Genomic DNA, 53675 nt, shown 5'->3' with positions numbered 1-53675 from the left:
AACTCGCTGCCTTGGGGTCGTGTACCAGTTAGCTTGATTTTCCTTACAGCAGCATTGACAGGATCTGTCATCATCTTGCTTGGTAAGATGGAAATTTGTTATGTGATTTTCCTCTCTGAGATCAGATCCAGCTTGTGTCTGACACTGCTGTGTCCTCAATGAGAAGGGAAGGTGCCTGGAACCCAGTAGGAATATGGTGCAAGGAATCCGTCACTGTTGCCTGGATTATTCATGGTTATGATGAAGCTGATTATTTGGTAACATCCGAACTTCGGATTCTAGTTCTAGCCTGCATTTGGTAGGTGATTTGCTCAGCCTACTTAAGCGTTCTCAGTAAAATCAGAACAACAGCCCTTCCTTTGGGTGTCAAAGATCATTGGAGTTGAAAGGCCAACTGTGTTGAACACTGTGGATCTTCACATTTAATCTTGCCAACAGCTTCTGTGAAATGAATGGTTTTGGCCTTTTCGACACATGAGAACATTGCACCTCAGAGCAGTTGACTGGCACCGAGAAAATCACAAATAACTGATGGTTTTCGGAGCAGGATGGGATCCCATGTCTGTCTGATACTCATTAATAATACTCCTCAGGCCTCCCCCATTCTCTTGCCTTCCGTTCCCATCTGGCTGTGAAAGGGAGCTTGGAATCCAACTTCCTCATTAATTTGGCTCAATCCCCTCTTAGCCTCCGGCTCTTATCTATGAGATGGATGAGTGGTCTAGACAGTACCATCGGAGTCTGGCTTCCACCTCCGGGGCACGTGTATGAACAAGGCTGACACTGCTTTACACCACATTCCTGGAATGTCTCTTCATCCCTCACAGCAAGAAAAGAAAGCCACCAGGAACAGAACGTGAGGCTAGAGGGATGGAAGCCTGGGGTCCACTGTGGGCTCCGGGAGTCTCTAGCTAGCCACAGATTTGTCCCCACAGGCAGGCGTGGATTGTCCATTATCTCTGAAATCATACATGGCTTATGAGTGAGCTCATGGTGGTGAGCCATGGGAAGGGCACAAGATCAGCTCGGGTTCCTCAGCACGTTGAGTAGCCACAGGAGAGGGCTGCCTCAGGCGTGTTAGGGGAATGCAAAGGCTGGAAAGAGGGGTGTCTGCAGAGTCAGGCAGACCCCAGTCATGACCCTGGGTGAGCTGCAGATGATAGCAGCAGAGGAGGAGGGCAGGATTCTCACCAGGGGTATGGGCAGTGCAGGCAGGCTAGTGGTGCCAGGCAGGGACACGGCCTGCCAAAGCCACCCAAGCTCCTCATCCAGGACCCATCTTGTTGATCTGACATAGCTTCCAAACTCAGGTATGGGCCCTCAGTCTCTACTAAAAGTTAGGGCCCTGATCATCTTATTCAATCAAGGAATCTGTTAATTTCTAGTTGGCACCAGAACTCTCATTCATTCATTCATTCATTCATCCATTCATTCACTCATTTCCTCATTCCAGTATCAAATCTCCACCTAGTTCCTGTAATGTGCTTTGCTCTGAGACATCATATTTTTTTTTTGTTTGTTTGTTTGTTTCTTCGAGACAGGGTTTCTCTGTGTAGCTTTGGCGCCTTTTCTGGAACTCACTCTGTAGCCCACTCTGGCCTCGAACTCACAGAGATCTGCTTCCCTCTGCCTCCCAAGTGCTGGGATTAAAGGCATGCACCACCACGGCCTGGCTGACATCATATTCTTAATAGTGGAGACTATGAAGTGTACTTCCTTCCTGAAATACACACTAGAACAGGAAAAAGGGCAATTATAACATAAAGTGTGCCATCGTGGGTAAGCTTACGGATGAAGAGGTAGTTGCTCTTGCTACCACAGTCTGAGCCCATCTGCGTGGCTGGCATCTTAACAAAGCTGGGTAGGAAATGGCTTGGATAGCCACTTGAGGGTGATGTTGGAATCTTGAGCAACAATGAGAATTTAGATCAGGAGCTTCTAGAAAGAAAGATGGACTTATGGTAGAGATGGGGAGAAAGTAGAAGAGAGAGACTCTAAATGTGATATAAGGACTGAGAGACTAGGGAGGGTAGAGATGGCTATAGTGGTATTTTGTTTGTGCCTGTGACAAAAGATCCTACTGTGTTCTTAAAGCTTTAGGGCAAATTAAGCTACATAGCTTGTTCTCTCTCTCTCTCTCTCTCTCTCTCTCTCTCTCTCTCTCTCTCTCCCTCCCTCCTTCCCTCCCTCCCTCTCTCTCTCTGTCTCTCTCTCTGTCTCTCTCTGTCTCTGTCTCTGTCTCTGTCTCTCTCTCTCTCTCTCTCTCTCTCTCACACACACACACACACACACACACACACACACACACACACACACACACACATACACACACACACCACAGAGACAGATCCACACACAGAGAGGGAGAAATTTGGAGATCACATCTAGGCAACATGGGGAACCCAGAGTAAAACCGCAGTGGTCTTAGGGCAAGATGACTTCTCTGGGCAATATCTGTAGCTGAGCAAGAGTCTTTTAGAATGGATGTGTTTTCCTAGTTGGGGCTCAGTGTCTGACCACTCCCAGGCTCTCTGCACCTCACCATTTCATCATGTCACAATAACCAGGCATGCTCCCCGAGAGTTCCCGCTGTCAGGGCTGGTTCCTTAGCAGTCTCTGGGGGGAAATGTGTCTGATTCTTTCTCTGGCATCTGTAGATGCCACCTTTGACATCTCTGGGCTCCCAGCTGTCGTTTCGTTTGTATCTCCATCTTCACAGAACTTCCTCTCTGTGTGACATCTCATGCCTTCAGCTCTTCTAAGGACAACAATGCAGGATTTAGGGCCCGACTTCAACCCAAGATGATTTTTTAAATACTGAACAAATAACATCTACAAAAACCCATTTCCAAGGTGAGATTCTACCCGAGGTTCCTTCCATGTGAGCATAAATCTGGGGACACACAATGCACCCGGTACAGAAGATAAGCTCAGGGACAAATTTTTCAGGCTTGGGGTGGGGGATTTGCTACCCCGAGTCTGGCCTGGTGAGCCAATAAATTGATTGAGGTTACTTACAGAAGCATGGGGGACTCAAAAGCAGCTGCATCAACAAAAAGTCCAGCTTTGCATGGGTGATGACTCATGAAAGCTACAGTCCTGGAACTCCCAGCATGGCTAGCAGGTGGCCTCTGCTGGCCTGAGAGTCTCCCCTCCTCAGCAGTTACCACCGCTTACATAGCCTTGGGGAGAGGCCTGGTGACTTTCTGGGCTTCCTGGGCTTTGTAAGTCACTTACACAGGCTGCTGCTCCTTCCTGTAGGAGAGAGTATTTCAAATAAAAAAAAAAAATGGCTACCCAACGAAAGGACCAGAGGCTCCCAGGAGTATAGGTGGGGCACCGGGGTAGAAAGGATGAGAGCAGAGTGGTCAGCAGAGGACACGTGCCTGTGGGCTTTCAGAAGGAACATGAGAGATTCTTACCTAGACCTGTTGCTCCGGCAGCCAGAGAGAATTTGAGAAGGGAGGAGTTACATTGAGGGCAGAGGGAATTGTTGGATGTTTTGATCCACATAGGTCACTTTCTAGGCCCTCCAGGTATCACCGAAGTACCACACCCACACAGAGCCAGCAAAGGGTCTTACCCAGCACCCAGTATGGTGCAGAGCCAATGACTTCCCAGTTCCCACTAGTGTTTCCTTATGTGGTGTAAACAGAAGCAGAAACACATGGTTCTGGCTTCTCCCACACAAACAGCAGCAGCCTGGAGGCCCTTGCAGGGGCAGCTTCTAAGTCCTGCTTTGAAGCTCTGGGCCAAGCCCAAAGGAAAAAAAGATTTGTCTCAAGGAGCAGTCTTCTCAGCCTCCTTGGAGTGGTGTCTCCCTATGTCCCAGCCTCCCTGAGTCCCCCTTCCCCTCTCCCCTGCACTCCTGGCAGGGTACATGCAGAGAGAATGATGTGGGTTCTAAAAGGACACATCTGAAACTCTTTAATGAGCTGTGTGTGGTGCCTGGCTACTGGGCTTCTAGAGAGAGAAGCTGGAGGGAGTGAAGGGGGCCTAAAGATGGAATCCAAAAACCTTGGGAGAAATCGGAGGGGCACCGAGGCCTTACCCCACAGGAATGCATTGCAAGTGATAAAAATGCTACAGGCTTGGGGCTCTAATATAACTGGTTCCAGATCCTAAGCCTGCTGCAAAACTTGAAAGCTGGAAGCAAGCTGTGTCCAATGGGAGGGCCTGGCTCACCGTACACAGGACAACACACAGCCATTTCAAAGCAGGCCCCCAGAGAAGGCACCAAAATATATAGGTCATAATGACACATTAAATAAGTGAATCATAAGAAAGTTCTCAAAAAAAAACCTCACAATTTTTGTATCATTCTTGGTTGCCCGGGAGGATTATCTATTACAGTATCCATTAAGTATAATAAAGAATTAAATTACATATGCTCAACTATGTCCCTTCCAGTTTGCAAAAACATGTGAGAACAGAAAGTATGGTTGCATGCCTTTCTATAGGTCAATAAAGTTTTGCTTAAATTGGGTTACTGAATTTTTTATTTAGTGTATCAATTAATCTTCTAAGAAAAAGGCAACAGATAAAGTATTTCCTTTAGCTGGTAAATTATATACTCTTTCATATGACAGAATGAATTTTTTTCTGTGTCTTTTGAGTTGCATATAGAATGGCTGACATCTAGTCAATGTACTATTAAATTTAATAAGGGTGTATTATTGAATAAGGCAATGCCTGTTGTGGGGAAGTAAATCAACAAAAGCTTTTAAATAATTATATACTATATACATATGTAGAAAAGTTGTTTAAAATGTCTCAAACTATACCAGCATTTGTCCTTGAGAATTAAGTCTCTGTGTATGTTTTGATTTCTTTTTTTTAAAAAAATGTAAGGAGTGGGGGTGTGGCTCAGTGGTAGAGCATTTGTCTGCTTTGTATAAGGCCCTGGTTTTGATCAACATAGCTGTAAAAAATAAAACTGACAAACAGGAGCTTGAGAGATGGCTCAGTGGATAAGGATACTTCTTACTCTTCCAGAGGACCAGAGTTGGGCTCCCAGCACCCACGTTGGGCAGCTTACAACCATGTGTGGCTCCAGCTCTATGGGATCCAACACCCTTTTCTGCTCACCACACCCAGGGCACTCATATAAACACAGGACAAACAAAAATACATAGGCCTGTAGACGTAAACACACGTAAGTTGGAATTAAAAGTAGCTGCTGTCTCCATGCGCCAATCTGTGGCCAGACTTTCTAAACGTTTTAGTGTGCTTTTCATAAAAGCTTGTGGTGTCCAATTTTTGTAATTTTCATTACAGATGGGAAACTGGTGAAACTCAGAGATGAGGAGAACAGCAAAAATGTAGAAAGCTTATCTAACCCAGATCTGGAGGGGAGAAGACAGGCAGTATTGTAACCCAGGGTAAGAACAGGCTGGGGACAGCGTGGGATGGCTGCCCACACAGAGCCAGAGCTGCCAGAGAGTCTGCAGAAGCGAGGGGATCAGATGCCTCCCCAGCCAGCCAAACCAGAAGCTGTCCCCAAGTGCCCTCAACTAAGGAAGGGGCTGGAGGCCAAGGTGGCAGGAAGCTTAAGAAGCAGACTGTCCCTCAGAGTGAATCCAACTCTTCATTTTACAGAACAGGTAACCGAGGCCTGGAGAAGGAAAAGATACACACACACAAGGACACATAGTAAAGGAGTGTGAGAGTGAGCGAGAACTCAGATCCTTTGAGGGGCACACTAGCTCTCACCAGGTAATGAGCCTGGCAGCAAGGATGCACAGGTGCACAATGGGCAAGGTCATTGTTCACCATCAAACCATTATTTCCCACATATCACTGCTTACAGGTAAACCAAGACTGTGATCTCCAGAGTTTCAGGCCCAGTTCTGATCATATTCTCTGAGTACTCTGAGGCCACTGAGGCACAGATTTCTGGCTTGCCCTACCATGCTGATGGCTCACAAACTCACAAACTCAGTCATCCCAAACCCCTGCCTCTATATTCCGTTCCTCATCCACTTAATCCACATCAGTCCATCCTTCTATCTATTCATCCAAACACCCATCCATCCTCATATCTATCCATCCATCCATCCATCCACCCATCTGTCCCACATCCAACCAGCCAGCCAGCGAGGCATTAACTTGATCAGTTCATTCATCTTATTTTCTTGTTCCTTTTCCTCTCTGAAAATGTTTATTACATTTATGCACTTGTTTTTGGAGTGAGTCATATGCACTGTGGTGTTCATGTAGAGATCAGAAGATGACTTGTGGGAGTCATCTCTCTCTCTTTCTACCATGTGGGTCTTGGGAACTCTGGTCTTAAACTCTGGTCTTCAGGCTTGGCAGCAGGCTCCCTTACATATTGAACTATCTCACTAATGCTTCTTTTCTCTTTGCTTCCTCTTTTCTCCTTCCCAGTTCCTCCTGACGTTTTATTCAATACATAATCAGATGCGGGCCAGACACTTAACTCAAATGACCTAAAGAAGGAAGTCCCCAGATGGCATGCAATCTTTGGGGAGAACTGATCGTGTGTGCAGACTATTTCAGTCCACAGAGGACATGTGTGCTTCATGTACAACAGCTGTACTGCTCTTTACATTCTAGTGGGAAGAGCCAAAGGACCCATGGTGGGGAAGGTGAGCGCTCTGGGGCTGCAGGAGGTGTCCACGCTGAGGAAATCCTGGATGTGGAAGGCCCAAGCACTTAGAAGATGGCATTATGGTGTGTGGAGACAGTCCCTGGCTGCATCTCTGCCTTGAATACTGATGCCGAATCTGTGACTCCTCCATCTTGCACCCTGTGAGGACATACAACCCTGCTGCCACCCCAAGGAGCACACTGCTTGGCAGTTGGAGCGATCCTCTTGACTTTTACCATCACTCACCACTTTGCCCACAGATACTGAACCCTGATTCATCAGCAACCCTCCAAATGGCTCCCACCTCCCACGGAATTCATGAGTCCATCACCCAAGAATCAAAGATATGGCAAAACCCTTTCCCCTCCTTCTGTCCATTCTCCCCAGCCCAGCCATCCCTCCCCCACCCTGCCCATTGGCCTCCATCTTTTTCACTATGGTCAGCTCAAAACTCCTCAGCATCCCTGTTACCTGGAGAACGGACCGGCTTACATCCTGACGCCTTCTCCTTCTGCATCAGGCCTCCTCTTCACTGCTCCTCACACGTTTCTGAGCCCCAGCCTCTTGTCATACCCAGCCTCTTCACCAACTGGACTCCCTGTTGCCAATGCTCTCCCCACCCCACCCCCAACCCCACCCCTGCCATGCTCCTTCCCCACAGCCTCTATTTAGAGCATTCTAGAAGGTCTGACCATGTACTTTTCCTGTTGAGCCCTTTTAAGTGTCCCCTCAGAAGGACAGCGCAGGCCTTCACAGGGTGACAAGTGTTTAGAAAAACCTGGCACCTCAGAGTGCCCTGTCAGGCTGAAGTCTTTAAAATCCCACAAACATACAGAGCTCGGTCTGCCTGAGCCGTTAATTTTTCCCTCCGCATAGAAAGCCATGCTGTCTCCTTCTACCTAAGTAATGCTACCATAAGCTCCCATCCATCTCTGACACCACCCTACTCCACTCAGAGAGTAAAAAGCCCCCTGGTATGCCCATAATTCTTTGGGCTTGTCTCAACTACAACCATAGTGGACATTGACTTTTTGCCCATATGTTAATTTCTTTAGAGGTCAGGACTATGGCGATTGGGCCCCAAAGATCCAAACTCCTTCTTGTGTCTGGCATACAATAGGTGCTTAATGAGCAAGGATAGAATCTCTCTCTACAGCAATCAGAGAGCTAGAGGGTAGATAAGGAGCAGGTTCTGGAATGTTCTCTGCCACTGGCTAGCAGAGCTAGGAAATCTGGGGTTCATGGCTTAATTTCTCTGCATCTCACTTACCTCATATGTAAAATGGAGCTCGTGTGAGGAAACTATTCTGTTCTGTCATGAAGATTAATAAATTAACATGTGCAAGGTGCCTTAAATAGCACCTAGTGTATACAACATGATTGGTAAATATTGAGTTCTATTACAACAGGGCAATTTATGATCCTCCTCTTCCTCTTCTTTCTCCTCCTCATCTTCCTCCTCCTCCTTCAAAAGTTAGAATCCTCTCATATCCCTTTATCCAGAGACAAAACTCCTGTTCATCCTGCATGACCTATCTAGTGTTTTTCCTCTTTGACACAGAGAATCTCTTGACCTGCCCTAATTCTGTGGTGGCTTGTCTTGTTTCTAGAGCCCTTCTGTGTCCACTCAGGCCTGGTACTAGGGTGAGCCCACAGGCACCCATGGAACAAAAATGACCCATTTTACCCACACTCTAGTAAGAGGCAGGTAGGGGTGAAGATCTGGGTCACTGAGTAAAGAGAGAGGGATAGGAAATGGTCACATTGCTTCAGCGTGGTGATATTCTTGTCTCTCTCCCTGTTGCCTGGAATCTGGACGTAAGGCTGAGAACACTCTCAGATGATGTAGCACCCACAGACTCAACTCTAGAGAGCATCACACTCCGCAGAGGCATGAGAAGGAATCCCGTCCTGTTCTTGTCCAAGATTCCCAGACAGTCTTGACAGGAAGACTGTACTGGGGGAGGCCTGTCTGGCTCTCACAGCCTCCAGAGTGTGTGAAACACAGCGCTCCCTCCCGCCAGATAAAAAAATTCATATCTGCATCCAGCTGGCCGCACTGGTGCCAGGGGGAAGTGTCACTTATCACAGACCTGCTCTTTGTCCATGCCACATGCTCCTTGTGTTCTGGGAGAGACCCAGTAGCCCAGCTCGCCACATGCTCCTTGTGTTCTGGGAGAGACCCAGTAGCCCAGCTCACCTCCCCCAATGACGGGGCGCACTCTTCTAGACTGTCAAGCCGTATCTGGCTCTGCCTATGCCTCAGCACATCTACTTCCTGTCCTTGGGAAAGCTGATGATAGATTTAAGGAAATCTGGCCAGGGTACACTCAGGAACAGTGCCCAGCTGCTCAGACACCCTTGAGTCACCCTGGTTTTGAAGGGTATGTGGGTAAGAATGTGCTACAGCTGGGTGTGCGGTCCTGAGGATGAGGTGTGAGGCTTTCCTGATGGGATCGGGCAACTGCAGGGCCTGAGCGAGTGCCCCACCAACACACCAACAGTGTGTCTAGAAAAGAGTCTTGGCAATGCCAGTGAGCATTTTGGGGTAACTAAAGGAATAGATGAGCTAAAAGTTGTGGGTCTCAGCTCCACCTCTGTGGGTAACCAGCTGTCTGACAAGGGCTGAACAGTGTTCTCCATAAGACAGATGTCGAAGTCCCACCCACATGACTTAGGTCTATCTGCCATAAAACACCATGGTCATAAACCATGTGGAGAGAAAAGTGTTTATTTCACTTTATAGTGTACAATCCTTCCTCAGAGGGAAGGAGGGTCAGAATTTAAGCAGAACCTGTGGAGGAATGCTGCTTACTGGCTTGCTCTTTGTGAATGGCTCAGCTTGCTTTCTTATACAACCCAGGACCATTTGTCAAGGAATGGCACTGCCCACAATGAGCTGGGTGCTTCCACATCCATCATTAACCAAGAAAATGTCCGATAGACTTGCCTATAGGCCAATGTGATATAGACATTTTCTCAACTGAGGTCCCTACTTTCCAGGCAACCCTAGCTCTTGTTAACTTGAGAGAGAGAGAAAGAGAGAGAGAGAGAGAAAGAGAGAGAGAGAGAGAGAGAGAGAGAGAGAGAGAGAGAGAGAGAGAGAGAGAGAGGGGTACTTTTTTTTGTTTTGTTTTGGTTTTGTTTGTTTTTTTGTTTTTTCGAGACAGGGTTTCTCTATGTAGTTTTTGAGCCTTTCCTGGCTCTAGTTCTGTAGACCAGGCTGGCCTGGAACTTACAGAGAGATCTGCCTGGCTCTGCCTTCCGAGTGCTGGGATTAAAGGCGTGCGCCACCACTGCCCAGCTGGAGACAGGTACTTAAGGCATAGTTTCAGTAAAATGACATCATAGGGACTGTCCCTAACTTCAATGTGACTCTTAAGACCAGGACACAGAGGAAAGATCTAAGAAGACACAGAAAGAAAATGATTATCTTCAAGGCAAGGAGAGAGACAGGCCCTGCTGATACCTGGATCATGGACTCAAAGACATTTCTGTCATTTGGGCTGATAAAATCCACAGTATTTTCCACAGATGCCTAAAGAAGCCAATACTCTCTCTGACCCCCCCACTTCCTCCATGCCTGCAACATGGCAGCCACTCTCCCAAGTTTAGCTGCTCCCTCTACGTTTTGTGGTCAATCCCTGATTTATTCTTTTTCTTTCCCTGTCACAGGTGACTTCAGCGCTCACCTGCGGAAGGGCATTTTCTTGTGTTCAGGGTGGGTATTAGAACTTATGTTGCTGGGGAGAGCCCTGAACTTGATTTGGCACAAATGTGACTTTCCTTTCTCCCGTCCTGCCTCTTCCTCTTCCCCCTCCCTGCTCCTCTCAGCCTTCCTCTTTTTTGTTTAATTAACATTTTTTTCATTTATTTTCGATCCCAACCACAATTTCCCCTCCCTCCTCTCTTCCCATCCCCTCCCCCAGACTCCCATCTACCCCCCCTCTCCACCCACTCCTCCTCCATCTCCATTCAGAAAGGGGTGTCAGCCCACTACTTTATTCCCCACTTTCCTTTCCCATTTCTCTTTCTCCTCTTTAAAATCCTCCTTCTTCTAATTTTCCCATTCCTCTGAGGTAGATGGTATTTCCCTGGGGAGCAGAGGACTAAAGACACCTGAATTTTCCCATCATCCATAGCTCAGTGATCACCAATGCCAAGTTCCTCTCTGGGTCCATTTTGCTGTCCATCTCCCTTGTTCACAGCTGTAAGCAGCATCTCTAATGTATGGCCTACAACATGTACCTACCTTGTGAAATGTGTGCCTCTGACTCCCATGCACAAGGTGGTGGTTGCTGGGGCCGTGTTCCCAATGCTCTTCCTTCAGTCACTTCTGGGTTAAGCTTTTGCCCAGTGTCCACTGTTCCTACTGGGATTCTCGTACCACCCAAGGCTTACTCTCCCCTTCCTTAGGCTGCTTCAGGTCCCATTAGCATAAGCAATACCGCATGAGTTTCTTCCCACTTGATGAATATAGAGTGTGTGCATTTTCTGAGGTTCAGTGGATCTCATTGGCTGAGGAAACAAATGAGTTATCTTCTTGCCTCACACAGGCGACACTTGAGGCCTTTAACAAAGCCCTGACCTCCCGAGGCTGACTCAACCTCCATATGCTTTTCTGCTTGGATCTCCTGTGGGCTCAGTGGGGATGGGTGGCTGCTTGGAGACGTGCTGACTCAGGAGCTCAGTGTGCAGACCCAGGGCTCTGTTTGCCTTATGAGCTTCCAGTGAACCTCATGACCAGGTCCTTAGGGATGCCTCCTTTTAGCCATGCACTGCCTCTGAGGCAGTCAGTGCCTGGCCTAAGCCTCCAGCCTGAAGCTAAATGTCTCAATGAGGGCTCAGCCCACCATCAGACATCTCAGTGAGGGCCTGTAGAACCATGGAGTATCATTGGCATGGCTCAGGTGTTAGGCTTCTCCTATCACAAGCTGGGTTTGGTCTACATCGCTATCCCTCCTTCCACTGTTCCCTGGAACCCCCAGCTCCTAGGATGAAGGCAGCATGTCATCCTTTGTCGCGGCTGTACAGCAGCTGCTCACTGTTCCCCAGCCTGGAATGCCCGCTTTGCTAGCGGCTGCCAACCCAAACCAGCCAGGAGCCAAGATGCAGCATGTGCCCAGCTCTTTCAGCAAGTCTGCAGGACCTCTGAGCCACAAGTGCTTCCTCCTGTGAGTAATCCAGAGGCCAGAAACTCAGGAGACTGTTGCTCAGAGGCTCCACAATCCTCGGAGTTCCAGACTCCAGAGCCTGCCTGAGCCTTGGGCAATGTATTAGTTACTTTTCGCTTGCTGTGATAAAACACCACAGCCAAGGCAAGTTATAGGAGTTTATTTGGGCTTTCAGTTCCAGAGAAAAGAGTCGGTTGTGGCGGGGGAAGCGTGATGGCAGGCATGGAGGCTGGAGTAGGAGGCTGAGGGCTCACATCTTGAACCACAAACACGAAGCAGAGAGAGCAAACTCAAAATGGCATGAGTCTTTAAAGTCTCAAAGTCCTCAAATGCCTGAGACCATGGGCTGCATTTCTTTCTGGTACTTGCCTCTGTGAGAGACAGAGGAAACTGACGCCTGCCTGGCCGTGAGGAGGGCATGCCCAGGAAGTAGCAACAGCCTGTGTTGCTTCTTGTCACACAGAACTGAGACACAGAAAGATGCGTTCTCCTTTCATTTTAATATCCCTGAAAGATGAGAAAGACAGGATGCATGGCCTTTTTCTTCTACCAGAAAAGGTGAAATAATTTTGTTTGGTGTGTGTGTGGGTGTGTATATTCCTGAATATGCATTTGCATGTGCATGCGTGCATGCATGTGTGTGTGTGTGTGTGTGTGTGTGTGTGTGTGTGTGTGTGTATGTGTGTCCCCAGTGGCTAACAGCAGCCATCTTGCACCCAGCCTAGATCATTATGGCTGGAACCCAGACCCCAAGGCACAGAATGAAATACTGGACAAAGACACAGATGGATCCCAAAGCAGATAGATGCTCCATAAAACCCAACCCCAGCATCCCTGGCTGCAATCACTGAAAGGATTAGGTGGGCCTCCAGACAAGAAAGTCAAATGTAAAAGTTTATGGGTTCTGTGCATCCCCCACAGAGGCACCGTGGGTACAGGAGGTAGGGGTGTGGGCTCCAGAGTCAGAGGCACTGAGATCAGAGGACACGAGGCAGGCAAGCTTCCATCTTGATCTAGCAGAGCGGTCACAGAATGCTGTCAGACATCTTCAGAGACTCCAAGTGCTTGGAAGCAGGGGCCCAAGACCCTTCACAAGCCTGGAAAGGAGTTTCTCCTGGAGTTCGGACCCCTTTGCATTTGGTTTTTGAAGTGTAGACAGGCTGCATCTGCTGGCCACGTGGGAGCAAAGCTGACTAGGGTGGCGTTTCTGTCATCCCATTTCAGTGTCTCCTCCTTGACATTGTCCTTACCAGAGCAAACTAGCAGAACTGTAGACTTCACCTGGTGACCAGTGATGAGAGAAACTGGAGACCCCTCCTCACACCACAGCCAACCTCATGGAAGGGCCCTGAGAGTGAGAGGGGGCTGACCCCAGGTGCCCCAGGCTGGCCACACAAGCTGAGCCTCTGTGATAAGAACACAGAAGACAAATAACAACCAACAACCATTTGCTCAGCCTCTCCCAGGTGCTGAGGACCAACTGTGTGTCAGGACCCTGGAGGCACACGTTATCCTTTGTATGGTTAAGTCACCTAGGCTACTGTACCAAGGCCCTTGCTTTTCTCTGTTTCTTCCACTCTTGTGCGTAGTGGAGAGTCCTAGGGTCCCCTATCTGTGGCTGGACTCCAGCAAGTCAACCTCAGCAAAATGACCCAGTAGCAGAGAGGGGAAATGAGAAAGACCATGGTGGAGGCAGGAGGTTAGGCATGGTAGAAGAACAGTTACCTTGCTCCTGTTAGCATCTACTTAAACCTGAAGCCCAGAGCTCCCTCCCATTGTTCCTTGGGTCCCAGGGAAGGACGGGGTGCCTGAGCCCAACATAGCTCAACCCACCCACTGCCTTTCAAGGCAGCTACCCAGATCAGCAGGCCACCAATGTGTATGCTAAACAGCCAGCCCGGGCCTGCATAGACCTGGCCCTCCGCCACTTAACTTGCAAGCAGTGCGGGTTCCCAACATGTTCAGGGGATGAATACATGACAAACAAACAGGCTGTGAGCAGATCTGATACAGATGTCAGCCTCGGGGCCTCTGGGTACCTGGTCCCGAGACTGGGTCTGGAATCTTCCATGCATCTGGCTCTGGTCAGGCCAGCCTCACTGATTGGTGGAGGAAGGCTGTTCTCTGACCCGCCTCTGGAAGCCCTTCCCCCATCCATTCTTTGGAATTTATTTATTATTTACAGCTGCTCCGGGAGAGCTGCCAGGACGCCTCCTGCCTGATTACAGCTTCCTGCTGGTGCAGGGAGCCCGCCTGAGATAAAGTAGAAGGCCGAGCTTTGGAAGGAACAAGGGGACAGCCAAAAGCAGTCCTTCTGTGACCTGCACATGTATGGCAGGCTGGGGTGCAGGACACAGGAATGCCCTAGCCCAGACTCCCACCCTGGGAGTGTTACCAGGACAGGGGACAAGAAGATGGAGAACATTCTGTAGACAGGGTTGGAGGAGGGGGCTACTGGGTACTTGCTCTGTGTTAAGCTTGCCTGCAATCCCCTACATGCACACACTCACACACATCATCATCATCATCATCATCATCATCATCATCACCATCATCACCACTTTCTCAGTGCCAGGAGCCACAGGAAGGAACCAAGAGCACAGAGAACTCATGTGAGTTCTCCAAGGCCACACAGCTAAAAGTGCCAGGGGGCAGGAATTCAACCCAATTCTCTTCGGGTAGTACTGGATCATCCATCAATCACATGGGAATGGCAACAGCTGTGATGATAGCCAGAGAATGAGTCCTGAGTCCCAAGTCCTGAGAAACTCCTAAAAGGCGAGAGGCTCTCTGGGTCTGCCTTGGGGAACTGAAGATATGACAAGGCTGTTCACTAGAGAACAAGATGGGATAAAACCTGAAAGTCAAACATGGTGGACACTGGGGCAGCCTCATATACTAGGAAGAGGCTGTTGGAGAATGCAAAGGAAGCAGAGATTGAAAGAGGTTATGACACTTTCCAATGGCTTGAATCAAAACCCCACTTATGTCCAGAACTTGGTACCAGAATTTATACTGGTACCTCAGGTAACTGCTCTCTGCTGTTCACACTAAAATGAATCTGTTCTCTGGGCCTCGATTTCCCCAAAGACAGAATGTTTCAGTGAGCATTTTTAAAGAAATGGCTGCTGGGAAGTTGATGGAGACATGGGACAGCCAGTCACCCCAGGTGGAGGGCACCCCAGGTGGAGGGCACAGAACGGGCTGTCCCTAGGGATGAGAAGAGGCAGGGCTCATGAGGCACAGGGAGGGAGAAAGTGCCACAGCGTTGTGTTCTGTGAGTTCAGCTTGGCGGGCTAGAGATGTGGAATTCTCAGGAGCTGAGGCTGGTCCACACAGCCTGGGAAATCTCTTTCCGACTCTGCGCATTTCAGCAATATGTGAGGGCACCCTGATATGTGAGCCTTCAAGTTGCCCAGCACTTCTGAGTTTGCTCTGCCTGGCCACACAACACAGAGGGAGTTGTAAGATGGTCCATGGCATGGGACATGTCAATGCCTGTTGTCTGTCAAATGGCCATAAATGATTCACTGGTCCCCAGTACTTAGGGAGAGTCCTTTAATATCACCTGCCAGCATGCTGGCCTTGAGGAGTTCCAGCTACAGAAGTAACTGAATGAGTTAATGAGAAGAAAATCATAAGCTATCCAGGTGATTGACCTCATGGCTCCACACTCCTGCCCTGCTTTGCTTACGTATACAATTTTCTTCAATTCTCAAATATCAGTTCATGTGGATTGACTCCAAAGAACAAAACACCTGAATACCAGTGACTAAGGCCATGGGTTGCTGATTCACATCATGTTTGGTTCAATAAGATCATAAACTCCCAGGAACCCAGACTTTTTCATCAGTCCCAGCCTTGCTCTTAGTACCAAAATGGCTGCTCCAGCTCCAGCCATCACATTTACACACCAGAAAGAAGATGAATAGAGAACTCTCCTTTCTTAAGAAATGAGGTCCCCTTTCGACTTCCTTTTATGTCTCACTGGCTAGAACTGGATCAGAGGCCCAATCTGAGTGAATGACTAAATAAATCATCAGAGTTACCTTTGGGGAGCCATGTCTGTGGCGATCACAAATGACTTCTGTGGGTACAGCCACTGCTGCTCCAAACAGACAGCATCCCCTGCTAATGAGCTTCCAGGAGAGGGAAGGGAGGTGAATGCTTTGTGCACAGAATGGAGTCTTCCCACTAAGCAGGACTCGGGCAGGCAGCAGAGGGAAGGTGTCATGGGGACAGGACTGAGGAATGGTACTCAAGAGCGAAAGAGGAGCCCCTGGCAGACATTGGCTGACAACACCCAGGAGATGACCCACGCTGGCCATAATGCCTGTCTGCTCTGGTCTCTCCAGGATGCAGGAACAGGAGAATGCAGAGGGGAAGCTGAGGCGGGAGGCTAAACGGTTCCCCTTGGGGAGCTTCTGGGACTTCATGATGTGGATCTGGATCCTCAGAAGATTCTCTGCTCCCTTCTCTTTGTCATGCAAACATGAGATTTCTTTGACTAGGTCTAGAAAGGACCAAGGCCAGGAGCCCCATCCCACCAAGAATAAGAAATATCCAAAGACACAGAAGGCAGGCTAATGGACTGAGGATCCTGGCTGAAGAACCAGCTGAGAGAGGAACTGCCACCAGCGTCCATGGCCTTGAGGAGCAGTGCAGACCCTGCTGATAGCTGGCACCTTCAGGCATGTCAGTGGTAAATTCTTGTCATTTCTGGGTGGAGTAAGAGCCTTGCTTGCAGCTGAGTCAGAGGTGCGAGAGACAGTGAAGAAAGGCTAGCCCCTGGGAAGAGAGCAGTGAGACAGAAGGGGAGCTCCCCCGCACCCCTACAGCCCTTGCAAAGCCCCCACACTGTCTCCATCATCCCCCACCTCCAGCCTGCATCCTCTGGCTTCCTCCCTCCTGCCCCGAGAACCTGATCCTTCCAGGAACAAGGAGGACAACGCTGAGTGAGAATTCACTCCCCATGTGGAGTCAGTCCTGGGACTTTCCCTTTAAGAGCTGTCAGAGGAGGGAGGCTGGCCAAGCTGGGCTGGAGGTGGGGACAGAGGGAAGAAAAAGACAGAGGGAGAGAAGCAGGAAAAGTTTTTTTAGAGGAAAATGCAGGGCTCTAGTCTGTTGGCCTGACGTCAGATGTCGCTTTCATAAACCCCCCCGGGGGCTGAGGAAGGCTCTCCGCTGCTCTGATGGGCCAGCCCAGTCCTGGCCCAGCTCCCTGGAGAGGCATCTGCATCTTCTGGGCTGAAAGGTAGCTCCTGTGCCGCTGACTTCCAGGCATGAGGTGGCTCCTGCCCTGGACGCTGGCAGCTGTGGCAGCCCTGGTGGCGGGCAACGTCCTGGCCACGGTGAGTCCTGCCTGGAAAGGATCAGTGAGGGGGACCTGATCCCTTCCCGCCTAGTGCTGAGGCCAAGGGACTGGGGGTCAAGACAAGACGGGCTGGAATGGTGGACAGATAGGGAGAGGGCTGCTGGTATCAGAAGAAGCTGGTGGGGTGGGAGCAGAAAGAGCACCCTTCAAGAGATCCAGCCTGCTTTCCTCTCTTTTCATACAAGAACACTCAACAAAACAGGGGTTTGGGGATCAGCACCCCGGACTGGCTGTGTGATCTGGGGTGGATCACTCACCCATTCAGAGCAGCATAAAAAGAGGGGGTTCTTGGGGACATCCAGAGCCTGTGAGTTTGAAAATCCCAGGACTCTGAGCATCAGCGCTCCCAAGAGGAGAGGTGCAGGGAAAGCGAGTTAGGAAGGAGCATGCCTGCTTTTAGCAAATTCCCTCTGAGCAAGCCGCATTTGGGTGTTTTTGAGCTGCAACGGTTGACACCTTGAGTTCCTGCGGCCCTCCATGGTTTGTCCAGTGAGTATGTTCCTGTCCTGCCATTCCCAGAAGGCATCTGGAAGCTTCTCTCCCACCTGGGTCCAGAGGGAGGGACAGCAGTTTGCACCCTCAAGAGCCAAGGGAAGGAGACACGTGGCAAAGTAGGGAAGCCTGCTGGAGCAGAGTAGAGGCGGGAGAGGGGAGTGGTGGACAAGAGGGCAAGCTGGTGGGGCAGTGAGGTGGGTGGCTGGGCAGAGGGGAGGCAGCCTGGGGCAGCAGGGTGAGCCTCAGCCCCACTGAGTCTGAGTCCCACATGAGGGCCAAAACCGTGGGAGTCGCAGGGCTATTGTTATGGAATTATGCCAAGGATTTCTTGGGGGGGGGGCTAACACGCCTATTCATGATTGAGGAGACTTGGAGTTAGGGTTCAGCTACCTTCCTGTGGGCACACAGGCTCAGTCCGCTTCCAGCGAAGCTCAGAACTAGACCTGGCTGGGACTGGGTAAAAGGCACCTTGAGGTGTTGCATGCAGAGAATGAACCTGTCCAGTGAGTTTGCACCCAAGTCCTCTAGCCCTGGCATGGTGCTTGTTGGTGCCAGCACTTAACCCTACAAAAACAAACAAACAAACAAACAAACAGCTCTATTCACAAAGGACAGCCAGAAAGAAGCAGGGGTTTGGAGTGACTTGGGACTTACCTGCGGTCAGGATGAGTAAATGGCCAAGGTCACAGTCAGACACTGGGACACATCCTCACCTCTCAGTCCTCCCAGCATTTCCTACCTCTGGAGCCCAGGAAGGAAGGAACTAGGCCTGCCTCTGCCTCAGGACTGGATGTGACCGGGTACAAGCCTGCAGGTGGCGGAGCCTGGGAGGGCCGGGTGTGGATGGAGAATTGGTAAGAGGACAGTCAGAATCAGGATGAGGGGATGAGAGGAGAGGCTCATTCATGGTCAGGCCTGCACTGGAGCCTGCTCACTCGCCACTAAAGCTGCCGTGGCCGGGGGACAGTGGGGGACAGAATCGGGGCTTTTCAGGAAATCTCAGCAGAGAGATCCAGAGTCCGGAGGAGGTGCTTTCAGCAAAAGCTCCCAGGCTACCCACCCCATCCTCTTAGTGGACCTGAGGCTTTTTAGTACAAAGGTCTGGGTTCCCAGGATGCCCTCAAAACCCCTATCCACTGACACAGTACCCTTGACGGTAAAAAGCTGGGCTCTGCCCAGAAGCCAGTGCCTGGCTTCGTGACCAAATTCCACACATGGCATCCTCCAGAACTAATACAGAAAGGGAGTTCAAGTCCAGCAAGGGGCCTGTGGGCCCCATGGAAAGAATGACTCGCATTGGCCGTATGGAAGGGAAAAGTATGTGGGAAATGAGAATTGCCAAGGAGACTTTGAGCAAGTGGGCCGGGAGGGAGAGGTTGTCTGATGTGCACGTAGCTCAATGGACTGTTGGCAGGAGGGGGAGGCCAGCTGGGGAGGGGGCCATCCAAAGTGAGGGAGGCAGATCCTGAGCTCAGACGCCAAGCCTGGTGCGTATGGCAGTGTTGTGGTTGACACTCGGTGTGAGGAACAGTTTATTTTTATCTCGTTTCTTTTTCTTGGACAAGTGTCGAGTGCCCAATCTGCTAAGAGGTAGGGGATAGGGTATGTGAGTCTTCCCTGTGGGAGCCCATTCTCGGGTTCCTTGTGGCTTTACCCAGCAGGTCCTCATAGAGGATGATTAGGACCACGGGCCTGAGTGCAGGTGTCTGAGATGGTCTGCATTTGACTGTGCTGGGGGAGGAGGTCTTTTGCTCCACCCCTTGGCGTCTCTATAAAAACCCTGGGGCAGAGACTGTCGGGGCCCGTTGGAATAGGTTCCAGGCCCTCTCGAGGCTATCCTTTATTTTCTATCTGTTTATCTCCGCAAGATTCTCTGCAATAAATCCTTCTATCTAATATTTCCTGCTGCTCACACTCAAGAAAACTCTGGGGAACTGTGGGGGTGGTTGGGTAAACGCCCCACACTTCCCAAAGGCTGTGTCCCCGTTAATACCCACCCATGTGCCATGCCTGTACAGAGAGAGAAGTACTAACCCAACATCTACTGATTCTCAGCATCTCTGAAATTCCCGTCATAATAATAAGAAAATGCAACCAACCTCCTTTGTAGACTCAAAAGCTGAAGCTCAGAGAGGGCAGATAAATTGCCCAAGGCCACACAGCTAACAGTCTGTGGATATGACATTTGAATATAGGAGCAGCCTTCTTCAATGAAGTCTTACACTGTTCTGAGTCCTTGCCCAGAAATGGGATACACGTGGGCTAGACCCCAATGGAGCTGGAGGTTGGTGAGGCTGGAGGTTGGAGACATCCACACATGTGTTGGAATGAGAGATGAGAGAGGACAAGGCAAGGTCTTCCAGGATAAACAGGTTGGGACGCAGTTCTGCAATTGGCTGAATCTTCTCTCCCTGTTCATGTGTGCTGGTTGTTCACACAATTGTGTATGAGTGTGTGTGTGTGAGGGAAAGATGTGGGGAAGGAGGGAGGGGGAAGAATTCATTGTTTAGATAGGGAATACAAACTCATTCTCTATTCCCAGAACCTATGACAGAATCCCAGAGACCTGGGTGTGTGATGAAATCTGCCCTCTAAATGAGAAATCAAGTGGGACCCACAGTCTGTGAGTCAGCAGCCCCGCCCACTCCCACCCCCAGATTGGAGTCCTGCAGTGTCTTTAAGTCCCTGCCTAGCTCAGTCCTACCACAGGGCTTGTCATGGAGCTGCAGAAAAACTGCTGACAGTCACTTTGCCCCCCTGGGTATGGCATTTGTCCAGGGATGGATCTTAGGAGGGCTACCCCATACCAATCTTGACAGACATGTGCCCCACCTGTGGGTTGGGCAGACCTCTGGTCCTTTGACAAACCCCCACACCACACAACACAGGGTTTAGTGACAGCTCTGTCTACAACTGAACAGGGCCCTTCCAAGACTGCTTGGGACCTGGTGCAGACACCAACTCTAAAACCTGCTGTGATGCCTCACTATCTCCCAGAGACCACAAGACCCTCCCCCAAATGATTCCACCGAGAGCAGGGAAGGAGCCACACCACGGCTAGACTGCCACAGATATAGAAGCCACTCGGGGTTGGGAGGGTGTCTGTAAGGCCTCAGAGTTACGCTCTGGCATGTGAGCTCTTAGGGGCAGCTTACTACAGATGCCCCACTTGCCAGCCACAGGAGGATAAGAGGCCCACCCACTGAGTTCTGGCACACAGCTTCAGCCTCCCTGTATACCAACACATTGGAGCATTGCCCACTGAGAAGGCAGTGTGTGCTGGGGTCCAGGGCCTCACTGCCCTTTGCAGCCCCTGTCCCAGCCACTGGGTCCCTGAAACCCTGGTGAGTGGTTCATTGGATTGCAGACCTCAGTGGAAATAATTCACGGTAGCAGACTCTCTAATTCCTACCCTGACTCCTGTTGGTAGGATATGTTTAGGCTGTGTTTTGGGTTCAACAAAACATACAATTGAAGTCAATTTCACCTGCTTCTGGTTCCTTATGATATAGCTACTAGAAAATTCTGTCTGTGGCTGACAAATGGACACAAAGGTGCAATGTTTGGTGAGGAGGGGTCATTTGGGGGAGGATTCTGAGCCAGGCTTGCAAGTTGAATCTCTTGGGGGAAGGTGTCCCTGATGCAGAACTGTCCCTTTAAAGGGGAAAATGTCCCTTTAAACGTTCACACTAGATTCCAGGGAGGGTGTGAGGGTGGAGAAGATGGAGGGAAGGCGTAGAGAGCAAACACATGAGGCCTGCAGACTCAGCAAACAGTCCCACTGTCCCAGCAGCTGTGCTGGAGCCCAAGCTAGTGGAGGCCCAGGTTTCAGGCAGGCCTCCAGTCCAGGAGTACAGACACTAGGGGAGACTAGGCTCACTACCGTACCACGCATGCGCAGAGCAGGACAGTGTCTGCTCTCCAGGACTCAGTGCAGGGAATCTTCTAACACTTAGCCAGGTCCCCAGCCCTGAGAGCGAAGTCAGTGAGCACTCCAGGGGACTGTGCAACAGAGGAAATCGGGTGGCATGCTGCTGTTGGTGATGATAGTGATCATGAAGGTAATGGTGAGGACAGAGACGGTGGTGACAATGGTGTTGTGATGGTGGTGAGGGAGTGATGATCCAGATGGCGGTGACAACAGAAATCGCAGTGATGATGATGACGATGATGACGGGGATTACGGTGTTGATAGTAGTTATGGTGATGGTAGTGATGACAGAGATGGTGGTGATAATGGTGACAGTGATACTGAGGATGCTTGTAGGGATGTGTGTATCTCAAAAAAACTGAGTCAGGGGCAATAGCCCCTCCATTTTGACTGACGGGCTCACAGCCCATCTACTTGCTTGTTCTGTTGGGAAGCAGGGACATCTGCATGGGGTCTGCCTTAGACTGGTTGAGAAAACAAGACACCTGCCTGGGCAATGGTTTCCTGATAGCTCAAGCTTGCTTTTGGACTTTAAAACAATGAATGAGATAAACTATTCTCTGCTCCCATGCTGACAACCTGACATTCATTGGCCCGTGTTCCCCTACCCCATCCCCTCCTCCTCTACCTTCCTCCTCACTTCCTCCTCTTCCTCCTCTTCTTTTCCATACACTAAGAGGAGAAGGAGGCTGGAGGGGAGAGGGAGGGGAAAGAGGAAGAAACTGGGCCTCTGAAAGGGGATAATGGACATTCCAGGGATGCGATTTGATCTTGGCCCGCCCACCAGTCTGGGATCGGGAGGCAAGACCAGGCAAGGTTTCCACTGTTGAAGATCCGCTGGGGGCAGGGCGTGGGGAGGGCAGAGGCCAGGCTCTAAGAGCTCCTCCAGGGACTCTGCCTCCAGTCTGTAAAGGAAGAGAAAGAAAGTGGGCTGTGAGGTGAGTCTCCCCAGGGCTAGAGAGGTCTGAGGGGGCTTGAAGGATAGAAGAAGATTTAAGAAAGCTAAACCTTAACCCCGTCCTTAGTAGAATGGTAGACTCCCTGAGTAGCTGGGCAACTCTGGGCACACCACTTTCCTCCCTATGTTCATTTTCTCATCTTGAATTCGACAAGAGGTTGGACTTGACTCTTCAACTTGCTTCCTGCAGAAGCTACCTGGAAGCCACACGTTCATTCCTGGGGTGGAGCCACCATTGAACAAGCTGCAGGACTCACACTGGCTAATCCTGGGGGGTTGGGGAGGTGGGGGAGATATTAATACCTTCCTGCAGAGAGCTGCTGATCTTGCTGCCCAAACCGATGTTTCCCAGTTCGGAGATGTCCCATTGGTCATGTTCTCGTCTCCAGGTCCCAGGGCTGTTTCTCCAGTCCTAGTGTTCTTTGCAAATCCACAGCTGTTCCCTGTTGTCCTGACCAGAGCTAGCCCAGCCTGACCCTGGGGGGGTCCCACCATCTTGATGGGCACAGCAGGGTCCTTAACCAGCTCTCCCTGCCTATACATGTTTTTCAGACTCACCATTCATGACTACCTTGCTCATTTTGAAAACTATTTCCTGAGTTCATTTACCTAGCACTCCATTCTGCATACATACCCTGGTTGTTCTTTCATTCCAGCCTTGCCCATTCCATGCCATGAATGGTACCTAGTTGAGACACCTCCAAGAAACCTTTCTCACATCTCCCAAGTAGGGCTACAGACATCCCAAGAGATCTTATCCTTGTCGCATGGAAGGGATCACATCACCCAACCGGAACTGCACTGGCCTCACCCTATGGAAGGCCTTTGTTCATACCCTGTACTCCTACAAAGCTTATAACACCTCTTAATTTTTGACCCACCTGGGCTCCTCAACTCTGGGCCTTTGCATACGCTGTGCTCTCCACAGGCCTGGCTCATGCTAAGTTCCTTCCTTAATGGACGTGCTGCCTACAGGTCTGTCAGTGGCTATTTTAGTACACTGTAGGTGCTCAGGGCAGGCTTTGCTGTGACTCATAGAGCCAGGCCAGGCCTGGTGGGGGCTAGGCAGATTGTATGTGGGGAGGGTGGACAGAAAGGGGTGACCAAGGATCTTTCTAAAGTGGAGATGGCCTGCTGGGGGGAGCAAGGAATGTTGAATGAGAACCTGACCAGTAGCTAAGAGGCCCAGGCAGCAATCAGTGGCTTCTAGACTTGGTACCAAATCAAGAATCTTGAACTCAGAGATCTGCCTGCCTCTGCCTTCTGAGTGCTGGGATTAAAGGTGTGTGGCACCACTGCCAGGCTGTATTGTGATTTTTCTTAAAACTGCCGAAAGAAACCACCTCTGGTCTCTGCATAGAAGCCCTGAGCTGTAGGCAGGTTGGGGCTGCCTCACTCCTCCCTTGGTCTTTTTCACATTCTTGTCTTCTCTGAATGAAGGGACTAGAGCTTGAAGTGAGCATGTATCATTGTACCTGGAGGTCAATAGAGGCTCTAAGTCCTTTGCTTTTAAGATAAGGTATTGATATACATCCTAAGCTAGCCTAGAACATTCCAGTCTAGCCTAGAGCTCAAGATCCTTCTATCTCTGCCCCTCAAGGGCTAGGTTCACAGCACTATTTACCATGCCTTGCCTGTGTACATTTGAAGAAGTGCTTATAGTTTAGAAACATCTTTATTTCTTGCCCCCTTTTATCTCTCCACACAAAACTGCCTTGTCCTGCCAGAGGCTCCCAAAATGTAGTGTTTAAAATTTGATGGGAAGAAAATTACAAAGTCTTCCATATTCCTTGTCCTAATCCCTAGCCAACAGGAGTGAACACTTGGGGCAACTTTGCTCCCTGAAATCCTCTTGAATGTGCAACCTGGGAGTCCAAGGCTGTGCTGGGAGGGGAGAGGGCCCCCCACTCATGCCTGGCCCAGGCCTGAAAGACTTGGAGCCAAGATCCTCCCACACAGTGGTCTAGGGGACCAGTTGTCCAGAAGCTCCCAAGAGGCACTAGAAAAGTGGCACCATCTAAAGGACCAGAAATAGAACAACAAAGCAGTGGAGTCCACAGGTTCCTGTAGTGCATGCCACAGCCTGGGCCCAGGCCCACCCTGTCTCTCACCTCCCCCAGAGTCTCTCTTTTCAGCCTGTGCTTCTAGGAAGGGAGACTTCCCTAGACCCCTGGTCAATAGAGGTGTTCTCCACCATTCTTGCCTCGACACTGACCCCTGGTGGAATATCTAGGCATAGCACCCCAAAGGCTTCAGCCAAGGCTCTCCACCCTCCCCTGCTTTTTCCTGAGCATTGCCCAAGTGTGCCCTGGAGTCTGTGGGTACTCAAGAGGTTTTCCCTTGCTGGACAAATGGATAGAACCATTCTTTCCTCTTGTGGGACCCTTTGGAAGCAAGGATCATCCCTGTTTGTTACAATCCTGCCATAGCCCATGCTTTGTGCCCCTAGGCTCCAGATACTCAGCAGAGGCTTAGTGCATAAGTGTGGTGGGAAGGTGAAAGAACAAATGAATGAACATGGATGGATGGGGGTATGGTGCAATGACAAATTGCATATCCATTCATCCAGCAAGAGGAAGCCTCCTGAGTGTCCACAGGTTCCAGGGTGCACTTGGGCGATGCTCAGGGAATAGGGTTGGGGTGGGGAGAGTGGAGAGCCTGGCCGAAGCCTTTGGGATGCTGTGCCTAGATATTCCACCAGGGGTCAGCTAGCAATGACAAATGCATACTCCGGAGGGAATACCAGGGTCAGACACAACTCACAGGCAGTGAGACTTCAAAGGAGTTCCTTCAGCTCACTGAGCCTTCATTTCTTCCATTGGAGTTGGGGATAACGCTTCTCATCAGGACTGAGGAAGGGCCCTGCCACCACCATCCTTTTACAAATGAGGAGGACAGTTCAGATAGCATGGCAGTCCCCAGTGCCCAGCCCTGGCAGTGGTGAGGATGGGAGGCTGTCACATGAGGTCCCCTCACTTCCCTGTGTCATCTCAACACTGGGAAACTCATGCCCTAGGAAAAGAATGACAGACATCACTGAGCCCCCTGGAGGGTCCTTTCCACCCAGGCAGGGTCCCATTTTCTGATCCTGTGTCTCTACTGGGCACCTTTATACAAATGGAGTAATCCCGTTGTGTGAAGCCCAGAGGACTGACTTAGTTTCAGGGTCCATCTAGAGTGATGGACCGTGCTGCCCCACCCTCAGTCACTGCTCACCAGTAAACAGCACATCACAATTGCATACGCAGGCTTTCCCACAATGCTGGACTTTCCTTCTCAACTTCAATCAGCTTAGGCACTCCTGTGCGTATGACAGCAGAAATTTTTACCCTGCCTGCCCACTGTCTGCTTTGTCCAGAAGTGTGGGACTCTTAGTAACATTGCCATCAAGTTATTTTCAGGCACTGTAACAAACTCTCCAGGGCTATGATGAATTTCTATCCATCCCTTAACAGCATATTGTCCTGAAGGGTGAAAGAATGGTGTATGCCCCACAGCTATGTCTGGAGGCTCTGTGTAGGGCACTTTGAGGCACTTTATACTATGCATAAAGTATAGGCTTCCCTAGCCCCCACCCATTGTTCTCAAACCATTGTTCCTATCCTCTTAAGAATCACAAGGACTACAGGCCAACTCAAGCTCTAAGCCTATTTAGAAGAATCTAGAGAGTTCATTTGGGACCAGGGCATCTGTGTTGGTGGTGGCTGCATTCAGAACTATCCAGAACAGCCTTGCTGCCCATCTCCTCTCTAGCAGCCTAAGTGTGGATGTCTGGGGACCGTAATCGATTGTCAATGTATTCTGGCTGTCAAGATGATTCTTCTGGTGGGTAAGAAAGTCCAGGAAGTTCTGTTGGGCTTTGCGTCTGCTAAAGAGTCCTGAGCAGGGAGTGGAGAGGGTCTCGGAGTGGAGAGGGCAGGTAGGCCTGCAGCTGTGGAGCTGGGTAGGCCAGCTATGACTGAGCATGTGCTGTACATTCGGTCTGGGAGGCATCTCAGGCATGCCAGTTTCTCCTCATCTTCCCATTAACACAGTAGCATCTGCAGGGTCTGGTGCCAGAGGCACATCGTAAAAGGAGTTTTATGTGAACAACTTCAATTTGTAAAGACCAAGCCTTTTGGTTTTTTCTCTTTTCCTGTCTCTGTCCTTCTTAGCCAGCACTCTCCTTACTTGATGATTTACTTTCCCCTTTCTGCCTTAAGAGTAACACAGGGTCCCAGGGCAGTGTGTCTGCATAGATGTGTCTGCCTACTTTGAGGGTAGGCACACTGACCCTGTGATGTGTAAGAAGATGACAGCCAGGGCTCTCTGGGGGAAAGCAGGGACAGAATCCCAAGAAAAATAAGAGTGCAGGAAGAGGGCTTAGGGGTCCAGGGTAGCATCCCCCAAAAGGAGGGTACCTCTGGAGATTCTATGGCACCTTAAGGAGCACAAAGGGCTGCTCCTCCCTTTGGGTCAGCAGGAGATTCTCCCCATCCTCCCACCTCACCCAGAGCCATGCTCCCAGACCATGTGAGGCTACATTTTGCAAGCTATGGGCTTGCCTGCATACCTGTTGCTTCCACAGGAAGTCGATGGGCTTGCTGATTGTATTCTGAGTACAAGGCTCACCAAGTCCTGCTCTCTTTGGCCCCAGGAGCACAGTCCTCCTGGTGAGTTTATTGCAAGGGCAGATGAGTTAATTGCTTAAAAGCTTCAGGAAAGGGGCTGGAGAGCTGACTCTGCGGTTATGAGTACTTCGTCCTCTTCCAGAGGACCAGAGTTTGGTTCCTAGAATCCATGTCCACCAGCTCATAATCCCCTATAACTCCAGCTTCAGGGGATCTGATCCCCTCTTCTGGTCTCCCTGGGCATCTACATATGCATGGCATGCACACAGATACAGACACACACAGACATACAGACATAAACACACACAAATAATAATAATAATAATAATAATAATAATAATAATAATAATAACCAACACTTTTTTCCTAAAGCTTTGGGCACAGAGCAACTTGATCCTTGACTCCCTAGGTGACCTACAGACCAATTGTCAGGTCGCTAAGGCTCTCTGAGGGCCCAGTCCCTCACCACTCAGGAAAATCAGCAGGATCACTTTGTAATACGCTAGACAATTTATGAGCTAGCATGTGTGCGCAATGCTACAAGAAGCATTCCATAAATATTAGCTGTAGAGACTGCAAAGATTTGTGTGTTTCTTCACACCACAAACAAGGAAATAGCAGGTGACCATAGGGTTCAAAGTTCAACTAAGGAAATGTATATTAACTCATCTTTTCTGCTGACAGGGATGTCTTGACACCCATCATGTGTCCAGCTCTGTGAGGTCTGATCTCTGCCCCCGGAATTGCCAGCTCTCATTTATTTTTTATTTTTGGTTGTGAGCCTAGTAATGGCTGAGCCATCTCTCCAGCCCATTCTTTTTTTAATTTTTAACTCATTTATATTTAGTATCAGTTTGTGCGTGTGTGGAGGCCAGAAGACAGTTTTCAGGAGTCGGTCCTCTCCTTCCACCTTGCTAAGGCAGAAAGACCCTTTCTGTTTCTGCTGCACTACACATTTTGGGCTAGCTGGTCCACAGGCTTCAGGGAAATCCTCCTCTCTCCATCACCTGTCTCACTATAAGAGTTCTGGAATTACAAATGCATGCCATGGCATCTGTCCTTCGTACATGGATTCCACGGGCCAAGCTCAGGTCATCAGACTTTTACAGGCGAAGCCATTTCACCAGCTCCCAGGGGCTTCTTGGCTGCCTCCCCAGATGGTATCCTGAATGTCTTGTTCCTTCCATCAAGAAATTCTCCCTTCATGCACCACAGTGGGAAAAATGCTAAATCCAACAGACCTGAGTTCTAATCCATGTTCTGAAATAATTAGGTGTTCTCATCATCTTCCTGATGTATAAAATACAAATAATATACCCATCAACATGGGGGGAAAGAGGTAGTCTGAGTGACAGGGCCCATTGGATGCTGGTCTCATGTCCTCAGAGTGGTGGCTCGCAGGGGACAGGCTGTACAGCTGGGGGCTACAGCATAAAGCTGTTCGCTCGAGGATAAGTAAGAATGCCACTTGCAGAGGAGAAAACTGGGCTAGAGATTCCCTCATGCCACAGGAATGATGACCAAGCAAAGGCCTGGCACAATGGCCCAGTGTGTTTTCCTCCAAGCCCACATCTGCCCCAAGCATCTCCTGCTAAAATCTCTGTGTGTGAGGCCTTCAGGACTATTCTTGGCCAATGCATTCAGTGGGCATCAGCAGCCAGCCAGCCAGCCTCTGCCTCTTCACACCCACCCTGACTTATACACGTGCTCCTGCACTCGGGACACTGTACGCCACCAACTCAATATTCTGTGCCGGCTGTTTGGTGGACTCCAGTCCCCGGCCCTCCTTCCTGACCCTGGGTCCGATCTTGCACTTCCGTCATGGTTTCTACAGCCTTGCCACTCCTGGAAGACATTGGCCCCCACCTTGTACACCTCCGCATTCCTTCTGTCTACTCCTGAAGTCAGGTGTGCTGGTTTGCGTCCCCCACTTCAGCGCCCAGCCCGGCACCCAGTACCAAGTCAAAGCTAGAGTTGTGTTGAGTCAACAAATGAAATGTGTGAGTGGATAATGTCACTGCGGCTACTCATCACCTTGTTGCAGTTATCGTGTACACATCACCCCTGGGTGTACACATGTTAGTGAGGGGAGGGACTCCATGCAATGCTGCTTCCTCCAAGCCCATCACAGGGCCTAGCACCTAGGTGTTCAGCAAGAATCAGTGGATTCATTAGCCAAAGAGCCGGTGCGCATTTCTGTCTGAATTGCCCATCTTCAGAGAGAAGTCCTCTGCAGTCATCTGTGTGTCCCTGTATGTAACAGAGGGTTGATCTGTGGAAGTCTGAACTAACTGCTAGCCTGCAGTCTTAGACCACAGATAATCCTGGGATGGCCGCGTGCTTCTTGCTTGGGGTAGCTGGAAGCCTTGCCTCCCACTAGATGGCACCAACAGCCAAGGCTTGGTCTTGGTTTCGCCTATCCAGACACTGCCCAGTGCATCGCCTAAGTCTGAGAAGGCCTTCCTACCTTCCCTACCCAGATGCTGGGGGGGGGGGGGGCTCCAGGCAGGTACCTGGTAAGAAGGCTGCCTTATGAGATTGCTTATTCTAGATGAACGGAGGGGGCTGATGGTGACCCCATAGAGCCTGTACACCAACTTACAGCCTGTTCCAATGAGCTGGGGAAGCATCAGGAAGTGTGCTCTAAGTGTCTCTCACGGGATAAGCCCCCATGTTTCCATACTCACTAGACCTTCGATATCACAACAGCTCTCAAAGTGGCATCCTTGTATGCAGTTACAAGCTTCAGGAGGCCAGGGATGTGTGTCCAAACCCACCTGGAGATACCCCTAGCTAACCTTCTCAGACTCCGTGTTCTCTTCTTGACTCTCGAACTTAATGCAGAGAGGAAAGATTCATTCAGAGCACGATGTCATGAATATCAGGTGACCCCACAGCACCCTCAGCCGGAACTCCACCCTCACATTCAGTCGACACCTAGGGAGCCCACTAGGCGCATTGTGTTACATTCAGACAGAGAGAGAAACAAAACCCTAACAGAGAAGCCACTGTGTCTATCCCCAACAAGGCAGTTAGTCACTCCATCCACACTGCAGCCATCTAGTAACTAAGGGTTCAGAGTGTCACCGTAGGTTACAGAGAGCAGGGACACGCATCTCAGGCACAGGGAAGTACACCAAAGATACCTGAGGTAGGGAAAGGATGCACTAGGCTGGGCCCTAAATTAATCCCGGAAGTGATGTGGCTGGGACCTTACATCGAGGCTACAGGTGGGCTACAGGCTCACTATGATCGCCTTGCTGGCCTTCAGTGCCTTCTTTTTTCTTTACATCAATGTCTGTGCACTTGTGATGTTCCAGGTCCTGAACCCGCAGGTCAGACTAACGCAGCAGCTCATCCCTGGTCCTCTTTAGTCAGAGCTATTCCTGTCCCACATTCCAGAGAGCTTCTTTGCATTTACCACAGCAACCATAGTCTTATGCTGTAATCCATAATTCCTAATGCTTGTCTTTCCTATACTTTGCATGAGCTTCAACTGTGGGACCTACTAAGTTTTGTCTTCAAGTGTCTAAAACATAGAGAAGGCTACATGCTAGCTCAGCAAAGGTCTGTTGAATGGCTGAAACAGCCCAGAAATAACTACAGGGTGCAGGTGATCCTCTTCCCTCCTTCATGCCTCAGTCTCCTCCAGTGCAGGGCAAAGAACCCAGATAGGGCCTGGGTGGGCAGGTGAGTAGATTACAGAGATGCAAGCATCTTGAAGGTCTTATGCTTGGACACCAGGGTCCTACCACCTGCCTGCTATCCAGCATAAGACACACTGGGGCCTCAGTTTCCCTTTCCAGCTGACCCATTCTTCTCTTTCCCACGTTTTTCAGAGGGGAGATAAACTTGTGGGCTGGGGGATAAGATGGCACTGTTCGGGAGGAGTGCAGGTGGGAGAAATAAGGCGTTTGTTCTGAGTGAAAAAATGAAGACTCCTTTCCTTCTGCCTTCCTTGAGTCACAGAGCCCAGCTCTCTCTCCTCGGGGTCAGCGAAGACACAGCTGCAAAGAGCTGAGGTCAGAAATCTGCTACTGCAGCTCGGTGGCCCTGCTACCAAGGCTCATATGTTAACTACAGTGAAGAGTTAGCCTGCTGAACTTGGGGTTAGAGAGGAGCCATGTTGGGGCTCACCACACTCCGGGAGGATCTGATTTGCATCTGTGGAACCCATGTGAAAGGCCAGGTGTGGTGTGATCCCAGCACCAGAGAGATAGGAGCAGTCAACTCTAAGGTTGACTGGCAGCCACTGTAGCTAAAGCAGCAAGTTCCAGGCCAGTGAGAGACCCCGTCTCAAAAGACAAGGTGTGCAACACCCAAGGAAAACAGCTGAGGATGTCCTCTGGCTACACACACCAACACACATGCACACACACGCACATGCACATACATGCATGCATGAACACCAACACACAGACACACACACAGACACACAGACACACACACACACACACATACATGCACACGCACGCTCTCTGACTCTACCAGGCACAGAAGACTCAGTAGAGGAAGAGCTTGGAGCTACAGAAGGGAGCAATAGCTGTGGGTTGTGAGCAGCTCTCCGGCAGCAGGACTTATCAACAAGTCTGCACTGTCCAATCCTGGGTCCCCTCTCCTGGGACTCAGTGCCACCACACACACTCCTGCGGTTATCAAGACACCAAGGAAAGAAGGAAGCCAAGGTGGGCTGAGGTGGATGCCAGGCCCCAGCACTTCACAGACTAGGAATTGCTTTGAATCCCCTAAACTCTGAGATCTTTAATCTTACTGGCTTTATTGAAAGAAATGGATGTTTGTCTATTGATCATATGGAAGTAAATAGTGGTGAAATCCCTCTAAACACAATGGAGATGGAAAGGCAGTTGCAGCCATTTGGGTTTGGGAACCCTGGACTCAACAACCCCTTTTCACCTCTACCCTTCCTCCACAGGTCATCTCTCCAACCCCTACAACAATGACTTTCACCCCAGCGCCACTGGAGGACACAATGACACGCCCTGAGTTCTGCAAGTGGCCGTGTGAGTGCCCACAATCCCCACCTCGCTGCCCACTGGGCGTCAGCCTTATCACAGATGGCTGTGAATGCTGTAAGATATGTGCCCAGCAGCTTGGGGACAACTGCACAGAGGCTGCCATCTGTGACCCACACCGGGGCCTCTACTGCGATTACAGTGGGGACCGCCCGAGGTACGCAATAGGAGTGTGTGCACGTAAGTGAGAGACTCCATATCTTCCAACTGCCCCCACACCCCAGCTATGGCCCACGAACACCCACAGCCCTTCACCTGGCCAGGCTTAGCTTGGCAGGAAGCGTACACCAACCCAGACCACAGTTAGAAGCCACAGGATGGGTCATCCTGGGGAGAAAGCAGTAACTGCATTATTCTTATTTTTTATAAGAATATAAATTATTCTTATCCCTAAGATCTCATGCCTTTTTCTCTCTTCCATATTAGAGACATTTTTCCCTGAGGAAGGAAATTCTGCCAAGAAATACTCAGGCCTGGTTCTGTTCTCTCGGTAGATAGGACTCTTCAATAGATGCCCAGTGGCCTCTCTGGTGACACCGAATCACTACTGTACTTCAGATAGTTTAATGATCCTTTAAATTAAAATGCTTAGTAATATGCTTAAGAAAAGCCAGTGACCACGAAATAATGAAAACTGGCAGCCTGCAGTCACCATTTCCTGGTAGCCATGCTTTACCAGTTACTACCATTACTTTAATTTTGCTAGACCTTTATTTTTGTAGTTATCACTACATAGCATTGTCTTCTGCTAGATCTTAATTGGTTTGCTATACCAATTTTGGGTCATTTATTAATATCCCTACATGATAGTTGATGGCTTAGCTCCCTGATGCTATCAGTTACCCTCAATACCTTCCAAATGTCCTTGTTCTGTTTTTTGGCTATATAATCATGACTATTTACTGTGTTCTGACTATGTTCACCAGAATCTAAGCAGTGTACATATTGGAACTCTCCCTTTTCATGGTGCCTTTTGCTCTTCCTGTTGTTTCCAGCTGCCTTTGTTTTTCTTTGATTTTGGTGTATATAGTATTCTCGTGTTTGGAGGAAGGCTGTTGCTTATTCTTCATGTGGTCCATCCTGTGTCCCCTGTCCTGGCTACTGTTCCTAGAGACCATGTTTCTGAGACTTCATTACCTCCTGCTTCTCTCTGGACTCTTGTGTCCTTAGTCTGAACTCTCTGAGCATCACTTGCCAAATGACTTGAGCCAGCATGATGATGAACAACAGCCTGACACGTGAAACATTCCTCCAAGTCTCATAAATACAGGAACTCTTCTCCCATTAGTATTCAATCAAGACTTCTCCTCTTTCTATCCGACACCTTAGATTCCTGGTTCCTTTGTGGCTCTTTTCTTTCTTGTCTTCTTCTGTCTTTTTCATTCATTTACATTGATACATTGATACCTTTGGGTTTTTTTTTTTTTTTTTTTTTTTTTTTTTTTTTTTTTGGTTTTTCGAGACAGAGTTTCTCTGTGTAGTTTTGTGCCTTTCCTAGAACTCTCTTTAGAGACCAGGCTGGCCTCGAACTCACAGAGATCTGCCTGCCTCTGCCTCCCGAGTACTGGGACTAAAGGCATGTGCCCCCACCGCCCAGCTATCTTTGGCTTTTCAAGTAAATGCCCTGCTCCTCCCATCTCTCCTGTTTTCTCCTCTTGCTGAAATGTGTTGTTAATGCCACAAAACATGTTCAAGAAAGACTTGCACCATAATTGGCACATAATCACCCGATGCATTGATTAAAAATGTGTTCCCTGAGCATCAGCCCCAGCCTGTTTAAATAAACCCTTGAGTCCCAGGTGATCTCTGCTTGCTGATGCTCAAGACTGACATTATAAATAGTTATCTACCTTTTTCCATAACTCAGGGAGAATTGGCCAGCCTCCCTGTGCTGGAATCACCCATGAAACCAGGCCTACTGGACCAGTTAATAATTTCTCTCCTGGCTAACAGCTATCTTTAAGGTCATTTGAAAGGTAATTCAGTTCACTGTGATTACACTAATCTCCAAAACCATAATAGGATCTTACACGCCAGGCCTTGCCCCCTTATAGGCATTGTCTCATGGACCCAGAGACTGTCTTCCCTGCTTCCAATTGCAGATCTCACCCCCAACCACTACAGTCTCTTAGCTCCCTTCCACCAGGGACCTTGATGTAGTTCCTTTCCATTTATTTGGGAAAAATAAACACCCTGACCAAAGGTAGGATTCAATAGGTTTTTGCATTTCCTATGACTTCCCTGGCCATGTGAGTTTGCAGACATTAAAATAAATATAGTTAACCAGGACTTACAAGGGACTTGAAATGGCCCAGCCCATTGTTAAGTCTGTAAAGGAGCCTCCACAGAGCATTGTCATTTCCAACTCCAACACTTAACTCTTTCATCCAGGTACATTCTTACCCACGAGCCCCACCACAAGCAGTCACACAAAGGCACATCAGGTGCATTCTGTACATATGCACATGCACGCACTCACATGCACACACACACACACACACACATGCACATACATTTCATATGTAAACATGTGCATGTATATACACAATTCACCGGTGTTCCCCAAGAATTTCCTCAGAAATGCCACATAATGTCAGAATTCATGAGGCCCAAATACAAGAAGCAAGGCAGGGCCTGAAAGTGCAGGGAGGGTGAGGAAAGACAAAAGGGAGCCTCTCAAACAGACAGCCCGTCAGCACATGGTCAGCTTAGCTAAGGGATGGCCCCCAGGACAGGCTAAACCTGTCTGGAGATTTGCAGAGAATTAGGCCAAGACAAGGCAAGCTCAAAACAAGTAATCAGAATGCTCCATTGGCATGCTGGTAAATGCCAGCTTTGGCTGTCAGTGGTCACTTTCCTGGGCCGCAGAGGCCAGGCAGAACAGTGAGTCTAGTCTTGCCTAGTCTGCTCAGCTGTCAGGAGGAATCTAGGTTTGTGTATGATTGGTAAACATTAGAATTGCATTCAAAGAAACTTTTCAAAGGTGTTTCTAGGCCAACCTAAACACAGTGATGGGCACGGTGCCTTCTACTTCAGAAGGTTCCACTATTTAGGTTGCCCAAACACTGCCCTAATGCAGCTGAAACAAACACCAGGATGAAAAGGTCTGCTGAAGGGAACATGGTGTTTACAGGCAGATGGGTGGGGGGCTGCCTCTTGCGGCTCCCCACCTTGGGCCACACACCTGAGGATCTTCATCGAATCAACCTTGCGTAGGAAGGGGTAAACACAGGTGGGGTGCCTGTGGCTTTTGCTTGCACTCTGAAAATCAACTCAGCCCCTGTCCACTCTTATCCTTGGTAGGGGGAAGGTCTTATTCCAGGACCACCCCACCTTGCATTGCTAAAGGAGGAAATGGAAGACTCAGCATGGTGCTTGGGACTAGACAACTGAACTGGAATCCCTGTGTTACTACTAAGTACTCCTGGGATGGTAGGCAAGCTCCTGAACCTCTCAAACCTCAATGTCCTTAATAAGGACAATGTGATGAAGAGTGAGAACCTCTGTGGGGTCAGGCTATTGCAAGCTTAGATACAGCAGGAATCTAGTGGAGACTAGGGGCCCTGACACACGTGTACCTCTATCCAACCATCGGCCCACTAACTCAGGACAATGTGAAGGTGAGGTTACAGGACCCAAGCCTTGTTCCTGCTTCCACAAGGCCACAGATGATGAGGGCTTGAAGGTCCCAGTAAAGGAGCATGGCGGCTTGGTTGCTGCAAGCCTTTTAGCTACAGGAAGGCTGGCTGTGTCTCACCTGAGCTTTCAAGTGAGGTTAGACAAGAGGGGGCTGTTTCCCCTCCCCGCAAACCAGTCTCCTGGAAAGGTAGAAAGACTATATGTGCCCAAAGAGGGGTCCCACCTCTGCTGATGGATAATGTAGGGTCATCACGTACCCTGATCTCCCTTTGGTCTATGTGGGACAGGTTTGTCGGCTGCCCATGTGTCCCCATTAGTCCGTCTACAGAGATAGCATTTTCTGGACACATTTTCTTGACTTTCACTACACACTGGACACTCCTGGAAGGCTTTAAAATACTGAGTCCGAGGAAAGCAATGCTCTAGCGTGTAGGCCTGTCTCGTATTATGTAGCCTGGGTACCAGCATTTTCAAAGGATTTTCTGTGAGTTCCTTTAGCTGATGGAAGGATTGTTTTGCCAAGGACTCCAGAGTCCCAAACTGAAGTCTTTACATATGGGAGCAGAGCATAAGCTTCAGTCTCCCCTCCATCAACACACACACACACACACACACACACACACATACACACACACGAGAGAGAGAGAGAGAGAGAGAGAGAGAGAGAGAGAGAGAGAGAGAGATCTGCCTATACACATGCACATGTAAATGAATTCATATATAAACTAGCATGCACAAAGATCTACATTCACACGCATACACATGTGTACACACTCACATATATACATGTGCACATACACATCTTCCTGAAGTTTGACTGAGGCTCAGGGGCCCCCTTGCATCCTGTTTTCTCTTCCTCTGTCTGACCTTCCTCCTTCCTCTTCTCTCATCTCCCTCCTTTTCTGATGTCGGGGAGAAGGAAGGAGGCTGTGGGTTTAGTGTCTCTCCCTTCTTTTACTCACCAGCTTGGTGAGCACACGCTTCCCTCCCTCTCCCAAACCTCTCCTGTTCCCGATGAAGTCATCATCGGGAGACCTGAGTGAGATCATGGGCCAGGAGCTGGTATCCATGCATGCCAGCACCTGCGTCCTGGATGTTCAGAAATGGACAGCAACAGCCAGACGTACACAGCCTGAGATTGCTGCTCATTGGCCAGCTTGCCCTCTGACGTCACCTTGCTGAGACTGTTTTGCTATACATAACAATGGAAGGGACAATGTGCTTCCTTTCAAAACCTGCCAGATGCCCTGAGGCCTATGACCAGCCACCACCCCCACCAATCCAGGAGACAGGACAGAGTTCCTGCAGACAGCCAACTCCTAACTGTCTCTTCTCTGTGGGCATTCCTGCTGTCCCAGGAGCCCCTATGTATTGTTCCAGATGATACCCAGCAAGGAGCACACAGCACCAAGGGTAGAATCTGGCCCAACAATCCCTCAAGTCCCACAGGCCAGCTTGTATAACCAACTCCACCAGGCATATCTCATGTCTAATGAAGACTTTGAAGCCAGTGTGTCCCAGTCTTGACTTCTCCAGAGAAAACCAAAGATCTCACTTTCTGGGCCTGAGTATCAGAGTACAGAGCATTGAAAGTCTTCCTTGAATCCCAGGAGTCTTTGCAACTCTCCTTGAAAACGTGTCTGGAAGCTGAGCTTTCTGGTTACTTTGGTCTGAGAAGCCACCAACCTCTGCCTAGGTCACTGGGGTGCCATCCAGAACTGTCTTGTGGTTTTCTCTAGCCTATTGTCTCAGTATCACAAGGGTTTTTCTTTTTGTTTTTTGTTTTTTTGAAGTACATAATTCATCTCATTCATTCAAGTTACTTATTGAACACCTACTGTGTGCCAGGAAGAATTCTAGATCTTCTATTGAAACAGGAGGAAGATGTATCCGGTCTCACCGTCCCCCCCACCCCACCCTTTTCCTTCTCTCTTCCTGCTTCCTTCCCCCAGGCCTGCTCCCTCATCAGGCCCTTACACCTATAGTAGATGCCTTCCCTACCTGGAAGACTGTCATCAACACCTGGGCTGCCTCCCTTTCAATTTACTCTTTGTGGAAGGCAAGCAGAAAGCCCTCTCAGATCCATGGACCTTCCTGGTCTACTTGTTCTCAGTCTACAGCCATGTCCACATCCACCACCCCCTCCTTGTTCCACTATCCCCCAACACTTGTCATGAGTGGCTGTCACCATCAACAGACACTCCAGATGACCATTGGACCATCTCATCGTTATAGTGAGATCTTTAAGAATTAGTCCATGGTCATTCTGTCCAGGATTAGGTGCTCAGCTCCTACCAAATTCCACAGTCAATACCAAAGAAGGCAGTCCATTTTGCTCCTAGGCTCTTGTTTCCTGTATATGCCTTCCTCCATTGGACAGGCATTTATCAGCACCAGGCCTGGTGCTAGGGATAGTATAGGGAGAAAAAATGCCTGAGCTCCTGTACTATGGTGCTGGACCCTCCCATCCAATATCCAGCACAGTCTCCAATGGCTGTCCCCTGATGTCATAAAAGACCTTCACTGTACCCTTTCTTCCTGCTGTATTCCACCTCTTCACATGGCCCACTCTTTACCCTTGGGGTGCAGCCAGCCCCTCCTTCCTCACATGAGTGATTTCTTGGCATGGCATCTTGGGCAGAGGGAAAACTGCAGAGAAGTATCTTGGCCCAGAGCCCACGCTGCTCGGCCTGACATGTCCCCCACCTGTGTTTGCAGAGGTGGTCGGTGTGGGCTGCGTCCTGAATGGCGTGCGCTACGCCAATGGCGAGTCCTTCCAGCCCAACTGCAGGTACAACTGCACCTGTATCGATGGCACGGTGGGCTGCACACCACTGTGCCTGAGCCCCAGACCCCCGCGCCTCTGGTGCCGACAGCCCCGGCATGTGAGAGTACCTGGCCAGTGCTGCGAGCAGTGGGTCTGTGACGATGATTCAAGGAGACCACGGCAGACCGCGTTGCTGGACACTAGAGCCTTTGGTGAGTGTGGGCAGGGACCAGTGGAGCCTCTGGATGCCACCGTGCCCCTAGAGTCCTGATTTTCCCTTCATAGATCAAACCTCCAGGCCATTACCCACTCCACAACTCACCAGTTATGTGGTCTTGGGGATGTGCTGCCTAGGACCCAAATCCCCCATCTGTAAAACGCAAATGGAATCATCCTTACTGCCTGCCTTATGGGCTTCTCCCAGCATAAAAGCCTGGTGTGACACATGCAGTCCTCTATCATCTTATTAAAGTATCCCAGGGAGTGGGTAGGGACCTAGAAAGAGGACCAGGTGGCAGGGCATGGGAGGGAGTAGATAGACCTTCCAGATAACTCTGGGGTTCCAATTGCTATCCTCAAGCAAGCAGATGAGGCTTTGTCTAGGTAAGCCTGAGAAGAGTAAGCCCTGGGAGCGAGGACAGGAACATGATTCTTTTTTTCTACCATTGCCTACTGGAGCCCAGTGCCTTTGCCAGATACTTGGAAAGTACCCAATGCATGTTTGCAGAGGTAGCCATATAGGTGTTTGGCTATAGGTGGCTGAATGAATGTATGAATAAATAGATAATAGATCGATGATAAATAGGAATTTGTGTGTGTGCATGTGCATGCGCACTCGCATGCACATGAGTGTGCCTAAGCATGCTGCACCATCAATACATGCATGTATGGATAGATGCATAGAGAAGAAATGGTTGGAGAATGGAAGGAAATTGGGTGGACGGATGGGCGGATGGATAATATAAGGTAGATAGATTCATAGAGGATGGATGGATGGATAAGCGGATGGGTGGGTGGATGGATGGATGGATGGATGGATGGATGGATGGATGGATGGTTGGCTAAGTTAATGGAAACTTGGATACATGCATGGAGAGTAGATGGTTATAGAATGGATGAGAAAGAGATGTTTAGCAAAAGATAGATAGATGATAGATAAATAGATGATTGATAGAATGAATACATTGGATGGATGATGAATAGATGGATGATGGATGGGCTGTTAAAGGATAGATAGATGGTGTATGGCTGGATGATGATGGGTCAATGCACAGTTAAGCATTTGAACTAGAGCAAAGGGAATAGAAGGAGGAAAGGACAAGAAGCAGTGATGGAGTACATCTCAGGGCTTGCATCTGTGCTGTGCATGGGGGTAGTGGGAGGAATTCAGAGTGACTCTAGGGACTTGCCACTGCCCGGGAGAGAACACAAGAGGAGCATATTTAGGTCAATGGTGGGCTGTCTGGCATGAGCAGACTGGGTCTGGGGAAGGTGAGGGGGGAGAAATGTCCAGTGTGAGCAGCCTCACAGACAGGGTCCCACAGGAAGACAGCTCTGCTTACAGCAGCTGCTGGCGGTTGATGTGGCCAGGGAATAACACACAGGATCAAACAGAGGAGCCTGGAGCAGAAGTCTAGGGAGGCTGACCTTTGAGTAGACAAGAGAAGAGGAGAGATGAAGAGGCGCGGGCGGGGGTGGGGGGGGGGAAGACGAGGAAAAACCAGGAGAATCTGACACAATGGGCCACAGAATAAGGACACTGCTAGAGGAAAGTACCTATGAGGGAGGTGGCCCCAAAGGAGAGCAGACTGCTTGCTGCTGGGCTTTGGGGGGTGCTAATTTTTTTTAAAAAGTCTAAGCGTATGAGTTTGCTCAGAGCCTGTGTAGAATCGGGAGGGGGGTCTTAGCCTTGGTGCTGACAGCACTTAGCATCAGAAGAATTTTGTTGTTGTTGTTGTTGTTGTTGTTGTTGTTGTTGTTGTTGTTGAGGGAAGGGGCATTACAGGCTTGGCAGTATCCCTAGCCAGTCTTTTTAAATGGCAGTGGTACTTTCCTGAGTTATGACCACGTGAAACACCTCCAAACATTATCAAATGTGACTGGGGGACAAAGTCACCCATGTGGAGAAACGGTGTGGCATGGATGAGAGCCAGGGGCAGGGAAGGCTTGGTCTCTGGTAGCTCAAGACATCATGGCAGCTGCTCTCACTAAACCTCCCTCCAGCGTATCTGCACAGGAGTCACTGGCTGGTAGAGGGGAGGCAGAGGCTGCCTGCTCATTGTGGGTGACCCAGTGACCCAGTTCTTAGCCATCCCAGGCAGAGCTCGTGCAGCAGTATGGAAGAGACCCAGAAACCGAAGTCCTTTAATCCTCTCATCCTCCCAGGCAAATCCCTCCCCCTAGCTTGCTGCATGCTCCCAGCCAGCTCATCCCAGACTGTCTGCCTCTGTCCTTGGATGCTTCCATTGTTTTCTCCCTTCTTTCTGTCTGTGGGTGCCTCCCCTATCTCAAATTCACTCACCAGCACTGTTGGCTGCCCACCTGCAAGCTTCAGAGGCTGCGTGAAGAGCTCTATGTTACCCTAAGTAGATTCCTCAACTGCTGGGTGTGTGTTTCCTCTCTTCCTCCCCCAGTTCCTTGATTACCTTGTTCTCTCCCCTTCCATCCCTCTGCCCCCCCCCCCGCCACCCCCAGGCGGCCTCCCTGCTTGCCCCCTTTTCTCCAATTTCCTATTCCTGTGGGATGTCTCTGTGCGTCTGTCCCATCTTTCTGCAGGCTGTTCTGTCTTGCACGTCATCTGCCTGTTTTCCCTCCATAGCTCATCACTCTCTCCTGCTCACCCCTGGCGAAGCAGGCACCCATCAGATGCTAAGGGATCTGTGTGGTCACAGGACCAGTCAACAACAAATAGTCTGTAGCTGAGTAACTATACCAGCCTCCATGGACTGGCCTGACTCACTAAATTAGGGAGTCCCAGTACATACACAGACACACACAAATAAAAATGGTTGTCAAAATAAATCTCACTTTAATGAAAATGAGAGTACGAAAGACAACAGGAGAATGAGGCAGCGGCTGGTCACGTGGCAGCCAGTCTGGAAGCAGAGAGCGATGAAGGCTGGTGCCCACTTCACTTTCTCCTTTTTACCTGGGCTGGAACCCCAGCCCATGCCTATAGATAAGGTAGGTCTTCTCACGTCACTTAACCCAATCCAGAAAATCCTTACCAAACATGCCCAGAGGTCTGTCTCCTAGATGATTCTAGCTCCTGTCAAGTTGACAGTCAATATTAACCATCACATTAACATCCACCTGGCTCTAAAGATGGGTTTCCTTCCACGACTTCATACTTCATCTTTTGGTCAGAAAAAAAAATGTTAAGGGTAAGAATGTAGTCTCCCCTCCCTGGGTGCCCCTGCTAATTTGAAGGCAGTTTGTCTTCCTGTGGGGAGGAACGGCCCAATTCTGTCTGTCTGTCTCTGTGTCTTTGTCTCTATCTTCCATATTTCTGTCTGTCCCTGCCTCTTTCTGTGTCTCAAGAAGCCTCAATTTTTGGGGGAGTGGGGCATGATGGTAAAGACTGGAGGAGCTTGTGGAGGAGACTCATGGGTACTCTGGTGTCCCTCTACAGCAGCTTCAGGCACAGTGGAGCAATGGCATGGGAACTGCATAGCCTACACTAGCCCCTGGAGTCCTTGCTCAACCACCTGTGGCCTAGGAATCTCAACTCGGATCTCCAATGTCAATGCCCGGTGCTGGCCAGAGCAGGAAAGTCGCCTCTGCAACCTGCGGCCATGTGATGTGGACATCCATCCACACATCAAGGTAAGTCTGGAGCAAGGGTAGGCATCATGGGCAGGTATAGGCATGATGACCATGTATAGAGTATAGCTGGCATTGAGCCTGGCCACTGAACTTCTTGGGAGTCATTCATATAATAGAAATAATGAAGGCTGTCTGGCAGGCCCAGGGTAAGTGATTTAGGATGATGTGGCTGCTAAGCTGGTCTATGACAGACTTCACTGAATGGATTCTTTTGTAGTTCCCATCCTATTAGGAAGCAAGGTCACTCCAAGGAGAATTCAGGAACCATCCAAAGTGTTCTTTCTGTAGTGATTCCGAGGGACCTGCATCACCTCTCATTCCCATGGCATCCCACAGCCACCTGCATGGGCGCAGGACAGCTGCCTGCACAATGAGATTACTGTTAGAGCTTGCAACACATGGGGTCAAATGCCTCTCTCCTGTTAGTGTTTGCTACTATAGCCAGTCTCCTGCTATCATTAAGCTCCAGCCCCTTTCCCAGGAGTATAACATCAGTAATCTCTTAATTCCTTCCAGCTTTGAGAGGCCAAAATGATGAAAATACAGCATCAAGGACATTTCTGCTAGGCTCCAAAAGGCTGAGTCCAGCCATAGGATTTAGGCATGGGTCTTCCTTATCTAATTCAATACCCCTCACTTCAGTGCTGGTCCACCCAATGTCACATCTAACAAAGCAAACTTCTCAGGGCTCATCCCTGGGTCCATTAGTGGAGCAGGGTAGGTTCTCTGGATGCTGAGAAAAGGATGCCAATAGAGAAGAGCACCCTGCTTCCCACCATCATCTTTAGGCATGGGGTGAGCTCCTTAATCAAGACCTCATCTTGTCATCTTTAATGGGCATACACTTTCCTTCCTTCTCGTCTTTTCTCCCTCTACTGTGCCAACCCTGGGTGCCATCAGGTCCTCACTGAGTGTCTTCTAATTGGAAGTAGGGGTGTGAAGTGCCTAGCATAGGGAGAAATGAGAGCTAGGGCCCTAATCCGGGCTAAGAAACTCTGTCACAAGGCTGGGCCCTTCACTGAGGGCTCCGGATTCCTCTCCCATCTCCATGATCATCTACCCTAGCTGGATTCCTCCTACTGGATAAGCTACATGCCCCACCCACACTGGATGTGCTCCGCCCCCAGCTCTGATATGGTGCTGATAATATACCCTAAGAAATACTAGCCCAAGGCATTTAGTAAGTGCCTACTGTATACCAGCTTCACAATTACATTAGTGAGACACAGAAAAAGAGGCCCACATTTCAAGAAGCCCACAGCCTCATGGCAAGCTGTAATTGTATTTAAGTAATGTCAGTGCTGTTGAAAATACTGCATGATAATAGTGTGTGTGTGTGTGTGTGTGTGTGTGAGAGAGAGAGAGAGAGAGAGAGAGAGAGAGAGAGAGAGAGAGAGAGAGAGAGAGAGAGAGAGAAGGGGTGGAGTGAGGGAGGTAGGCATTGGAGTACAGGGAAGCAGTGAGGACAAAACATGCCCCTGCCTGATTGTGGCGTTCTATGCCTGCTCAGTCACTCACTACTTGGGAAGCTTGGTTAGCTAAAAGAGATAGCAAGTCTTCCTGTGCCGGTGGCACTGACATATGGGCACCAAAAAGGCAAAAATGCAGGTGAGAAGGGAGATTGCAGGCTGTGAGATTGAGCAAACTCGGCATGGTAGTCCTCTTCAGCAGTGGTGATGCTTGCCATGCACAGTGACGGGAAGGGGGGTACTGGATGCTTGGAGGGAACGAGGTGGCTGTGCATCACCAGAGCATACTAACAGAAGGCCCCTTTCCTTTCCTGAAGGCCGGGAAGAAGTGTCTAGCTGTGTACCAGCCGGAGGAGCCCACGAACTTCACTCTTGCAGGCTGTGTCAGCACGCGCACCTACCGACCCAAGTACTGTGGAGTCTGTACTGACGATAGGTGCTGTATCCCCTACAAGTCCAAGACCATCGCTGTCACTTTCCAGTGTCCAGAGGGGCCGGGTTTCACCCGTCAGGTCCTATGGATCAATGCTTGCTTCTGCAACCTGAGCTGTAGGAATCCAAACGATATCTTTGCTGACTTGGAATCCTACCCTGACTTCTCAGAGATTGCCAATTAGGTAGGTGTGTGGCTCGGGGTAAAGCTCCAGGTTTGCAAAGCAGCCAGCCCTCTGTGGCCCAGGACTTCACAACTGAGCCTTATTTCACCTACTTCCTACTCAATTCTGAATTCCCTGATCCCGACCCTCAGTCTCTTCCTATTTTGACCATCCCAATGGCCCAGGAGAGCACAGCTCAGGCTCAGGCAATGCGTCTTTCCTTGGGGATGTTCTATATCACTCCGAAGAGAACTCATCTCTCACTGCTCAAGATGAATCCCAAGCCAGGCCCAGCCTGTCTGGCTCCAGCCTGCTCAAGTTGTCAGAAATCCTGATGGGACTGCCCAAGGAACAGAGTCAGCTGAAGAGCCAACATCACAGACTCCTTCTTCAGATGCCAAACCTGATGATGATGTTGGGGTCCTTCCAGACAGACATATGGGACTAGGGACACAGGAATAAGCCATTATTTGGGCCTTGCTAAATGATACTATCATGGGCATTTCTGTCCACAACACACCAAAAGTGCTCTTGTTCCAAAGATCTTTTGTACCACAAGGTCACCAAACATTTTCCAAGTGAGGTTAATGGTTGTACCATTTTGCTTTGCAATAGAACGTCATTTCCATTAACCTGGGCATAACTGAGGATACATTTCTCTTATCCCTGTAGTGTGAAGGCTCAAATTGGGTTCATGTTGATCAGAAATGTAATTTGAGAAGTTTTATTTTGGCTGGTAGGTGACAACCCCCAATTCATCCTACAGAGATGGGGCAAGGCCAGCCAATCTCACAGACCACAGCTGATCAGTCATTGAACCTGTTGCTGACCAAATTCTTAGGGCAATTAGCAACCCTTTCTAAGATCTGAGCCTCCCTTGCGCTGGGGCTCCTGGGAGTTGGTTGGGATCTCGGGGTGGCCTGTCTGTTGTCTCAGCAGCACCCTGGAACAGTGGGATGACCAGACATTGTTCTCATAGGCCTTGAAAGATTCTTTGGAAGTCTAGACCAGATTGAGCAGGATGTATGTGTCAAACATATAAGTAGTTCATCCTTCACTGGCCTGGGTGGCCTCTGGCAGGAGTGGTGAGGCCAAAATAGTCCCTGGGCCCAGGATACATCTCTTTTGCTTTAGTGACCTACTTCACTGTGGCCTTAGTGGCTGTGGAGCAAAATAGCTCAGTTTTCTAGTCTGAAGATAGAAGTTGACCAACTGTTTAGAAATGGAAATCTATTTAACAGAGGTAAAGACCAAAGAGTTTGTAAATTGAAGAAAGAGATTTCTCCCAAGTGATAATGAGGCTATTGTTTATTTTAGCAGTAGAATGTAAGCTTTTCTGTCATTATTCTTTTACTGAGTGTGTTCTGCGCACTACCCCTTGTTCTCAATATTTGCCACATATTTCCTTATTGAAGCTTTGTGATCACATTGAGGAGTTCTCTTCATAATTTCTGTTCTTGAAACTGTGAAATGGAAGCCCAAAGAAGAAACTCAACCGAAGTCACCCATCTGGAGATTCGTATCCCAGATAGATTAACTTCATAATTCATATTTCCTCTTTGCATCTGGACCTTCCTAACGTGTCAGGGTAGGAAAGCCAAACGAAATCATCAACTTGTCCTTCTCAGTTTGGCCCTGTAATACTGTCTCTCTAGCTGCTTTCCAACAAGAGGGGAGTGTTTAAGTATTAAGCATCCAAACTAAGTAGGACAGGAAAAAGCATGTGCATCCCCTGTGGCTCCTCGTGCCTTGAAATCAGAACGAGCTCACGACAGGGATTTATAAGATGGGTTCTGCTTGCCCAGTACCACACGTGCAGTGGTGGGAACATGCCTATGGGAGAACTATACACAACACATAAGTGGATTCCTAAGTGTGAAAGGGGACGTGGGATTTTCCCTCCCTCCTGTAACCTCCCAAAGGCCTGGCTTTGCACAAGGCAAACCACGGTGCTCAAGATGTATTTAAGGAAGAAAATACATTATATATACACTCCTACTTTTTTAGAACCACTCTTCTTCCAAGATCTCATCTTACCAGTGAAAATCCTCTATTAAAGGAGGCTTAGTGCTTTGAATAAATATATGTTCATATGTGTACAAGAGCTTGCATGTAAAGATATGTTACCCCTGGAAACTATTACTTATGTAAGTATTTTGTGGATCATGTTAGATTTTCTTAGATTGGAAAAACCTGTCTTAACATCTAACTCTGAAAGAACTCCCACAGAAGCCATAAGCTAGGGTCTTACTAGGTATCCACCCTTATTTGAGGAAATTATGATCAAAGAAGGCTCAGTTAAAGGAGTTAGGGTGATCTTGGGAATAGGGAGGAGGTGTGGCCAAAGTCGCTCAGTTATTATTGGTTTGGAGAAATGGACATAGCCTACATTCGGATCAGAGGAACTGTCTTAGAACCAAGAACTAAAGTCCCAGGGAAGAAGACGTAAATGCAATGGAAAGAAATTCTTTCTAAGAATTTGGTTCAAGGAAAGTTAAGAATAGCAATCACAGTTAAAACAACAACAACAAAAGTCCATGTATCGATAGCTTGTTTGGTGCTAAGCACCACAGTGCATTTTATCGGGTTATCAATTAGTAGAGTTATGCTCAATACACAACCTTCCTCCATTCGATAAATAGAAATTCTGAAGCTCAGAGGGACTGGGGAGCTGAGGCCCAGACTGATTCTTACTCCACCATGGGAAGAGATCTAGACAGAACCTAAGTGACTGCTACGGGATCTCCCATAAGCAAGGCTCTAGATCCACACCCTCCCTGACAACGCTTAGAAACAAAGAAAAGGAGCAATGATAAGGAGTTAACCTGCCGTGAAGAAATTTCATGCAGCACCAGGAGTGAATGTCTTGGGTGTGCTTACTCATGAGAGAGACAACCAGTAGCTTACAAAGCCTTCACTTAGCATTTGGAGAGCCCTGAGCTTGCCTCGACCAAGACTGCAACTCTGTGCTTTATTGGCATAGCCCGCTTAGTTCCTCCAGTGAGCCCAGGTGTTATGGTGTCACCACTGCCCATCCGAGGGCTGAGATAGCAAGGGATCCAGGAGTTAAGTCATTTGCTCAAGTTCTTACCAACCAGGGCAATGCAGACAAGCTCCAAAGCCAAGGATCATGTGACACCCATGCCATTTCTCACACCACTCAGGCTACTTATCTGCTCCCAACCAAAGGCTCCAGAGTCACAAGAGGTGCTTTACAGGTCCCGGTGTTGAAATTCTAATTTTGAGGGTGATTAGAGATTGATCAAAGAAAGTAATTTCAAATGATATGACTGTCTGTAATCACCCTGATTAATTTTGGGCCGTGTATGCAGGGAGAATGTGGAGAACATTACAACCTCTGACCCATGGTGTTGACTCATGTCATTTTTTTTTTAAAGACTTGTTTTTGACTCAAAGGAACCACAGTGACAGCCCTGAATAGCTGGGAAGCAGGAATGGCCATGATTAGCTGTGTGTCCCTGCGTAGGTGTATGTGTGTGTGTGTGTGTGTGTGTGTGTGTGTGTGTGTGTGTATTTGAATATGTGTATCTATTTTCAGACTGTGATTGAGTATTTAAATATTCTTACTGCCATTTTGCAAGTGACTACACAGGAAGAAATGTCTTTAAATTTCCCAATAGAGGAAAAATAGCCCTTGGGCAGCCTGTCATGTTCTACCACAGTCCTCATTTTTCTCATGATTTGTGTAGCAGGGAATGTGTTTGTTCACCCGTGATGGGTTTTCATTGTTCAAATTCTTTGTTTACAGCTTTTCTCCTTAAAGCAATAAATCATCAGCAAAAGTGACTTCTTTGATTTGGTGGGGTTTTTTTCCCCTGGCAGATTCTGTTGTTAGGAGGCAATGATTCAGGACTGGATGTGCTCAACCAATGTGCTGCAGGTTGGAGAAATTAAGTCTCAGATATTAGATAGGAAGGAATAAAAAAAATAGCTTAAATGCTTGAAGATGTGCCTAGAAACATGGATTCTGAAACACAGAGAATTCCAGTGTTGTGAGACACCATTCCTGAAGAGACCTAAACAAACACCTACTCATCCTAAATGGGGAGCCCATGATAGACCAAAGGGATAGCATTGATGTCCAACTCGGTGAACCAGTGTGTTTAATTGGAACTACTTATGGGAGTCTAGATAAGAGATTATTCACAGGAATGCATATAACTCAAGGGCCGCTGCATCACAGAATATGTACCCAGCAAGGAAAGCTGGAATTTTCCAGCTCACTGTATGGCTTGAGGGCTGCTCACTAGGTCAGAGTGTCTCTCTTGGGCAGCTCAGCCGATCTGTCTTTTTAAGCAGCCCTGTTGATCTGTCTGTTTGAGGCAGTTCAATTGGCCTTTGCTCTCTTAGTAGTTCTTACTATTTTCATAGACTTGAGGATGGAGGCTTGTGTTTCTGCTCAGTTTTAGGGACTTTTTGAGTATCCTGAGTTGTTTACTTCTTGACTCTTGGATTTTTTTTTTTTTTTTTTTTTTTTTTTTGTCTTTAAGAACAAGCCTGTCTTTAGAATTTTTTTGAGGCTTAACAAGTCTTTTTTATACCTTATTGGGTCTGAACAAGCTTCAAGCTTTAGAGAAATTGTTACACAACAACCACAGTTGCCAGTGTACCCAAGCTTAAAGATAAATAGAAGGGGGATTTTTAGCATCCACTCCTTCATTCACATTCTTACTCATTTATTTAGTAGCTTGCTGTACTTTTAACTAGATGTTGGGTACCTTGAGGTCAGGGCCGTGAGTATGTCAGGGGCTGGTGAGATGGCAGAGTATCGACTGCCAACTGTCCTCAGTGCCAAATGGAGCAGAGAGAAACATCAAGCAGGCTGCAAGTTGTCATGGAAACGGTCCTACCATTAGTGCTCATCTGGGTCTTAAAATGTTGTACTCCTTGCTGGGATGCCTCATCTCAGCCTCCTCAGCAGGGGAATTCACAAAATGATAACACCTGTCTCTCGGTAGAGTGCACTTTGCATGTTCCATTTTTAAATAGAGGGCTAGCATATAAGTGAGCTGTTTAACTTGCAACCTGAGGGACCCAGGTTCGATTCCCCCTAGAACCCACATTAGAAACAAAACTCTGACCGTGGTGACAGGCGTTTGGGAAGCAGAGACACGGGGATCCCTGGCCCTCACTGGGTAGCCAGCCAACGTGAGTCAGCAAAGGCCAAGCTAATGAAGGACTGTCTGCAAAAACAAGGTGGGTGACAATTGATGAATGACAAAATGACACCTGAGGTTGACTTCTGGCCTCAACACACACACCTGTGCATGTGCAGTCATGTGCACCCACACAAACACCAGCTGAGCTGTTTCATAGCAGATGGGGTCGTCAGCCGGGTTATAGGAAGACTTAGTATGAATGCACGCATCTGTATATTTAAGGTGGTCATTACTTAAGGTGGTAAACATGAAGTGTCATCAATGTTTAGGGGCACTCCTTCGCTTGAATCATAAACTGTTAATCACCAAATGGTTTTCCTTGCTGTAGTTTGCTTTTTAGCTGTGACTTGATTTACACAGCAGCTTCTTTAAGGCAAGAAGAACATGGTGGTCCTTTCTGCACTGTGGTATGCTTAGTCATAGGAGCAGCTGCTGATGGCTGTGATGGGTGAGGCGAAGGACTCTCCAATCCCTTCTAGTCAACCCCTCCCAAGGCAAGTGATATCACAACACAGGCCACGGGGAGACTCGGGTCCAGTTTAGAAAAGCCACGTGACTTATCTCCATAAACACCTCCATTCTCCAGCACAGTTTTTCTTTGTTCTCAGAAGGACTCTGTATCTTATCACAGAGATGTCGGCATGTCCACTCTCATTGCTGCTCCATCCACAACAGCCAGGGAACGGAAACAACCTCCAAGTCCCTACATGGATGAATGGAAAGGGAAACCATGGTACACAGGCACAACAGAACTTTACTCGCCCATGAAGAAAAATGAAATACTGTGATTTGCTGGGTAGTGGATGGAACTGGAAAATATGATAGTGACTGAGGCTCAGACAGACAAATGCTATGTATTCACTCTCACATGTGGATCTGGCTTCTGAGTTTTAATAGGTGGATTTATGTGGGAAGTGAGTGTGTATAGATAGACTCCAGGAAACCAGAAAGGTGGCCCATGAGAAGGGAAAACAGGATTTAAGGAGAGAATTTGGGAGGGTAATAGATACATGTGACATGAAAGTCGAAAGCAGAATACTGGGGGTGGGTGAGAATAAGAGGGTGGGGCAGGGAGATTGTGAGAGGCAGGGGTGGGAGAGAATAAGAGGGTGGGGCAGGGGGATTGTGAGAGGCAGGGGTGGGAGAGAATAAGAGGGTGGGGCAGGGGGATTGTGAGAGGCAGGGGTGGGAGAGAATAAGGGGGTGGGGCAGGGAGATTGTGAGAGGCAGAGGATGGAAGAAAAGCATCTGAAACTAGGTACAGAAAAGAGTGTTACAAGAAAAACTGCTTCGGTACAGTAATCAACGTATACAGTGTATTTTAAAACAAATTGGAAGCTGGGGCCTGGAGACCTGTGGGTGCCTCAGATTCAGGTAGACCTTAGCCAACATCTACTCAGTATCAACTGGTTGAAGTTGGAGAAAATGAGACCTGAAGGAAACTGTAAAAACATATGTAGTGGTTGCAGGGCAGGATGGGGGTCCCGTAATCCTATTCCATGGGATAAGACAAGACGATCGCTTGAGTGTACAGTATTGAGGCCAGTCTGGGCAACAGAGCAGGCTCTTTCTCAAAATAAAATAAAATAAATAAAATAAAAAGTCTGTCTATCTATTTATCTATCTATCTATTATCTATCAATATCTATCATAAATCGGTCATCTATATCTCTAGGTATCATATCTATCAATTATCTATCACTTATCTATCAATCTATTATCTATCAACAATTTATCTATTATCTATCATCTATATATATATATATATATATATATATATCTTCTATCATCATCACCCATCTACTTATCCACATTTTAGTGATTTAGAAATCTATGTCCTGCTGGAATCGGGACTCTTTCTATCATAGAACTGCTCAGCCATGGATTTTAAGGAAATGCTGGCACAGTCTGCTCACTGTTTGGTACACTCTGTATCACACACCTCAGGCTCTTCACTCTAAGCCTCATTTTTCTGGCTTTTATATAATACAAAAACAAAATTGTGGATTTCTTCATCCATTTCAGTAAAAGGCAGCAAGAGCTGCTAGAAGCAGACTCACTGATAAGATTAAGAAATGCCAGCAGGAGAAAGGCAGAGAAACTCAAAACCACATCAAAGCTATTGTGTCTTGCAAGCTTGAATGGGACCATTTAATGGAAGAACAAAGGCACCTAGGGCCAGTGAAAACCTTTCAGGCCCACAGTGCTGATCCCTGGAGCTGTGATGTTCCATCATCCCGAGACACTGAAAGGTGAGGGCGTGAGCCAGTCCCGTGCTCAGGATTTATAGGCAGGGACACAATAACCCACTGGAATGGCTAGCCAAGCCATTCAGTCTCTCTGAGTTTTGGAAACTACTCTTTTGGGGGAGTGGCGACTCCCATGGAGCTCTTTGGCCACCAGTCTAGCCAAACTGATGAGTCCCAGGTTCAGTGAAAGACTCTGCCTCAAACAATACGGTGGGGACTAATGGAGAAAGATGTCTGACATTGACCTCAGGCCTCTAAGCACATGCACACCTGTATACACACACAAATACACACTAAATAAATGTAATACAAATTCTTCTCTATGAATGGGAAAAACAAGGTAACATATATAATATGCAGCTGCGTACTTCACATCTACAAGTCTCCTTGATGCTAGGAGTGCTGGGCACGTAGGAGTCACTTCTCAGAGCAGGAAGGAGTGACAATCGGTTTTGTACGCATGGACTTGGCTGTCAGTAGATAATGCCACTGTCAACTCATCAGCTCAGCTGCACTGATTCCTTGGAGCCTGTGTTAGTTACTTGTCTATTTCTGTGATAGAACATCATGGCTGAGACAACTTACAAAAGGAAGCATTTAATTTGAGATTTACAGTTCCAGAGGGTTAGAGTCCATGACCACAATGGTGAGGAGCATGGCAGCAGGCAGGCAGGCGTGGCACTGGAACTGACGACCCACAAGTATAAGGCAGAAAGAGAGAGACAGAGACGACGCAGACAGACAGACAGACAGATAAAGAGTGCTAACTGGAAATGGGTAGGATATTGAAACCTCAAAGTCTATGCCCAATAACATATCTCAATCAACAGGCCACACCTTCTAATCCTTCCCTAACCACCTGGGGGCCAGCATTCAAACACATGAGCTTACGAGGACCATTCTCATTCACACCACCACAGAGCCCCTGCTGCATGGTGGGATGCACAGGAATAATGTGAGCCCAGTCAGAGTTGACTGGATCCCTGAGGCAAGCTGGACTAATCTGATCCCTCCTTATTTTTTTTTAAATTTATTTTGTTTATTTAAGATTTATTTTTATTTTATGTGCATTGGTGTCTCGTCTGAATGTATGTCTGTGTGAGGGTGTTGGATCCCCTGGAACTGGAGTTACAGACAGTCGTGAGCTGCCATGTGGGTGCTGGGAATTTAACCTGGGTCCTCTGGAAAAACAGCCAGTGATCTTAACCGCTGACCCATCTCTCCAGCCCCTTGATCCCTCCTTATTAAAGGGGCTGGAAGATGACTCAGTCAGTAGAGTGCTTTCCCTGCAAGTGTGAGGATCTGAATTCAAGGGGCCCAGGGCCTGCATTTAATAATTAAAACAACAAACAGACAGACAAAAACTGGTCAAGCAAGTAAATGCCTGTAATCTCATGGCTGGGAGAATAAAGAAAGGCAAATCCCTATGTCTAATTGTTCAGCCTTCGTAGCTGAATTGATGAGTCCCATGTTCAAAGAGACCTTGTCTCAAAATATAAGGTGGAGAGAAAGCAAGGAAGACACTTGCTATTGCCCTTGGACTTACACAAGTGCAGATACATGGAGGGAGAGAGAGAGAGAGAGAGAGAGAGAGAGAGAGAGAGAGAGAGAGAGAGAGAGAGAGAGAACAAGCCAGATACCAAGTGATAGATAGCACAGTGGTTAAGAACACCAACTGTTCCTCTAGAGGACCCTGTTCCACATGAAGCACCCACACGGTGGCTCACAACTGTCTGTAACTCCAGTTCCTGGAATCCGACACCCT

At 48.7% G+C, this 53675-nt stretch overlaps 1 protein-coding gene across 1 annotated transcript; it reads left to right on the top strand.

The window, feature by feature from the left end:
* Positions 1-16896: 16896 nt before the first annotated feature.
* Positions 16897-46513, top strand: Ccn4 (cellular communication network factor 4). Its single transcript, XM_059247655.1, has 5 exons — positions 16897-17135; positions 32086-32365; positions 38543-38803; positions 42223-42416; positions 44203-46513. Exons 1-5 carry the CDS (start codon positions 17067-17069, stop codon positions 44500-44502), a joined length of 1104 nt encoding a protein of 367 aa, XP_059103638.1. The 5' UTR covers positions 16897-17066; the 3' UTR covers positions 44503-46513.
* Positions 46514-53675: the final 7162 nt, after the last annotated feature.

The sequence above is a fragment of the Peromyscus eremicus genome, chromosome 20 (assembly GCF_949786415.1).
Source record: "Peromyscus eremicus chromosome 20, PerEre_H2_v1, whole genome shotgun sequence".
Classification (NCBI taxonomy): domain Eukaryota; kingdom Metazoa; phylum Chordata; class Mammalia; order Rodentia; family Cricetidae; genus Peromyscus; species Peromyscus eremicus.
This window is presented reverse-complemented; position numbering and strand designations above follow the sequence as displayed.

Bases quoted from the DNA above. Each gene is read 5' to 3' on its own strand.
- Ccn4 (XM_059247655.1), top strand. From the start codon at position 17,067: ATGAGGTGGCTCCTGCCCTGGACGCTGGCAGCTGTGGCAGCCCTGGTG. The intron at 32,366-38,542 runs GTAAGTGAGAGA...CTGTGTTTGCAG, and splicing joins CGCAATAGGAGTGTGTGCAC to AGGTGGTCGGTGTGGGCTGC. The intron at 38,804-42,222 runs GTGAGTGTGGGC...GTCCCTCTACAG, and splicing joins GCTGGACACTAGAGCCTTTG to CAGCTTCAGGCACAGTGGAG.